At 47.1% G+C, this 72,089-nt stretch overlaps 1 protein-coding gene across 1 annotated transcript; it reads left to right on the top strand.

Moving 5' to 3' along the window:
* The first annotated feature begins 22,911 nt into the window (after window positions 1-22,911).
* Window positions 22,912-36,813, top strand: SST (somatostatin). The gene is made up of 2 exons (XM_086944963.1): window positions 22,912-23,228; window positions 36,362-36,813. Exons 1-2 carry the CDS (start codon window positions 23,091-23,093, stop codon window positions 36,572-36,574), a joined length of 351 nt encoding a protein of 116 aa, XP_086801089.1. The 5' UTR covers window positions 22,912-23,090; the 3' UTR covers window positions 36,575-36,813.
* Window positions 36,814-72,089: the final 35,276 nt, after the last annotated feature.

Raw genomic sequence — 72,089 nt, 5'->3', positions numbered from 1 at the left:
TTACTAAATCACAGTATGCCCATTTCTAAAACAAGCATTGCCCATTACTAAATAACAATCTGCCTATTTCTAAAACAATAAATGCCCATTACTAAATCACAGTGTGCCCATTTCTAAAATAATCAATGCCTATTACCAAATCACAGAGTGCCCATTTCTAAAACAAGCAACGTCCATTACTAAATCACAGTATGCCCATTTCTAAAACAAGCAACATCCATTACTTAATCACAGTATGCCAATTTCTAAAGCAAGCAAATTCCATTACTAAATCACAGTATGCCCATTTATAAAACAATCAATGCCCATTACTAAATCACAATCTACCCATTTCTAAAACAATCAACACCCATTACTAAATCACAATCTGCCCATTTCTTAAACAATCAGTGCCCATTACTAAATCACAATCTGCCCATTTCTAAAACAATCAATGCCCATTACTAAATCACCATATGCCCATTTCTAAAACAAGCAACGTCCATTACTAAATCACAACCTACCCATTTCTAAAACAATCAATGCCATTACTAAATCACAATCCTCCCATTTCTAAAACAATCAATGCCCATTACTTAATCACAGTATGCTCATTTCTAAAACAAGCAATGCCCATTACTAAATAACAGTATGCACAATTCTAAAACAAGCAATGCCCATTACTAAATTACCATATGCCAATTTCTAAAACAAGCAACGTCCATTACTAAATCACAATCTACCCATTTCTAAAACAAGCAATGTCCATTACTAAATCACAGTATGCCCATTTCTAAAACAATCAATGGCCATTACTAAATCGCAGTATGCCCATTCCTAAAACAATCAATGCCCATTACTAAATCACAGTGTGCCCATTTCTAAAACAAGCAAAGTCCATTACTAAATCACAATCTACACATTTATAAAACAAGCAATGTCCATTACTAAATCACAGTATGCCCATTTCTAAAAACAAGCAATGCTCATTACTAAATCACAGTATGCCCATTTCTGAAACAAGCAATGCTCATTACTAAATCACAGTATGCCCATTTCTAAAACAAGCAATACCCATTACTAAATTACAGTATGCCCCTTTCAAAAACAAGCAATGACCATTACTAAATCACAGTATGCACATTTCTAAAACAAGCAATGCCCATTACTAAATCACAGTATGCCCATTTCTAAAACAAGCAATGCCCATTACTAAATAACAATCTGACCATTTCTAAAACAAACAATGCCCATTACTAAATCACAGTATGCCCATTTCTAAAACAAGCATTGTCCATTACTAAATTACAATCTGCCTATTTCTAAAACAATCAATGCTCATTACTAAATCACAGTGTGCCCATTTCTAAAATAATCAATGCCTATTACCAAATCACAGTGTGCCCATTTCTAAATCAAGCAACGTCCATTACTAAATCACAGTATGCCCATTTATAAAACAAGCGACGTCCATTACTAAGTCACAGTATGCCAATTTCTAAAGCAAGCAAAGTCCATTACTAATTCACTGTATGCCCATTTATAAAACAATCAACACCCATTACTAAATCACAATCTACCCATTTCTAAAACAATCAACGCCCATTACTAAATCACATCCTGCCCATTTCTAAAACAATCAATGCCCATTACTAAATTTCAATCTGCCCATTTCTAAAACAATCAATGCCCATTACTTAATCACAGTATGCCCATTTCTAAAACAATCAATACCCATTACTAAATCACAGTATGCACAATTCTAAAACTAGCAATGCCCATTACTAAGTCACCATATGCCCATTTCTAAAACAAGCAACGTCCATTACTTAATCACAATCTACCCATTTCTAAAACAATCAATGCCATTACTAAATAACAGTATGCACAATTCTAAAACAAGCAATGCCCATTACTCAATCACAGTATGCCCATTTATAAAACAATCAACACACATTACTAAATCACAATCTACCCATTTCTAAAACAATCAACGCCCATTACTAAATCACATTCTGCCCATTTCTAATACAATCAATGCCCATTACTAAATCTCAATCTGCCCATTTCTAAAACAAGCAACGTCCATTACTAAATCACAGTATGCCCATTTCTAAAACAAGCAACGTCCATTACTAAATCACAGTATGCCCATTTATAAAACAATCAACACCCATTACTAAATCACAATCTACCCATTTCTAAAACAATCAATGCCCATTACTAAATCACATTCTGCCCATTTCTAAAACAATCAATGCCCATTACTAAATCTCAATCTGCCCATTTCTAAAACAATCAATGCCCATTACTTAATCACAGTATGCCCATTTCTAAAACAATCAATGTCCATTACTAAATAAAAGTATGCACAATTCTAAAACAAGCAATGCCCATTACTAAATTACCATATGCCAAATTCTAAAACAAGCAACGTCCATTACTAAATCACAATCTACCCATTTCTAAAACAAGCAATGTCCATTACTAAATCACAGTATGCCCATTTCTAAAACAATCAATGGTCATTACTAAATCACAGTATGCCCATTCCTAAAACAATCAAAGCCCATAACTAAATCACAGTGTGCCCATTTCTAAAACAAGCAACATCCATTACTAAATCACAATCTACACATTAATAAAACAAGCAATGTCCATTACTAAAACACAGTATGCCCATTTCTAAAAACAAGCATGCCCATTACTAAATCACAGTATGCCTATTTCTAAAACAAGCAATTCCCATTACTAAATCACCATATGCCCATTTCTGAAACAAGCAATGTCCATTACTAAATCACAGTCTGCACATTTCTAAAACAAGCAATGCTCATTACTAAATCACAGTATGCCCATTTCTAAAACAAGCAATACCCATTACTAAATTACAGTATGCCCATTTCTAAAACAAGCAATGCCCATTACTAAATCACAGTATGCACATTTCTAAAACAAGCAATGCCCATTACTAAATCACAGTATGCCCATTTCTAAAACAAGCAATGCCCATTACTAAATAACAATCTGACCATTTCTAAAACAAACAATGTCCATTACTAAATCACAGTATCCCATTTGTAAAAGAAGCAATGTCCATTACTAAATCACAGTATGCCCATTTCTAAAACAAGCATTGTCCATTACTAAATAACAATCTGCCTATTTCTAAAACAATCAATGCCCATTACTAAATAACAGTATGCACAATTCTAAAACAAGCAATGCCCATTACTAAATTACCATATGCCAATTTCTAAAACAAGCAACGTCCATTACTAAATCACAATCTACCCATTTCTAAAACAAGCAATGTCCATTACTAAGTCACAGTATGCCCATTTCTAAAACAATCAATGGCCATTACTAAATCACAGTCTGCACATTTCTAAAACAAGCAATGCTCATTACTAAATCACAGTATGCCCATTTCTAAAACAAGCAATACCCATTACTAAATTACAGTATGCCCATTTCTAAAACAAGCAATGCCCATTACTAAATCACAGTATGCACATTTCTAAAACAAGCAATGCCCATTACTAAATCACAGTATGCCCATTTCTAAAACAAGCAATGCCCATTACTAAATAACAATCTGACCATTTCTAAAACAAACAATGTCCATTACTAAATCACAGTATCCCATTTGTAAAACAAGCAATGTCCATTACTAAATCACAGTATGCCCATTTCTAAAACAAGCATTGTCCATTACTAAATAACAATCTGCCTATTTCTAAAACAATCAATGCCCATTACTAAATAACAGTATGCACAATTCTAAAACAAGCAATGCCCATTACTAAATTACCATATGCCAATTTCTAAAACAAGCAACGTCCATTACTAAATCACAATCTACCCATTTCTAAAACAAGCAATGTCCATTACTAAGTCACAGTATGCCCATTTCTAAAACAATCAATGGCCATTACTAAATCAGAGTATGCTCATTTCTAAAAACAAGCAATGCCCATTACTAAATGACAGTATGCCCATTTCTAAAACAAGCAATGCCCATTACTAAATCACCATATGCCCATTTCTGAAACAAGCAATGTCCATTACTAAATCACAGTCTGCAAATTTCTAAAACAAGCAATGCTCATTACTAAATCACAGTATGTCCATTTCTAAAACAAGCAATACCCATTACTAAATTACAGTATGCCCATTTCTAAAACAAGCAATGCCCATTACTAAATCACAGTATGCACATTTCTAAAACAAGCAATGCCCATTACTAAATCACAGTATGCCCATTTCTAAAACAAGCAATGCCCATTACTAAATAACAATCTGACCATTTCTAAAGCAAACAATGTCCATTACTAAATCACAGTATCCCATTTGTAAAACAAGCAATGCCCATTACTAAATCACAGTATGCCCATTTCTAAAACAAGCATTGCCCATTACTAAATAACAATCTGCCTATTTATAAAACAATCAATGCCCATTACTAAATCACAGTGTGCCCATTTCTAAGATAATCAATGCCTATTACCAAATCACAGTGTGCCCATTTCTAAAACAAGCAATGTCCATTACTAAATCACAGTATGCCCATTTCTAAAACAAGCAACGTCCATTACTAAATCACAGTATGCCAATTTCTAAAGCAAGCAAAGTCCATTACTAATTCACAGTATGCCCATTTATAAAACAATCAACACCCATTACCAAATCACAATCTACCCATTTCTAAAACAATCAACGCCCATTACTAAATCACATTCTGCCCATTTCTAAAACAATCAATGCCCATAACTAAATCTCAATCTGCCCATTTCTAAAACAATCAATGCCCATTACTTAATCACAGTATGCCCATTTCTAAAACAATCAATACCCATTACTAAATCACAGTATGCACAATTCTAAAACAAGCAATGCCCATTACTAAGTCTTCATATGCCCATTTCTAAAACAAGCAACGTCCATTACTTAATCACAATCTAGCCATTTCTAAAACAATCAATGCCATTACTAAATCACAATCTGCCCATTTCTAAAACAATCAATGCCCATTACTTAATCACAGTATGCCCATTTCTGAAACAATCAATGTCCATTACTAAATAACAGTATGCACAATTCTAAAACAAACAATGCCCATTACTAAATCACAGTATGCCCATTTATAAAACAATCAACACCCATTACTAAATCACAATCTACCCATTTCTAAAACAATCAACGCCCATTACTAAATCACATTCTGCCCATTTCTAAAACAATCAATGCCCATTACTAAATCTCAATCTGCCCATTTATAAAACAATCAATGCCCATTACTTAATCACAGTATGCCCATTTCTAAAACAATCAATGTCCATTACTAAATAACAGTATGCACAATTCTAAAACAAGCAATGCCCATTACTAAATTACCATATGCCAATTTCTAAAACAAGCAACGTCCATTACTAAATCACAATCTACACATTTATAAAACAAGCAATGTCCATTACTAAATCACAGTATGCCCATTTCTAAAACAATCAATGGCCATTACTAAATCGCAGTATGCCCATTCCTAAAACAGTCAATGCCCGTAACTAAATCACAGTGTGCCCATTTCTAAAACAAGCAACGTCCATTACTAAATCACAATCTACACATTTATAAAACAAGCAATGTCCATTACTAAATCACAGTATGCCCATTTCTAAAAACAAGCAATCCCCATTACTAAATCACAGTATGCCCATTTCTAAAACAAGCAATGCCCATTACTAAATCACCATATGCCCATTTCTGAAACAAGCAATGTCCATTACTAAATCACAGTCTGCACATTTCTAAAACAAGCAATGCTCATTACTAAATCACAGTATGCCAATTTCTAAAACAAGCAATACCCATTACTAAATTACAGTATACCCATTTATAAAACAAGCAATGCCCATTACTAAATCACAGTATGCACATTTCTAAAACAAGCAATGCCCATTACTAAATCACAGTATGCCCATTTCTAAAACAAGCAATGCCCATTACTAAATAACAATCTGACCATTTCTAAAACAAACAATGTCCATTACTAAATCACAGTATCCCATTTGTAAAACAAGCCATGTCCATTACTAAATCACAGTATGCCCATTTCTAAAACAAGTTTTGTCCATTACTAAATAACAATCTGCCTATTTCTAAAACAATCAATGCCCATTACTAAATCACAGTGTGCCCATTTCTAAAATAATCAATGCCTATTACCAAATCACAGTGTGCCCATTTCTAAAACAAGCAACGCCCATTACTAAATCACAGTATGCCCATTTCTAAAATAAGCAACGTCCATGACTAGATCACAGTATGCCCAGTATGCCCATTTATAAAACAATCCTGACCCATTACTAAATCACAATCTACCCATTTATAAAACAATCAACGCCCATTACTAAATCACATTCTGCCCAATTCTGAAACAATCAATGCCCATTACTAAATCTCAAAATGCCCATTTCTAAAACAATCAATGCCCATTACTTAATTACAGTATGCCCATTTCTAAAACAATCAATACCCATTACTAAATCACAGTATGCACAATTCTAAAACAAGCAATGCCCATTACTAAGTCACCATATGCCCATTTCTAAAACAAGCAACGTCCATTACTTAATCACAATCTACCCATTTCTAAAACAATCAATGCCATTACTAAATCACAATCTTCCCATTTCTAAAACAATCAATGCCCATTACTTAATCACAGTATGCCCATTTCTAAAACAATCAATGTCCATTACTAAATAACAGTATTCACAATTCTAAAACAAGCAATGCCCATTACTAAATCACCATATGCCCATTTCTAAAACAAGCAACGTCCATTACTAAATCACTATCTAACCATTTCTAAAACAAGCAATGTCCATTACTAAATCACAGTATGCCCATTTCTAAAACAATCAATGGCCATTACTAAATCACAGTATGCCCATTCCTAAAACAATCAATGCCCATTACTAAATCACAGTGTGCCCATTTCTAAAACAAGCAACGTCCATTACTAAATCACAATCTACACATTTCTAAAACAATCAATGCCATTACTAAATCACAATCTGCCCATTTCTAAAACAATCAATTTCCATTACTACATCACAGTATGCCCAATTCTAAAAACAAGCAATGCCCATTACTAAATCACAGTATGCACATTTCTAAAACAAGCAAAGCCCATTACTAAATCACAATCTACCCATTTCTAAAACAAGCAATGTCCATTACTAAATCACAGTCTGCACATTTCTAAAACAAGCAATGCCCATTACTAAATCACAGTATGCCCATTTCTAAAAACAAGCAATGCCCATTACTAAATCACAGTATGCACATTTCTAAAACAAGCAAAGCCCATTACTAAATCACCATATGCCCATTTCAAAAAACAAGCAATGTCCATTACTAAATCACAGTCTGCACATTTCTAAAACAAGCAATGCCCGTTACTAAATCACAGTATGCCCATTTCTAAAACAAGCAATGCCCATTACTAAATTACAGTATGCCCATTTCTAAAACAAGCAATGCCCATTACTAAATCACAGTATGCACATTTCTAAAACAAGCAATGTCCATTACTAAATAACAATTTGCCCATTTCTAACACATAAAGTGCTTCATTACCCAATTCAGATGTAAATGTATTGGGGGCTTCCATCTGAATTAGGATCCTGAATTTTTGTTTTCATTACTGCACATCTAGGCTTTTGTCTGAAAGATTTTCACCAGATAAAGTCAGTTGTAATAAAGTAAGCAAAAACTGTGCATCATACATTCCGAATGTGCACTCCTCTGGACAAGGTAAACCATGCATTACCAGGATATTATCAACAGCACTTCACCGGATTGTTGCCGATGTGTGTATGACACCTAGTACATGACTGATATGTCAATACATTCAGAGAGCTACAGACTATTCTCACTCAAACCATGCACCCTTCTGCAGCACAATATGGTTCTAATAATGTATAAAAAGGTAGGATTATAAAGTTTGCCCACCAGCAAAACTTGGTATTTGCCTGAGTGTTCTCCAGTGGCTAACATTAATTCAAACATTCCTCCACCACTAAGTTGTTTGTTGCATTTGTAAAAACACAGCACTACTCTTGATCTTTTACTAGAGGAATCATGTGTTAGAGGGCACACAGCAGCTCATCCCTTGCTAGCTGCTCTGAAAGGTCTCCAAGTTCATCATCTTCAGACAGATGGAGCCTTCATGGTCTGCTGTAGATCAGATAAGATGGTAGCTTGCACATCAGAGAGCTTGAGTGCTGCATCATAACATTAATCTCATTTAAGTGATACATTTTCATCTGCTGGGAGTCTTTGCACAGTATTTAATGCAGTTTGAACTAATAAGGACCCTAGAAGCAGCCCTGATGACTGCCTGTGCAGTCTGAGCATCGACTGCCTTTTCTTCATAAGACCGTTCAATTACAGAAGAGGAAGACAGAAATGAGAACAACACCCTCTTTAGATTTTATTTTCTGTCTAGTCCACTTTTCATGTTTGGCCAAATCAAATTCCCAAATGTTTTTTTTAAACCTAAAGCAGCATTACCAGCTGCCTTTTATTTGGTGCCAGTGCAAGGGGGCAGCATTGCTGAGTCTGGCCGGCGTCCCTACACCCAGCAATTGTGGAACACCAAATCCAGAGCCAAATATGCTGGACTCTAAGGGGCATATTCACAAGGACTTATCGCCACATTAACAACACTTTTCTGTTGCTAATGCAGTGATAATTTTACCGCCCGATTACCAAGCTGTCGCAAACAGCTGTTAGCGACAGTTTTTAGGCAAAAACGTCCTTTATAAAGATCACTACCTCTGTTAGCGATAATTATATGCAGAAGAGGCATTCCCGTGCAAAAACGCCCACAAACAACACTACTCCATTTTCACAAGGGGATCCTTGAACTGTGTGTGTAGTATAATGAAGTATACTTGTAAAGCGCACAGTTGCCCCAGCAACGGGGCGTCCCGGCACTGTATAACGCTGTGGAACCCTTCCTGGCTCTCCCTGTTAGATGCCCGTCCTGGGCACCCCCAAGGTGAAGCCAGGCATCCCAGTGTTGTTGGGGCCGTTGTGGAGATTAAGCAAGCTATTGCCTAGAGTTGCAGCATGGGACCCATGATTAGAGTAGGCGCTGAGGCGAGAATTATTGTGTCCGCGGACATTGAGTCCAAGACCCTGTCGCGTCGGGACTTGAACCCTGGTCCCGGGCCTGATCTCTGCTTCATAGTCTGCGGCTCTAACCAGTGAGCCACACTTCTCCTGAAGACCCAAAAAAATGGCTCTACCTGCAGTTAGAGCCAGTTACTTGAGACCAGAAAATAGCTGGTCCTAAAAATGGGGATAACGCTTGGGGCCAATTTTCTGCAGGTTTTGGCGCTGGACAGTGCTGCAAGCAATGTTGCAAACACAACAGGTGATGGACCGAATGTGGATCAATGTCACACACTCACCCCAGTCCAAAGATCTGGGCCCAAATCCATCATTTTTTTGCACTCCACACCACCCTGGGTTAGACAATGGCGATATGCAAATCAGCTCTGACCCTGTGCCCCATGGGAACAGTCCAGTCCGAACTACAAAAGCCATGTCCTTCCCAGAACGGAATCAAGCATCCGAGGACCGGACCGGTTTCGAGGTAACACCTCTCATCAGCCCGGCTAGCTTGACTCCAGTGGTGTGGAGTGCCTGGGACCCACGTCTGGGCATCCCCAGCGCACTTAGGGCGGAATATGCAAACACAACAGGTGATGGACCGAATGTGGATCAATGTCACACACTCACCCCAGTCCAAAGATCTGGGCCCAAATCCATCGTTTTTTTGCACTCCACACCACCCTGGGTTAGACAATGGCGATATGCAAATCAGCTCTGACCCTGTGCCCCATGGGAACAGTCCAGTCCGAACTACAAAAGCCATGTCCTTCCCAGAACGGAATCAAGCATCCGAGGACCGGACCGGTTTCGAGGTAACACCTCTCATCAGCCTGGCTAGCTTGACTCCAGTGGTGTGGAGTGCCTGGGACCCGCGTCTGGGCATCCCCAGCGCACTTAGGGCGGAATATGCAAACACAACAGGTGATGGACCGAATGTGGATCAATGTCACACACTCACCCCAGTCCAAAGATCTGGGCCCAAATCCATCATTTTTTTGCACTCCACACCACCCTGGGTTAGACAATGGCGATATGCAAATCAGCTCTGACCCTGTGCCCCATGGGAACAGTCCAGTCCGAACTACAAAAGCCATGTCCTTCCCAGAATGGAATCAAGCATCCGAGGACCGGACTGGTTTCGAGGTAACACATCTCATCAGCCCAGCTAGCTTGACTCCAGTGGTGTGGAGTGCCTGGGACCCACGTCTGGGCATCCCCAGCGCACTTAGGGCGGAATATGCAAACACAACAGGTGATGGACCGAATGTGGATCAATGTCACACACTCACCCCAGTCCAAAGATCTGGGCCCAAATCCATCGTTTTTTTGCACTCCACACCACCCTGGGTTAGACAATGGCGATATGCAAATCAGCTCTGACCCTGTGCCCCATGGGAACAGTCCAGTCTGAACTACAAAAGCCATGTCCTTCCCAGAACGGAATCAAGCATCCGAGGACCGGACCGGTTTCGAGGTAACACCTCTCATCAGCCCGGCTAGCTTGACTCCAGTGGTGTGGAGTGCCTGGGACCCACGTCTGGGCATCCCCAGCGCACTTAGGGCGGAATATGCAAACACAACAGGTGAAGGACCGAATGTGGATCAATGTCACACACTCACCCCAGTCCAAAGATCTGGGCCCAAATCCATCGTTTTTTTGCACTCCACACCACCCTGGGTTAGACAATGGTGATATGCAAATCAGCTCTGACCCTGTGCCCCATGGGAACAGTCCAGTCTGAACTACAAAAGCCATGTCCTTCCCAGAATGGAATCAAGCATCCGAGGACCGGACCGGTTTCGAGGTAACACCTCTCATCAGCCCGGCTAGCTTGACTCCAGTGCCTTCTGTGAATACCAAAATGGTAGTAAGTTTAGGATTTTGTCTTAAGTTAGTTCTGTGAATCAGGCCCATCGTGTGTCATCACTCAAAAGTAGTGTGTTTGTCTTTGGATCCGTCTGACATAGGAACTTTCCGGGCAATGTTGGTTCCGGCGGTGCACATGTGTCAGGGGGTGGGCCCTATGGGTCTGCTCCCTCTTCCTCTTGAGCCTTCTCCTCTGGCTGCTCTATGTCATGTAGGAGAGTCCCCCAGGCTCTGTCCATCTCAATGTTTCGCAAGCCACTTTTAGCCACCCGACATTAATATTTGCCCCTCACATCCCGCCCATTTCAGGAGTTCTTTTACCAAGGTGATCAAATTAGGGCCTCTCGTCGTAGCATTCCAGTACCTAGTTATCTTGTGCGTTGCTAGCACGTATACCAGGTCCTGGAACTTACTGGTGATGTTGGTTTTGGCGTATGGGGGAGCCATCCCATTAGGCAGCGTGCTGGGGAGCAGGGGATCTCCCTATCAATGACCTCATTCACAGTTTTTACCACGCCCTCCCAGTATCCTCGTAGTTGGGTGCAAGTCCAGAACATGTGTTTAATATGGACTTGTGCTTCGCAGCATCACGCGCAGGCTGCCTCTTCGGTTTGGAGGCATCTATGAATGTGCTAAGGCGTCGGATAGGCTCTGTGAAAAACATAGTAATATATCACCTGGAATCGTGCATTTCGGGATACCTTGCGTATCTTGACCCAGTCCTTTGTTGTGATTGGTGTGTCTAAGTCCTCTTATCACTGGAGATGGAGTAATTCCAGTGGGCGTAGTCTGTCCGGCTGGAGCGTTCTGTACAGGCAGGATACTGCTTTGATGGTTCCTTCCGACAGGGCCATGTAGTAGCTGCTCTGTTGTGGTGGGGGCTCTGTGGTTCCCATCTGCCAGTGTTTACGGATTGCTGCCGTGATGGCACTATGCGGCAAAAACATGTCCCAGAGGAACATCGAACTCTGTTTGAAACTCTTCGAATGGCAGTAATTCACTGTCTTTGTTAAGGTCGCCCATTTTTGTCGCCCTTGCATCTATCCACACCTCCACGTCTCGCCGGTTACCTCCGTATGCGAGGGCTTTTAGCATATCCAACCAGATGTCCTGTGAATACAGTACCCTCACCCCCATTCTCTGCAACCCTCAGCGCCAGTATTTAGCCTGCACTTTGAGCTCCTGAGAATCATTTTGGGACGGTCTATGCATTCTGAAAAACACTAACAGTAATTCACCCATCAAGGGTTTGGTGAGTTCTGGGGCCTCTGCTCATTGGCGCACCAGGCCCATATCTCGAACCAACCACTGCAGTTTGGCTGCTATATAGTAGGAATCAAAGTCTGGGGCTTCCACTCTACCCGCCATCATCGGACGCTCCTTTGTCACAAGAGCAATCCTACGTTGTCCAGAGCTCCATATGAAGGCCCGAATTTGGGAGTTCAAGTCTCTAAAAAAGCCTGCAGAGATCCATAGGTGGAGCGCATTAAAATAGCACAGCAGGCAGGGAGTGTTGCATTTTAAGAAGTGCAATCCTGCCAGCCACCGAGAGTGGTAGGGTTCACCAGAAATCATGTTTAAATATCGATGTGAAAAATATCGGTGAAGAAAATATCGATGTGAAAATATCAATTGCAAAAATATCGACTCCCTAAACTTAAACAGGTAAGTACAATAATATAGACTCAAAAATATAGATCTAAAAATCTATAGATGTAGAAAATATCGACTTTAAAAAATAACATAGCTTAAATAAAATTAATTAAATCAAATTAATATTATTAACAAAATAAATTACATTTAATATATATTTTAATTAATTATAACAAATAAACTTAATTTAATAAATATAAACACAATAAAATGTGTATATATACATATATTTACTCATATTTAATTAACTATCATCTTTATTTAATTTATAAACTTTTTCAATCATATAAAAATAAAAAAGCACATATATAAATAATTTAAAATAAAATACAATATTCTATATTTAATTAACACAAACTATAATACATACATTTAATAACAAAATAAAAACATTAGTAGTAAAAACGTTGGATATTGAGGGGGTAAAAATTACTATTCCCCGTCCATTGAGTGCAACAGTAGGAAAAGCGCTGGATAGCGTAAGGGTAAACATTACTATTCCCACTCCAGAGAGTGAAACAGTAGGGAAAGCGCAGGGTAGAGGAAGGGTAAGCATTACTATTCCCACTCCAATGAGTGCAACAGTAGGGAAGGCGTTGGATAGCTCAGGAGTAAAAATTACTATTCCCACTCCAGTGAGTGCAACAGTAGGGAAAGCGCTGGATAGCGTAGGGGTAAAAATTACTATTCCCACTCCAGAGAGTGCAACAGTAGGGAAAGCGTTGGATAGCGGAGGGGCAAACATTTATATTCCCACTTCATTGAGTGCAACAGTAGGGAAAGCGCTGGATCCCAAAACAATAGAAAACAAAACATAATTTTATAAAATTTAATTTCCAATATTAATATAATTAATATATAAATTTAAATATATTATTATTAACAAAGATAATAAAAAATATTTATTTATACATTATTTAACACTATAATATCCACAAAGCACACCTAAAATTAATTACACAATTAAATGTAATAATTACTAATTAATTGATGAAAATAATGTATTATTATTTATGAATTAATCAATAAAAAATTAATTAATTACCACCTTTCACACCATTTTTACATATAAACACCACAACACACACCTAAAATTAATTACAAAATAAATAATTACTAATTAATTAATGGTAATTAATTTAAAATTATTTTATATTTAATCAATTAAAAATGAATTACTTACCACCCTTCACACCATTTACACATATAAAAACCCCAACACACACTTAAAATTAATTAAACAATTACCATAATTAATGATTAACTGACTAATTGAAATTAATTAACAACTAATTATTAAAGTATTATTAATTAATCAATTAACACATTAATTATTCAATAAATTGTATATAATTTCATTACTTCCCACCCTATTCCCCTATAAACCCACAACCCGCTACGGAACTTAAAACACAAAATTCTAATTTAAATAAACAAAATTACCTAGTATAAATTATTATTTAAATATTTATAATTAAACTAGCAGCCCGTCCCGACGTTGTCCGGGAGCAATCATGGCTCAGCGCCCCCGCCCGCCCTGACGTTGTGCAGTATTATGCCTCTATGTTTACTTTGTACTCTTTTGTAACCTGCCCACGTCACTTTTTCCTCCTGTTTGGTACCTTCTCCAGATTGTCATTTTAGCTTTAAGCTGACCGCTCCACTTTGTAGGCTTTTGTAACCTGCACACGTTTCATTTTCCTCCTGTAATGCTCCGTTTGGTACCTGCCCACGTCACTGCCCACGTCACTTTTTCCTCCTGTAATGCCGCGTTTGCTACCTTCTCCCGATTGTCATTTTAGCTTTCAGCTGACCGCTCCACTTTGTATGCTTTTGTAACCTGCACGCGTTTCTTTTTCTGTTTGGCACGCTCACCACTCCTCTCCGCCGCCGCTCCTCCCTCACGTTTGCCTTGCTCACTGCTTACTTGGCGCCCTACCCCATCCGCCGCTCACCGCTCCTCCCTGCCGCCGCTCCTCACTGCCTGCCCGCCGATCCTCACCGCCTGTCCCCCGCTCATGTCTGCTGCTCCTCCGCTCGTCACTGCTCCTCCCCGTGCTGATCTCCACCGCTCCTCGTCACTGCTCCTCCCCGCTCTGATCTCCACCGCTCCTCGTCACTGCTCCTCCCCGCGCTGATCTCCGCCGCTCCTCCCCGCGCTGATCTCCGCCGCTCCTCGCGCTCGTGCACGCCGCTCCTGATGTAAGCACGCACGTCGGAGCCGGCGCTGCTTTGAAGGGACTACTTTTTTTAACTTATATTTTTTAAATAACGTATTTATTTTTAATTTATATAGCCTATGTCCATCTGCACACCCTGAGGATTACAAGGATGTATCGGGTGTGTGGATTGACGCTGTGGTTCCCGAGTTTACCCGCCTCAAAGCCTCAAAGTTCTTCCTTTATAATAGTAGTATAGATTACTTCCCACCCTATTCTCCTATAAACCTACAACCCGCTACAGAACTAAAAACGCGAATTAAACTTAAAATACATTAATAACTAGTAAAATTCTAAAACATAATACAATGACAAACAATTCTCATTAAAAACACTAAAATACATAACATTATTAATGAATCAATATTTTTAAACTATATTTTTGTAAACAATATTTATTACAACTATATTTTTGTAATCAATATTACTTACCTGTCAGTCGAAATTCTTGTCAACTATATTTTTGTTGTCGATATTTCTTCCCCACAGTATTTTTGTGGCGATATTTCTGTCCCACGATATTTATCTTTTGATATTCCTGCTCTGCACCCTATGGATGCCCTCAGCCCTCGCAGGGCTCTTCCTATGTTGCTTCATAGATATCCGGCCAGGTATGGTATATGTGGACTCCTAAATACGGTAAACAGGAGAGGGGGGCCATGTAGACGATGAAGATGGTGGGGCAGAGAGAGGAGCACTGGGGCACTCTGCAGTTGGTCTCTGTCGGTTCCAAGAGATATGGTTGAAGTCTGACCCGTTGTGTTCTGCCTGTGAGGGAGGAGCAAATTCAGTTGAGGGCCTTATAGCGGATGCCGGCCTTGTGGAGTCTAGAGGTTAGGGTGTGGTGGAAGACGGTGTTGAATGCTGCCAAGTGTTCTAGGAGGATGAATGCTGAGGTTTTGCCCTGGTCGAGGAGGGAGGGGATGTCGTTGGTGGCAGTGAGGAGGGCGGTCTCGTGCTGTGATTGCTTCGGAAACCAGATTGGGAGATGTCCTGGATGTTGTTTGTTTCGATTAAGTCAGCTAGTTGTTCTTAAAGTCTTTCGGGTCCACAGAGAGATCCTTCAAGAGTGGGTTGATTTTGGAGTGTTTCCAGTCATCAGGGAAGGAGGCGGTCTCGAGGGAGCAGTTAATGGTTCGGCATAGCTTGGGTGCGATGTTGGGCGCGGCACTATGGAAGGTGCGGTGTGGGCAGGATTCCGATGGTGCTCCAGAGTGGATACTGTTCATGGCCTTTGGGTGTTGTCCGTGTTGTCACCAGGGTTAGGTAGGGTACACACCATGTACCAGGAGCTGTTTAGTGTGTCACCAGGGTTGGGTAAGGTACACACCATGTACCAGGAGGTGTTCACTGTGTCATCAGGGTTGGGTTGTGTGCAGTCCAGGTACCAGGTGGTGTGCATTCTGTCACCAGGGTGTGGTTGGGCACACAATAAGTACCAGGGAGTCTTTGATGAGTCATCAGGGTTGGGTAAGGTAGACACCATGTACCAGGAGGTGGTTGATGAGTCATCAGGGTTGGGTAAGGTAGACACCATGTACCAGCGGGTGTTTGATGTGTCACAGGGTTGAGTAAGGTACACACCATGAACCAGGAGGTGGTTGATGTGTCACAGGGTTGGGTAAGGCACACACCATGACCCAGGGGGTGGTTGATGTGTCACAGGGTTGGGTAAGGCACACACCATGAACCAGGAGGTGGTTGCTGTGTCACAGGGTTGGGTTGGGTACACACCATGTATCAGGGGATGTATGATGTGTCACAGGGTTGGGTAAGGCACACGCCATGTACCAGGGGATGTGTGATGTGTCACAGGTTTGGGTAAGGCACACACCATGTACCAGGGGATGTGTGATGTGTCACAGGGTTGGGTTGGGTACACACCATGTACCAGGGGGGTGTGATGTGTCACAGGGTTGGGTAAGACACACACCATTTATCAGGGGATGTGTGATGTGTCACAGGGTTGGGTTGGGTACACACCATGTACCAGGGGTGTGTGTGATGTGTCACAGGGTTGGGTAAGGCACACACCATGTACCAGGGGGGGGTGTGATGTGTCACAGGGTTGGGTTGGGTACACACCATGTACCAGGAGGTGGTTGATGTGTCACAGGGTTGGGTTGGGTACACACAATGTACCAGGGGGTGTGCGATGTGTCACAGGGTTGGGTAAGGCACACACCATGAACCAGGAGGTGGTTGCTGTGTCACAGGGTTGGGTTGGGTACACACCATGTGCCAGGGGATGTGTGATGTGTCACAGGGTTGGGTAAGGCACACACCATGTACCAGGGGATGTGTGATGTGTCACAGGTTTGGGTAAGGCACACACCATGTACCAGGGGATGTGTGATGTGTCACAGGGTTGGGTTGGGTACACACCATGTACCAGGGGATGTGTGATGTGTCACAGGGTTGGGTTGGGTACACACCATGTACCAGGGGGGGGGGTGATGTGTCACAGGGTTGGGTAAGACACACACCATTTACCAGGGGATGTGTGATGTGTCACAGGGTTGGGTTGGGTACACACCATGTACCAGGGGTGTGTGTGATGTGTCACAAGGTTGGGTAAGGCACACACCATGTACCAGGGGGGGTGTGATGTGTCACAGGGTTGGGTTGGGTACACACCATGTACCAGGGGATGTGTGATGTGTCACAGGGTTGGGTTGGGTACACACCATGTACCAGGGGGGTGTGATGTGTCACAGGGTTGGGTAAGACACGCACCATTTACCAGGGGATGTGTGATGTGTCACAGGGTTGGGTTGGGTACACACCCTGTACCAGGGGTGTGTGTGATGTGTCACAGGGTTGGGTAAGGCACACACCATGTACCAGGGGATGTGTGATGTGTCACAGGGTTGGGTAAGGCACACACCATGTACCAGGGGATGTTTGATGTGTCACAGGGTTGAGTTGGGTAAGCACCATGTACCAGGAGGTGGTTGATGTGTCACAGGGTTGGGTAAGGCACACAACATGTACCAGGGGATGTGTGATGTGTCACAGGGTTGGGTAAGGCACATACCATGTACCAGGGGATGTGTGATGTGTCACAGGGTTGGGTAAGGCACACACCATGTACCAGGGGGGGTGTGATGTGTCACAGGGTTGAGTTGGGTACACACCATGTACCAGGAGGTGGTTGATGTGTCACAGGGTTGGGTAAGGCACACACCATGTACCAGGGGATGTGTGATGTGACACAGGGTTGGGTAAGGCACACACCATGTACCAGGAGGTGGTTGATGTGTCACAGGGTTGGGTTGGGTACACACCATGTACCAGGCGGGGTGTGATGTGTCACGGGGTTGGGTTGGGTACATACCATGTACCAGGGGATGTGTGATGTGTCACAGGGTTGGGTAAGGCACACACCATGTACCAGGGGATGTGTGATGTGTCACAGGGTTGGGTAAGGCACACACCATGTACCAGGGGGGGTGTGATGTGTCACAGGGTTGGGTAAGGCACACACCATGTACCAGGGGATGTGTGATGTGTCATAGGGTAGGGTAAGGCACATACCATGTACCAGGGGATGTTTGATGTGTCACAGGGTTGAGTTGGGTACACACCATGTACCAGGAGGCGGTTGATGTGTCACAGGGTTGGGTAAGGCACACAACATGTACCAGGGGATGTGTGATGTGTCACAGGGTTGGGTACGGCACGCACCATGTACCAGGGGGTGTTTGATGTGTCACAGGGTTGGGTTTGGTACACACCATGTACCAGGAGGTGGTTGATGTGTCACAGGGTTGGGTTGGGTACACACCATGTACCAGGGGGGGTGTGATGTGTCACAGGGTTGGGTTGGGTACACACCATGTACCAGGGGATGTGTGATGTGTCACAGGGTTGGGTTGGGTACACACCATGTACCAGGGGATGTGTGATGTGTCACAGGGTTGGGTTGGGTACACACCATGTACCAGGGGATGTGTGATGTGTCACAGGGTTGGGTAAGGCACACACCATGTACCAGGGGGGGGGGGGTGATGTGTCACAGGGTTGGGTAAGGCACACACCATGTACCAGGAGATCTGTGATGTGTCACAGGGTTGGGTAAGGCACACACCATGTACCAGGGGATGTTTGATGTGTCACAGGGTTGAGTTGGGTACACACCATGTACCAGGAGGTGGTTGATGTGTCACAGGGTTGGGTAAGGCACACAACATGTACCAGGGGATGTGTGATGTGTCACAGGGTTGGGTACGGCACGCACCATGTACCAGGGGGTGTTTGATGTGTCACAGGGTTGGGTAAGGCACACACCATGTACCAGGGGGTGTTTGATGTGTCACAGGGTTGGGTTTGGTATACACCATGTACCAGGAGGTGGTTGATGTGTCACAGGGTTTGGTTGGGTACACACCATGTACCAGGGGGGGGTGATGTGTCACAGGGTTGGGTTGGGTACACACCATGTACCAGGGGGTGTTTGATGTGTCACAGGGTTGAGTAAGGCACACGCCATGTACCAGGGGAAGTGTGATGTGTCACAGTGTGGGTAAGGCACACACCATGTACCAGGGGGTGTTGATGTGTCACAGGGTTGGGTAAGGCACACACCATGTACCAGGGGGTGTTTGATGTGTCACAGGGTTGGGTAAGGCACACACCATGTACCAGGGGGTGTTTGATGTGTCACAGGGTTGGGTTTGGTATACACCATGTACCAGGAGGTGGTTGATGTGTCACAGGGTTGGGTTGGGTACACACCATGTACCAGGGGGGGTGATGTGTCACAGGGTTGGGTTGGGTACACACCATGTACCAGGGGGTGTTTGATGTGTCGCAGGGTTGGGTAAGGCACACGCCATGTACCAGGGGGTGTGTGATGTGTCAGAGGGTGGGTAAGGCACACACCATGTACCAGGGGGTGTTTGATGTGTCACAGGGTTGGGTTGGGTACACACCATGTACCAGGGGGGTGTGATGTTTCACAGGGTTGGGTTGGGTACACACCATGTACCAGGAGGTGGTTGATGTGTCACAGGGTTGGGTTGGGTACACACCATGTACCAGGAGGTGTGTGATGAGTCAGAGGGTTGGGTAAGGCACACACCATGTACCAGGGGATGTGTGATGTGTCACAGGGTTGAGCAGTCACGCACTGCCTTGTCATTCTTGGTCTTACATCCTGTGCCCTCGCTTCACCTTTGTGAGGGCTTCTTCTCAAATCACCCACTTCGTCCTGTGTTTCTGTTCCCGTGTCCGTCACACTTAGGAGCGCATAGAAACAGGCCATTCACGAGGTCTGAGCGCTGTACATAATTGGAGTTTCACTCTAAACTCCCATTTAACAGTCTTTTCGAGGGTAACTCGTCGTCCCGAAGAGGGTCGCTTTTCGCATCACCCTCAGTCCAGCCTTGTTCTTATTGGCAGATGAGGTGGCCTTTTTTTCCCTGTCTGACTCCGAAATATAACAGAGCCAGCTCATCCACTCCCCCCTCTGTCCACCCCCAAACCGAGAGGGGACGTTGTGATGCATAACATGTACCAATTTAGTCTTCTTCGTCAGCAATTGCACGCGTAAAATGTTTTTTTATGTTTTTTTAATATGTATACAAATGAACTGATTATTTAATCCCCAAGAAATGAACACTAAAAGATGTATATATAAAATGAATATGATATTTAAATAGTGTCCTGCGCAAACGAAATCACTCCTCGACGCTCACATAAATCACGTTTTAACATAAACTGCAGTTTATTGTAAACATAATGCATCTAGACCAATGCCGCCGAGTAGTGATGCGAACTGTGTCGTAGTGATAGCGCCTCGGTCCCCGCAGTGGTGTACACTGGTGCGTACACAAATACATAACATCTTTCTTGTAAAGTCTGTGCAGTCAGCTCGGTGTCTTTCCGTTTTAAACCGCTTTATCGCGTGGCACAAAAGACTAAACGAAGACTCGATTTTCGAGGAGTTATTTTAGGTTCTTACCCTTTTTTTTTTTAAATTCCAGGATTCCCTGGCAGAAAGCGCCGAGTGCCAAGAAGACCGACCGATATACGAAATTACTAAGGGCGCTCGTTTTTTCCTGTATGTGTATTTCGCGCTGTGTGTTCCTAGGTGCGTTTTAAAACTCCAGACAGTTAAAACGAAAACTGAATAAGCCGCGTGGGCTGCAAGAAAGAGGGGTCGTTTAAAAGCTGACGTGGAGCAGTTCTCTTTAGAAAGTGTGTCTCTGTACATGTGTTGTGTGTGAGTTTGTATCTGCAAGAGAGCCTATGTCTTTGTAATAATGCATGTGTGTGGGTTTATGAGTGTGTCTATTAGTGTAGTGCGTTTGTGTGTCTGTATGACAGAGTGTGTTTAAATGGGTGTCGTTTTGTGTGAAAGTGTTTTTTTGCTCCGACTGTGTGTGTTTGTGTGTGAGAAGGCGGCAAGGTGTGGCTCTGTACGCGTGTGAATCTGAGTGAGTGTCCTGTGAGTGGTCAGGCCGGATAGTGAGTGTGCTGTGTGTGTGTGCGTGGTTGTGAGTGAACCCGTGTGAGCTTGTGTGTGAGAGAAGCTAGTGTGTGCTGTTGTGAGAGAGAGCAGAGTCAATGAGTGTTTAACTGCGCGTGTGAGAGTGCGTCTGTGAGTGCACGTGTCAGTGGCCTTTGAGAGAGTGTGTATTTGTATGGATTCGCACCTGTGAGTGTCTGGATCTGAGTGGCTGTGAGTTTGTTTGTGACAGTTCGTGCTTGTGTGTGTGCACGTGTGCCTTTTGTGGGCTACCGTGTGTGTACGTGTGTGGTTGACTGTATGGGTTAGCGTGTTTGCGTTTGTGAGCGCGCACCCGCGCGTATGTGTGTGTGAGAGACAGGCGCTGTGACTGGGCTTGTCTGAGTTTGTGTAGTTGTGTGTGTGTGAATGTAAGAATTGCCACGTATGTGTCAACGTGTGAGAAAGAGAGAGAGAGGGCGGTCGTGTTTGTGTGAGCGTGGCTAAATGTGTGGCTGTGCGCATGGTTGTATGGTGTGTGTGAGTGCGTGTGTGCGTGTGTGAGAGAGAGGGGACAGTGTGTGTGAGTGGTTGTGAGTTGAATGTGTATGTGAGAGGGAGCGAGTGTGTGTGTGAGGGGAAAGGGTCTGTGTGTGAGAGAGAGAGAGAGAAACTGAGAGTTATGAGTTGAATGTGTATGTAAGAGGGAAAGTGTGTGTGAGAGAAAGACTGTGAGTTGAATGTGTATGTGAGGAGGAGTGTGTGTGTGAGAGGGGAAAGTATGTGTGTGAGAGAGAGACTGTGTGAGTTGAATGCGTACATGAGGGGGAGGGTGTTTGAGAGAGAGTGACCGTGTTAGTGGTTGCGAGTTGAAGTGAGTGTGCGTCTTGGTTAAGTATTTGTGCACAGCACGCACTGGAAAGAGAGCGGCTTGGACTGAAGCAAGTGTCCAGGGCCTATTGGGTGTCTGGGGTGTTGCCCCACACAGGGAATCACCCGTGTGTGTTCTCTTGGAGTGCGCAAACCTGTTGCTCTCCTGATGAGAAGTGACCACCTTTGGACGTGTTTAAAGTTGTGCCTGAGCTCTGGTGGACCACGCTGGGGGGAGGGGAGCGTGCCGCCGTGTGCCAGTGCGTGGGTGCCATTAAAAGGTCGCGTTCATTCACTGAGACGGGCCCCAGCCCTATTCCTCAAGGGGTAATGCACGACATTACGTCATAAACATGTTTAAATGGAACATTGCCCACTGATGCAAATGGTAATGGCGCGCCATGCCAGGGCAGAACAGGTGCGCGCCCGCCCACGCCCTCTACCCCACACCTCACCCACTCAGACCTCCACTTGACGAGTGGGCAAACACTGGGCACAAAGGAACGCATGTTCCTGAAACGAGTGCCCCCTCCAGATGTTGCCTTCCGTGTCACTCGGGTGATGTATCTGCCGGAGGTTAATGGTGCGTAAAAGCGCTCCTTATCTTGGAGAGGGTGGGGGCCGCCACCGCTGACGTGAGAGCCATGGTTTAAAAGGGGGCGTCTGCAGGGGCGATCCCACAAGCAGCAGAGGCAGCAGAGGCAGAAGGAACAGAAGAAGAGCCCCCAAGCAGCAGAAGCAGCAGCCGGAGAAGCACAGAGCGCAGCAGCCAGAGAGACCCCTGTGCGCACCATCCAGACCCTGCGCGCACCAGCCAAACGCCTGTGCGCACCAGCCCCTGTCCCCTCTGCTGACCGTCGAGATGCTGTCGTGCCGAGTCCGCTGTGCCCTGGCGCTCCTCTCCCTGGCCCTGGCTGTCAGCACCGTGTCAGCAGCCCCCACAGACCCCCGGCTCCGCCAGTTCCTACAGAAATCCCTGGCAGCAGCAGCCGGCAAACAGGTATGCCTAGTCCAAAGAGCCACGCGCCAAAGTCAAAGGGGAGGCTGGGGGAGAGTCCGGGACAGGGAAGGGAGACTGGGGGGTAGTAGAGGGCAGGAAGAATCGAGGACAGGGAGGGAAGGCTGGAGGGGTCCAGGGCAGGGAGGGAAGGCTGGAGGGGTGTCCAGGGCAGGAAGGGAAGGCTGGAAGGGTGTCCAGGGCAGTTGTCTGAGAAAGTGGTTTCGTTTGGCCGGAGGGTGTAGAACGCCGTCCCGGGTGCACGTGTTTCCCAGGGGATGCCCATGATGCAAAACTATCCAGGTACATGTGAGAGTTTTGGGACAGTGCACTTCAGCAAGCTCCCCGCGCTGAAACTGGCAGGACGCCAATGCCCTGTCATTAGGGATTCGCTGACATATGCCTCTAAATCTTCAGTCGTCTTTAGGACAGAGTGGCATACACTGCTGTACTGCAGCACACCGTCACTCTGCAGTGGCCATTAGGACAGAGTTGGTCACACTGCTGAACTTCGGCATACCCTCACTCCGCAGATGTCATTAGGACAGAGTGTCGTAAGTTGCTGAACTTCAGTGTACCCTCACTCTGCAGTGGTCATTAGGACAGAGTGTAGTGCACTGCTGTCCTTCAGCACAACCTCACTCCGCAGTGCTCATTAGGACAGAGTGACATTCACGGCTGAACTTCAGCACAGCCTTGCTCTACAGTGGTGTTTAGGACAGGGTGGTGTACAACGCTTATCTTCAGCATACCTCCGCCCTGCAATGGTCTTTAGGACAGAGAGACTCACACTGCTGTACTTCAGCATACCCGTGCCATGCAGTGGTCTTTAGGACAGAGTGGATCACACCGCTGAGCTTCAGCACACCCTCATCTATACTGGCCTTTAGGACAGAGTGGGTCACACTGCTGAACTTTAGCACACCCTCACTCTGTAGTGGGCTTTAGGACAGAGCGGCATACACTGCTGAACTTCAACATACCACACTCTGTAGGGCTCATTAGGACAGAGCGGCAGACACCGTCACTCTGCAGTGGCCTTTAGGCATAGCCTCTCTCTGCAGTGTTCTTTGGGGCAGGCTGGCACCGACTATTGAACTAGAAGCATACCCCTCTGCAGGAAGTAAGCTGGAACCATTGTGAAGTCGTCGGAATTAGATCCCCCCCCCCCATGAGGCAACCCCAGATCCGCAGCAGAACATGCCACTTAAAGTACCAGCCGCACAGATGCGTGCACCCGGACAGGGCATACCAGCAGCCGTGCCATCTGAGACACACCCACGGACTTCGGTAGGCACGCCCCTCTAATGCACTCTGTGGGAAAGACCCTTCCTGGCACACCACGCCCGTGCAAAGCCTACATTGCCAGAACCCCATATGGTGACAGAGTGAAGATACTTGTAGCACCTTCTAGGGCAAAGACATGCATCCTGGCACAGCATGCCACCTGTAATACCAACTGCCACAGAGAGACCTACCCTGCCAGAAAGCCCCCGCTATCACCGTCCGGGCAGAACACTCGTACGAGCTGAACGTACGCCATGCCATACCCCTTAAGACAGACCCGGGTGCCTGGCAGTGCATGCCACCTAGGGCAGACACACACATCCTTACCGAGCATGTCAGCTGTAATGCCACCCAGGGCAGACCCACACATGTTGGCAGAGCATGCCAGCTGTAATGCCACCTAGGGCAGACCCAAACATCTTTACGGAACATGCCAGCTGTAATGCCAACTGGGACATCAGCACATAGCTTGGCCACGCAAACCCACATCTGATGCCAACTGGAGTTCTCACAGGGTGGCATTGCTTTTGCCTGTCTGCCTCTAAGAGCCGCTGTCACGCACATAGGGGTTTTCTGAGTGTCCACAGCTATGCGGGTTTGACACCCGTGCCACCCGGAAGCACCCGTGTTAGCATTGTAGAGTGTTCATACCTCTTTTCTGTTGGCTGGGATACAGTTACCTTTGTGTACGTGTGGGTGGGCGGGGGGCGTCCAGGACATATTCCATGGCACCACAGCAGCGCACTCCAGTGGGCAACACCAAAAGTGAAAAAAATCCTAATTTGCCCACAAACATGCATGAAATCCCGGCCCTGCTATGGCCTTCACTACGAAACCACACCTAAAATAATTGAAGGTCACCCCTTAATGTGCCAGCGCGGGTGGGGGGGGGGGGTGCCCGTGGCGCACATGCCCCATGACGCACCCAGTTGTAGTTGTGGTGTGAAGGGGCCAGCGTGTTCACTTTGTTCAGGGCAATGCTCCCTGGCACGGCCTCGGTTGTGCACCACGCCTGTGCCCCGCGTGGACACGGGGTGTTGTGTTGTACATATGATGGCGCTTCCTCTCTGCGCTGCCTTCGTGGTCGCTTTCTTGGGGGTGCCACTGCGGTCTTATAACATTTGTGAGTTGCCAAGCAGCAAGGGCGCAGACCCCCACGCCCCCTCGCAGTCCACGCTGCCTGCCTGGTCACGCCGTGTCCAGGGGCAGCGGGGGGCATGTAGAGACCCCCCCCCCTCAATTCAGGGAAGATCATTTCTTATAATGCAGGAATGGAACTGGATAACTGGATAAGGCGCCAAGACGCGGCATAGCCCGACGCAGCGCTGCATCTGCTAGACTGGGACAGCCGGTGCCGCGAGAGGAGTTTGTATTCCTGTTCAGGAGCCTGTGCGAGCATTGAAATAGGTGTGTCCCCTAAATGTTTGCTCAAACAGAGGTGGCACCCCGCTTTCACTGTCTCTGCTCTCACAACCCGTGTTATCCGCACACAACCTTCTCAGTCTTAACCCGCACAGTGAAACTCCAGCGCCCAGAAGATACAACGTCGTTCTAGGGCGCCAAGTAATACCTAAACAAAATGCACAGTCTGGACATTGTTGTAATCTGAACCCCTGCCTTCTCTCACAGCGCTCTGTCTAGGGCGCTGCAACCTCCGACTTGTCTTACAGCGCTCTGTCTAGGGTGCTGCAACCTCCGACTTCTCTTACAGCGCTCTGTCTAGGGCGCTGCAACCTCCGACTTGTCTTACAGCGCTCTGTCTAGGGTGCTGCAACCTCCGACTTCTCTTACAGCGTTCTGTCTAGGGCGCTGCAACCTCCGACTTGTCTTACAGCGCTCTGTCTAGGGTGCTGCAACCTCCGACTTGTCTTACAGCGCTCTGTCTAGGGTGCTGCAACCTCCGACTTGTCTTACAGCGCTCTGTCTAGGGTGCTGCAACCTCCGACTTCTCTTACAGCGCTCTGTCTAGGGTGCTGCAACCTCCGACTTCTCTTACAGCGCTCTGTCTAGGGTGCTGGAACGCTGAATTCTCTGTTACAGCGCTTTGCCTAGGTTGTTGCAACCGATGACTTTTCTTACAGCGCGCTGTCTAGGGTGCTTGAACGCTGAATTCTCTTACAGCGCTCTGTCTAGGCGCTTTGTCCAGGTCACGAAACTCCTGTCTTCTGTTACAGTGCTCTCTCAAGGGGGCTGACACACATGACGTCACTTTTACAGCTCTCTCTCGGGTTATTGAAACTTCTGTGTGCTCTTAGAGCGCTCTTAGAAGGGTGCTGGAACCCTTGCATCTCTTACAGAGCTCTTACCAGGGAACTGAAATTGCTGGCGTCTCTTACAGCGCCCTTTTCATGGAAGGAACACTCATGCCTTCTGTTACAGCGCTCTCTCAAGGGGGCTGAAACACCATGGCATCTCCTTACAGCTGTCTCTCCAGGGTACGGAATCGTCTGTTTTCTCTTATAGCGCTCTTATCAGGGCGCTGAGACCCTTGCTTCTATGCTTCTATTACAGCGTTCATCCTAGGGAGCTGACACGGCTGGCTTCTATTGCAGCGCTCTTATCAGGGCGCTGAAACCCTTGCTTCTATTGCAGCGCTCTTATCAGGGCGCTGAAACCCTTGCTTCTATTACAGCGTTCTTTCTAGGGAGCTGACAAGGCTGGCGTATCTTACAGCGCTCCTTTCAGGGTGCCCAAACTTTGGCATCGCCTACAGCCCTCACCCAGGGGTGCTGAAGTCAAGGGTCCTAAACTTCTTATAAAGCACTCCCTCCAGGCCCATTATATACTTGTCTTCTATTACACCGCTCTCTCGGGTGCGAAATCCTTGATATTTCTTACAGCGCTCTCTCAGGGGTGCTGAAATTCCGGCGGGTGCTGAAATTCCGGCCTCTCTTACAGCGCTCTCTCCGGGGTGCTGAAATTCCGGCCTCTCTTACAGCGCTCTCTCCAGAGTGCTGAAATGCCGGCCTCTCTTACAGCGCTCTCTCCAGGGTGCTGAAACCCTTGGCTCTGCCTACAAGGCTCTTTCCGGGGTGCTGAAACAACTTGAGGTCTCGTACAGCACTCTCTCTAGGGATATGAAACCCTGCCTTCTCTTGCTATGCTCTCTCAGGAGAGCTGAGACACCTGACTTCTTTTACAGCACCCTCTCCAGAATGCTGACCTCCCCCCTCACTGCTCTAACAGAGCTATCTCCGTGATGCTGAAACACCCTGGCCGCTCTTAATGCACTATCCATGATGCTGCAACCCCTGGCTGCTCTTACAGCGCTCTCTCCAGGGTTCAGAACCATCTTGGGTTCTGTTACAGCGCTCTCTCCAGGGCTCTGAACCCTCTTGACTTCTCTCACAGCACTCTCTCCAGTGCTTTCAACCCTCATTGCTTCTCTTACAGCGCTCTCTCCAGGGTTCAGAACCCTCTTGGGTTCTCTTACAGCGCTCTCTCCAGGGTTCAGAACCCTCTTGACTCCTCTTACAGCGCTCTCTCCAGTGCTTTGAACCCTCATTGCTTCTCTTACAGCGCTCTCTCCAGGGCTCTGAACCCTCTTGACTTCTCTTACAGCGCTCTCTCCAGTGCTTTGAACCCTCATTGCTTCTCTTACAGCGCTCTCTCCAGGGCTCTGAACCCTCTTGACTTCTCTTACAGCGCTCTCTCCAGGGCTCTGAGCCCTCTTGACTTCTCTTACAGCGCTCTCTCCAGTGCTTTGAACCCTCATTGCTTCTCTTACAGCGCTCTCTCCAGGGCTCTGAACCCTCTTGACTTCTCTTACAGCGCTCTCTCCAGGGCTCTGAACCCTCTTGACATCTCTTACAGCGCTTTCTCCAGTGCTCTGAACCCTCATTGCTTCTCTTACAGCGCTCTCTCCAGTGCTTTGAACCCTCATTGCTTCTCTTACAGCGCTCTCTCCAGTGCTTTGAACCCTCTTGACTTCCCTTACAGCGCTCTCTCCAGTGCTTTGAACCCTCATTGCTTCTCTTACAGCGCTCTCTCCAGTGCTTTGAACCCTCTTGGGTACTCTTACAGCGCTCTCTCCAGCGCTTTGAACCCTCATTGCTTCCCTTACAGCGCTCTCTCCAGTGCTTTGAACCCTCTTGCGTTCTCTTACAGTGCTCTCTCCAGGGCTTTAAACCTTCTTGCATTCTCTTACAGCGCTCTCTCCAGTGCTCTGAACCCTCTTAGGTACTCTTACAGCACTCTCTCCAGGGCTTTAAACCGTCTTGCGTTCTCTTACAGCGCTCTATTCACTGCGCTGAAAGGCCTCACCGTGTACAGTGCACTCTGTTCAGACCACTGAGAACCCCAAACCAGCCCCAGAGCTCTTCTTCAGGATCTGAACAAGAAGAACTTTTCTTAAAGAGCTGTCTCGAGGATCATACCCTTCCATGGTTATTCTATATACCTGTGCCCAGGTGTTGTAAGCTCGGCTTCGTGCTGCGCGCTGGTTAGGTGTTGTAAGTCCGGCTTCGTTGTGCAGAGCTCTTTCCGGGTGTAAAACCATAGTCAGATATTACACCCTTCTGCCCAGGGGACTGACAGCAGTGTGCTCTCTTATACCGCGCCATCCACCCCGATGAAATCTCGGATTTGTTTTACAGCGCACAGTGATTCAAGTATTCTATCCCGATATATACCCCCCAGTTCGTCTCAGAGAGACCCCTCCAGAGTGATCATTACATCGGGACTGTCTTACATAGCTGTCTCTCTCTCTCTTTCTCTCTCTCTTTCTCTCTCCCTTTCCAGGTACTGGAGCCGTAAAGCTGTTGTTTTACAGCGCTCTCACCTGGGTGTTGAAACTCCGGGGCACATTTACAGGGAAAGTGGCCAAGCGTGTCATTAAGCCAAGAAGACTAACGCCATGCTCCATCGCTTTTGAAACGCAGGGCTGCACTATATTTACAAGAATATGATGCACCCACGTGTTTCCCCCTGTGCTGGTGCTAAATTTAGCTGCCTAGCGCCAACTAAGGCACCCTTGCACCATAGCGCAAGGCAAGAGTGCCTGTGTTGACGGGAGGGATTGTTTATGTGCAGGAAGGCGTCCCTCCTGCACATAAACAATCTTTAAATGGTGTTTTGTAACTTCTATGGGTGCTGCTTAATGCAGCACACATGGAACTTGCAAAACGTCGTTTTTTTAAAATGATTGTTTATGTGGAGGAAGGGACACCTTACTGCACATAAACAATCATTAGCGCTTTGCTGTTTCCACGCGTGCTGCACAACGCAGCACACATCGAAATAGCAAAAACGAGGAGAAAAGAAACATTTCTCCTCGTTGCACTAGGGTAAGACCAGGTTTTCCCTGGTCTTAATTTTGGCGCTACGCTACCGTGTAAATATGGGGCACTGTCAAATTCAATGGGTGTTGCGGTGGAACACCCACAGCAACACACATTGACTTCCTCTTTCACACTTACTATAGCATGAAAGGGTGCCTTATTTACAAGGCAGTGTTAAACCACCCTAAGTGGCTTAACGCCGCCTTGTACATAAGGTGACACCCTTATCACCACCACACACATCATGGAAAGTGACGTTGTGGTGGCGATAGCGGCTTGCAAATATGCCCCTCCTGGTCTTCAGTTACAGTGCTCTGTCCATGGTCCTGAAAGCACTGTCCTCTTTTACAGCGCACTGCCCTCGGTGGTGAAATGTCTGCCTTCTCACAGCGCCCTCTGCCGGGTGCTGGAATTCGACATCTCTTACAGGGCACTGCCCGTAGAATTGAAACCCCTGCCCTCTTTAGAGCGCCGTGTGCATGGTGCTGAAACCCCTGTCTTGTCTTACAGCGCTCTCTACGTGTAAAGAAAAAACATGCTCTTGTTTTAAAGCGCTCTCTCCGGGGTCCGAGACCACATGTATTCTCTTCCAGCGCTCTATCCATGGACAAAACCACTGCCTTCTCTCGCCGCGCACTGTCCGTGGTGCTGAAACCTCTGCCTTGTCCTACAGCGCACTGTCCATGGTGCTGAAACCTCTGCCTTGTCTGACAGCGCACTGTCCGTGGTGCTGAAGCCTCTGCCTTGTCTGACTATGCACTGTCCGTGGTGCTGAAACCTCTGCCTTGTCCTACAGCGCACTGTCGTGGTGCTGAAACCTCTGCCTTGTCCCACAGCGCACTGTCCGTGGTGCTGAAACCTCTGCCTTGTCCTACAGCGCACTGTCCGTGGTGCTGAAACCTCTGCCTTGTCCTACAGTGCACTGTCCGCGGTGCTGAAACCTCTGCCTTATCCTACAGTGCATTGTCAGCACCCTGCCTTGTCTGACAGCTCACTGTCCGTGGTGCTGAAACCTCTGCCTTGTCCTACAGTGCTGAAACCTCTGCCTTGTCCTACAGTGCACTGTCCGTGGTGCTGAAACCTCTGCCTTGTCTGACAGCGCACTGTCCGTGGTGCTGAAACCCTTGCCTTGTCCTACTGCGCACTGTTCCTGGTGTTGAAACCCCTGGCTTACACTACAGTGCACTGTCCGCGGTGCTGAAACCTGTCTTCTCTCACACCGCCCTGTCCATGTAGCTGAAACCCCTGTCTTCTTTCACAGCGCATTGCCAGTGGTGCTGAAACACTGTCTTCTTTTACAGCGCTATCTCAGTGGTTCTAAAACTACTGCCTTCTCTTGCAGCGCACTGTCAGTGGTACTGAAAACCCTGTTCTCTCTCACAGCGCACTGTCCGTGGTGCTGAAACCCCTGTCTTCTCTTGCAGCGCTATGTCAGTGGTGCTGAAACCCCTGTCTTCTCATGCAGCACTCTGCCCATGGTGCTGAAACCCCTGTCTTCTCATACAGCGCTCTGCCCATGGTTCTGAAACGTCTGTCCTCTCGAACAGAGCCATGTCTATTCAGTCGAACCCATGTCTTTCCTTAAAGCGCTCTGTCCCTGGTGCTGAAACCACTGCATTCCGTTACAGCGCTCTAGCCAGGGTACTACAACTCAATATAGTCTCTTACATATCTCTGTCCTTGGTGCTGAAACCCCTGTCTTGTCTTAATCGAGCTCTGTCCATAATGCTTAAATCCCTGTAATCTCTTAACAGCGCTGGATCAACGGAGTATAACCCTGGCTTCCCTTACAGACCTCTATACACGAGCTGAACCCCGTGTCGTCTCTCACTGAACTGTCTCGGGAAGCCTCTTCCAGCTGGAGTCTGTTACAGCGCTCTGCCCAGCTGCTGTGTGGCCAGATGTTCTTACAGCGCCTTTTCCAGAGTTTCCCTAACTTGCCTTACATCCTTCTCTCCAGGTGGATCCCCACATGGCGTCTGTTTACATCCTCTCTGTTCACCTTTACAACCGTTGCTGTCTCTTGCAGCGCTCCGTTCCGGTTCTTAAAATCCAGAGTTCCATTACAGCGCTTTATGGGGATTGCTTGTACCCTTGTAAAGCGCTCTACCCTGGCGCGCATGCATCGCTCTTTCTCAGGCGTTAAAGAGTGTGCGAACTCCAGAGTTACCCCCTCCCACCCCCACCCTCCATGTACAATGCACTTAATGCATCGCCTTGTGAGCCTGTGGCTGAAAGGCCAGAGCGGTGTCTGCCGCCTAGTTATCAGCAGCTCCCGCAGGGCAGGGCCTGGACGCCTCCCAAGCAGCGCCTGGCATCGGCTGAGTTATTGTGGCGGCTGGCTGGCCTCCGATACGGGGTTTACTGCTTGTCAGTGCGGAGAGAGTCGTGTGCGTGAGTCATACATACACCCCCCCCCCCCACGCACACACACAAATAATCACACATACATACGCGCACACACGCACATACACACACACATACATACACACATGCATACACACATACATACACACATGCATACACACACACGAACATACACACACACATACATACACACATGCATACACACACAAGCACATACACACATATACATATACACACACACACACACATTTATACATTCATGCACACAAACGCTCTCACATACATATTTAGGCACACAATTGTTTACGTACACACACACAAATACTAACTCACACGCGTGCACACACACATACACACACACACACACACACACATATACATACACACACATATTTATGCTCACACACCAGACATACATACACATACACACACATATGCATACATACAAACATGCACATAAACACGCAGGCATATAGATACACCCACACGCGCCATTTGACTTGACTCTCTCCTCAGAAAATAACTTTTCCTGTCTCGCTGTTTGCCTTTTTATAAAAATGCAATTTTCTCTACTTTCTCTTTCATTCCCCCCTCTCTCTATCTTTCTCTCTCTCTCTCCATCTATCTCTTTGTTTCTCTGTCTCTGTCTCCCTCTCTCTTTCTCATTCTCTCTCTATTTCCCCCGTCCCTCTGCAGCTCTCTCTCCTGTCTCTCTTTCTTTTCACTCTCCTCTCTCCATCCACTTTCTCTTCTCTTCTCTTCTCTTCTCTTCTCTTCTCTTCTCTTCTCTTCTCTTCTCTTCTCTTCTCTTCTCTTCTCTTCCCTCACCCCTTCTCTCTATCCCTCTTTCTCACGACATCTTTATATTATATCCAGTCCTCTTCTGCCTTTCTCTCACCACACTCTACTTTCTTCAGGAAGGTTTCCATCTCCTCCTATTGTATTAACTCAAGGTCCTCGTGCTGGAGGACAGAGGGCTCCTCTGATAGGACCGTAACATTATTTCACAAAAGGGGTGTAACTGTGTGGGGACGGCGCAAACACCTTTGGGGTTTCACACATTCCCAGATCCACTAAACAAGAACAAACCATCTCTGTGAGAAATGAATCCAAGCACAGACAATGGTCCAGTGTAATATTGTGACAGTTCCACACATAACCAGTTCAGTTTCAGGAAATGACGCATTTTAGGCATCTGACCCGTGAGTGGTGCAAATGAAACCTACACTGGAGGGTGAACCTTGAGTACAAATGTCACGCAGTCCCTTCCTTGCTCTCTCCCTTTGAGCAGCAGGGCAATGATTAGCATCATGTAGCATCAACATTACTGCATGAATGCTAATGATGACATCATCTGTGACTGACTGTTTGTAAATAGGGTGCAGTGCAATGTTTTACTGTTCCCTCAATTTAGTGCTGCAGAGGTTCAGGACCCGGACTCTTCTGTTCTTTGGCTGCTCTTGCTGTTTCATTGTTCTTCAGTAAAAGCTGAAGCCATTGTTCTTCAATGACATTGGAGGGGTGGAGTGGTGGTGCTCACTGGTTAGAGGCGGCAGACGCGGAAGCAGAGGACGGCCTGGGAGCAGGGTCGTGGACCAGGGTCAGTAGACTCGATCATTCTCGCCTCGGTGCCTACTCTAACCAGAAATCACACCCGGCAACTCTGGGCATTAGCTTGCCTCATCTCCACAACGGCCCCCCACATACGCCGGGGATGCCTGGTTTCACCCTGGAGATACCCAGTAGGGTCCATCTCACAGGGAAAGCCAGGATGGGTTCCCCAGCGGTCTACAGCGCGGAGATACCCCATGTGGGGTGATTCATGCGCTTTACAAGACATCATTACATTGTGTGCTGTTTCCATTGTCTATGACAGCATGCATTGCTTCCATTGTTGATCAACAACAATGAGCAGTGTTTCTATTGTTCTTCTACGACAGCGTACGCTGTTTCCATTGTTCTTCTGTGACAGCATACGCTGTTTCCATTGTTGATCAACAACAATGAGCAGTGTTTCTATTGTTCTTCTACGACAGCGTACGCTGTTTCCATTGTTCTTCTGTGACAGCATGCATTGCTTCTATTGTTGATCAACAACAATGAGCAGTGTTTCTATTGTTCTTCTACGACAGCGTACGCTGTTTCCATTGTTCTTCTGTGACAGCATGCATTGCTTCTATTGTTGATCAACAACAATGAGCAGTGTTTCTATTGTTCTTCTACGACAGCGTACGCTGTTTCCATTGTTCTTCTGTGACAGCACGTATTGTTTCCATTGTTGATCTATAACAATGTGCAAAGTTTCCATTTTCTTCTACGACAGCGTACATTGTTGCCGCTGTTCTTCTACCGCAGCGTATTGTCAGCATGGTTGTTCTCTGAGCCATATAGTCTTTCCATTGTTCTTCTCTGATAGCATGCTCTGTTTCATTGTTATTCTCCAACAGTCTGGGCTACTTCAGTGTTTCTTCTGTGTCATTGTGTGAAGTTTCCGCAGTTCTGTGACAGACTAGACTATTTGTCATACATTCTCTTTCCATTGTTGCTCATCTAAAACAGGATGCACACGTTTCTTCATTTTTGCCAGCACGCCCCTCTAAAGTTGTGGATCCAGAGGTGATCTACTGATGAAGGCTCCACTGTGCCCTTGCCTGTAAAGGCAGTGGTAAGGCGTTCATTGCATTACCAGCAGTCATTGCCACCAGATGTAAAAGCCGGCCATTGCAGATTGGTGTATATAAATAGGTCCCAATTATAGCACCAGACGTATTATGTGTGGGTTCCTCGGCGAGGGGGTAGGCTTCTAAACCTACAACAGCCAATTGCGATGATTTTTATGTTGCCCACTTAGCCCAACTGTTGACTCATGCCAGGCAGCTGCCAGGCCCAATCCGATGACTCTTATGGTGCCCAGCTAACCCACCTGTTGACTCATGCATGGCTGTAGCGGGGTCCAGTCCGATGACTCTTATGGTGCCCAGCTAACCCACCTGTTGACTCATGCATGGCTGTAGCGGGGTCCAGTCCGATGACTCTTATGGTGCCCAGCTAACCCACCTGTTGACCAGTAACGGCCTGTGGACGGAGTTCCATGGGTGGTGGGGCGGGGGAGTGGCAGGGTGGGGGGTAGTAAACTACGGAATACGGGCGAACAAATAAATAAATATTATTAATTTGATTGCACGCGCTGCATTGCCAAATGCGATGGAGCATGCACAAATAAATTTATTTTATTCATTTATTTGTTTACTTACCTCCATTTGGCCCTATACCGTAGTTTACTACCCCCCACCATGCTGCTCCCCCGCACCACCGCTCCGCGAAACTCCCTCCAACAGCTACTGCTGTTGAATCATGCCAGGCAGCTGCTGGGTCCATTCCGATGACTTTTATGGTGCCCAGCTATCCACCTGTTGACTTTTTCCAGGCTACCGGTTGGTCTCCCAAACCTACAACAGAACATTCCGATGATTCTTGGGGTGCCCCGGTATCCAACCCGCTGACTCATGTGTGGCTGTTGCTCAGTCCATTCTGATGACTCTCATGGTGCCCAGTTAACCCACCTGTTGACCTATGCCAGGCTGCCGCTGGGCCCATTCCGATGACTCTTAGGGTGCCCAGCTAACCCCCCTGCTGACTCCTGTGCGGCTGCTGATGGTTCCATTCCAAGGACTCTTATGGTGCCCAGCTATACCACCTGTTGACCTATGCCAGGCTGCCACTGGGTCTCCCAAACCTATGATAGCCCAATTTGATGACTCTTATGGTGCCCAGCTAACCCACCTGTTGACCCATGTCAGGCTGTTTTTTAACCAGTGCTTAATTTGAGCCGGTCGTTTCCGGTGCTCAGCCCCAGCAATTAATTCTCAACACCGGCTCTTGTGACTGCCTGCCACAAGGTGGCGCTGTCTGGCTTATTTAGATTTGACCACAACAACAGGAAATTATTAATTCAATATACATTAAAAATGACTATTGCCTACCACCTAAGCCATCCTTACAGCTTTTCGGGGCCTGGAATAGTTCAAATTGTCACCCTTGTAGGATTGTGAGGGTTTGTAGTTGTATTGTTACCATCATTAGCAGCGTGACAAGGGCAGTGTGTGCTGGGAGCTGCAGTAGCCTTATGACGAGAGCCCCGGCACTTATTGTTTGACAAATTAAGCACTGCATGTAACATCCCTATCTTTTGTGTTTCCGCAGGAACTGGCCAAGTACTTCCTGGCAGAGCTGCTGGCAGAGCCCTCGCAGCTCGAGAACGAGGCCGCCGAGTCCGAGGACCTGTCCAGGGGAAGCGACCAGGATGAGGTCCGACTGCAGCTGGAGCGTTCCGCCGGCTCCAACCCAGCCCTGGCTCCCCGGGAGCGCAAGGCGGGCTGCAAGAACTTCTTCTGGAAAACCTTCACCTCCTGCTAGCCGACCTCACCCCACTTTTCCTACGCCCCCGCCCCCAGAGCCGAAGACTGTAAATACAACTCACAGTTGTGCTGAATCCAGAATTGAGTTCACGTTGCGTTGAATAAAACCTTCAGTTGAAGTTGTACATGATTTGCTTGGGTTGTGGTCTCTGAATAGTTCTTAAATGCACTCTGCAGTTCTCACAGAAGTAATATTTTTAATTCATTGTTGCAATAAAGTTTATGTTTCAAACTGTAGCTCTTCTCTTCGTCTTTGAGCATTTCTTGGAGGCCACGCTTGGCTCTCCGGTTTGTGCTTTGCATGGCTCGTGCTTAATTTGAGACAGTGTTTTCCGGTGCTTAGCACTGGCACTTAATCATCAACACCTGCACTTTTCATGAGCGCCAGATAAGGACAAAATCATGTAAGTGGAGATTAAGCAATTAGCGCAGAATCACTGGACATTGAGCCAAAGTTTTAGACTCAAACCTGGTTCCCCAGATCTTGTCAGCAGCTCTAGCCATTATACCACATCCCCTCCCCACTTTCATGGTTAGTAGTTGGTTCTGTTTAAGGCAGCACTTTCAGGAGAAATGGGCTGGTGCAAGCTGCCCCCCGACTAGACCCCCAGCACTTCTTTTTTTTAACAAAATAACTACTGTGGGGTGGCGGGTGGGGGGGGGGCAATAGGAAGAAGAGAACATGGAAAGGATAATGCTACTGCAGAAACAAAAAATAACAACAACAAAAATCTCAATTTGGGACAACACCACCTGTACTTAATGCATCTTGTGTGGAACATAAACAGCAGAAGTGAACACATTGACCACTATTTGCTGTGAAATTATGTGGAAATAATGAATGATGGAGAGATAGACAGACAGGGAAATATGTGAGTAGAAAGAGACATAGAAACATGCGATAAAAATATGGACAGACCAATTGACAGGAAGATAGATACACTGATGGAGAAAGGGACAAAGAGGTTGAAAGAATGGCAGATCAGTAGAAAGACATATATGTGGATAGACACACAGCCAACCAGATAAACAGACCAACCAGGCAAATAGCCAGATAGACAGATGGATGGCAGAAAGGATGGATGGATGGATGGCAGAAAGGATGGATGGATGGCAGAAAGGATGGATGAATGAATGGATGGCAGAGAGGGTGGATGGATGGATGGCAGAAAGCTTATGATATATGTAGACTGTTGTCTAAGAATATGAAAATACATATAGAAATGTGCTTTGGGTCAACCGTCTTCAGCCACTAATCAGTTGGAGTGTTAATCACATGTTATAGCACCCCATCCATCCATCCATCCATCCACCCAGCCCTCTCTCCGTCCGTTCATCCAATGAACTTGTATTTCAGGCATTGATTTATGGTCAATCAGCAGCCTGTAAAACATGAAAAAAGCACACAACTTTAAACATGAGAGCTATTGGTCTGATTTAGATTTTGATGGTCAGAGGGTACCTTGTTGGGGTGGCAAGGACATTACCCTCCGCCACCGCAAGGGACAACCGCCCTCCAAATTTAGAGTTGCCAACAAACCCTGAAAGCAGCTCTGCACATTGACAGGAACCTCTGTCAGGGCAGTTTCTGTCCATGTACCCAGAGCTTGACAGATGGTACTGTCAGACGTGATAGACGGGACTCAAACTTTTAAAAACAAACTCCAAAGTGGGAGTTTGTTTTTGAAAAATAAAAAAACTAACGACCCCCACACCCTGGGAATCCGCTCCCAAGGTGTGGGGGTCATTATTGTTTTCTTCCTGTCCCATACCTCCAGGTTTTTCCTGGCAGTGACGGACATGAAAAAAAAGCTTTTACAGCAATCTCATTAAATAGGGTGAAAGGTGTAAAGTCCTTCTTCCGACAGCCCTTACCTCATCAGGCTGCAGGTGGCAGTAATACATCATGTGAGCCAACAGCGGCTCCGTTAACGGAATGCTTCTGCTCCTCCCGACTCTAAGCCGCATATCATCAAGGTGGCGCTACGAAATTATTGCCGCTTTTGCGTACGTTTTTTGGGCGAAAAGCGGCGATAATTTAATCGCCTTATAAGCAAAGACACGCCATCGCGTGCATTGCTGACTTAGCGCCCGTTACAACAACACCCAGCTTTGCATCGCTAATGAGATGCAAAGTGGGCGTAACACAGGCACATTTCCAGGAAAATGTCGCTAAGCGACATTACTCCTATTCAGGCGCGCAACACCCATTGGGCTCAAAGGGCCTAAGCCCCCCCCCCGTCGTGTGTGGCAGCCCAGGATGAGCCAGCTTCCCGGGCACACACGCAGCCGCACCCGAGTACTTCACAGGTCTTTTAAAGACCCTTCGCTTGTTAATGGAGCTTTGTTGTTGTTTCACCCCTTCTAAGAGCCCCTGCAGCTCCGCTCTGCCTATTGCTTAGAGATTCAGCCCCCCCGAAATGTTTTCTTAGCCCCCTCGAAATGTGGCGCTAGTTGCGCCTCTGCTCCTATTATCAGCCTGCCCGCTAACCTGTGCAGTGATGATAAAAGGAGCGCTCATCGCAGGTTTCCTTACGCTTGCTTTCCTTTGAGTAAACAGTGTTAGCCAATGGGTGGTGGATTATAGGGCTGAGACCACCCATCCCTATCAACAAGGGAACGTCTGTCCCTGTGCGTTTATCGCTGGATTTCCAGGGATAATCGCACCTTTTTGCAACTTAGCTGGTTTATTTATCGCAATCGAGATAAGCGTTGCTGATAGCACACTATCTCGGTGATATAAACCAGCGATAGACGGCGATAATTATCCTTGCGCTAAGTGCGCTTAGCGCTAATTATCGTCGGATGTTGCTGATATGCCCCTAAATGAGGGAGGGGTTATCGGTTTAGGGGACGAAGTGCTTTGGTGCGTTTGTGATGAAGTATCCTGTCTGCCAAACTCTACATCAGATCCTATGTGCAAACAGTGACTTAAGCGAAACCAAGAACTACCATGTGGCTTTGTCAAGACCCTCCAGCGGGGAATCCCTAAGGTTTAGAACCACCACTAGCATGAGGCAAAGCTACGCCACGCAATGCAAAGCACACCTGCTATGTACTATCTAACGCAAAATATGTTTTGTGCGGGAAAGATGTACTTTGCTGAGTACAAAAATGCCACTTTACATTTAGGGGCTTTGCTGGGGTGCATCAAGGCAAACAAGCACTGGCTCGATCCATTAAGACAGCTAGACCGGGCTTTGCACGCATTATAAGCTAATGCCTAGTTCAAGCAGGTACAAACAAGGGGAATTGTGTTTTTTTGGTTGTTTTTTTTAAACACATTGCAGGTGTGCTCAGAGCACAGCACACACATAATGAGTGGGAGACTGCTAAATGTGTCTATGCATAGAGTTTGTGCTGGAAGGGTATTCCCTCAGTATAAATATTTTGCTACACACGGTTTACTCACTTCTGCACCATGGTGTGAGGCTGCACGTTGCACTAGGCAACCTTTTTGCATTCCAGAGCAGAGGGAGGCACAAATAACTTTCCACTCTTTGAAGATATGTCTCTGCACTGTGTTTTCCACCTTGCACTGAATATGTGGTTGCTGTGAAACGTGTCATGATAAATTAGCAAACCGCGGCCACAATATATTTCTACAACACTTTGAGGGCACGTCAGACTTCTCTCACAACCCTAAATAAAGCAAGGAGACAAGAACACCAAATGCAACAATTCCAAATGATATATCTATTATGGATTATGCAGACATTGTACCCCCAACCTTGAGGCTGATTTATAGTTCGGCGGACAGGGTGGCCCATTGCAAATGCAACGGAGAGCCTTGTCCACCAAATGGATGGGGCGCCCGCCCTATTTAGGGTCGAGAGAACTGCCGCTCTCCATCGCTGGAGCCCCCGTTAGCTCCGTCGATGGAACGTTACATCTGATGGTCCGAAGGGAGGATAACCTGGTAGTGAGGGGCAGAAAAAAAAAAAACTCCGGCCCACGGAAAGAACTCTCTGTGGATGACAAGCCTTCATGGTGGGAGACGCAACATCTGCATCACCTGGCGGACAGGGTACCAGCCGCCACACTACAGATCCGCCCTTTAGTCTAAGGGGCCCATTAGGACAAAGTCCGCCCACCATCCCATCGTAGAAAGTGACTACCCGCCATAAGGGCGGGGGTCCCATGCCTGCAATTAGGATGCGCCCCCCACAGTGGCGGGCACATCCTGCATTCCTGACATTGTGGCGGGCGGTGCACTTAGCACCGCCCGCCACAATGCCAGGAAGGGATGTTGTGCACTTCCATGCACAACATGGCAGTCACCACGCGGTGCCTGCCATGTTGTGCATGGAACTGCTGGGGGGTACCATAGGCACCCCGCATGTGCGCCCCCCCTGGAGTCCCTGGGGGCCTGCAATGGGCCCCCAAAGCAGACTACTCATGCCTTTTGGTGGCGGCAATGCCGCCATGGAAAGGCATTGTAAAATGCCCATTCTAATAAGACTGGCGGTGTCTGATAGGCAACGCCACCATATAGAACCCTTTTCCGCCTGGACGACATGTCAACTGGGCGGAAAAGCGGCTGACTGTCTTTCTGTCTGCTGCGGACACCTCAGCCATAATGATATGGCGGGCGGTCATTCTGGCACGGATGGCGGGCGGATCACCCCTGCTAGGCCGGCGGTGGCTACCGCCGGCCTAGCGGGGGCGATCCGCCCGCCATCCTAATGGGGCACCAAGACTGCATCTCTTGGGCTGAAGCAATGTGATGCTATCAGACAGTGAACTCTGAATATATGGACGATAAATATCACAGGGGCCCCCACTCTTAAAACTCAGCCAGAGAAAGGGGTCTCGTACTTCAAGAGATGTCTTCGAAGTCTGTAAAACGAGAGCAGAGGATGGATGTCTTTGAATTGTGCACCCTTCCCACGTGCAAGAAACTAAGGGAAATGCTCTTGGACTGCAGCAGTTGTTTACAGCAGCACACCAGTGACAGGGCCTCAAGGCGCTTTTCGTTGTTGAATAAGAGGTTAGTTAATTGATTGTGCGATGAAGGCCACGTTGGTGTATAGCGCCTCGTATGTGAAATAAAAAAGAGAAACTAGAATTAAAAAGAGCTTTATCTTGGTTTCTGACATTTAAGAGTCGTAAGACTGAGTCCAATTTAAAAGGAAATGTTCTGAACGATTATTCCTTTACGCCTGTTCCTAGGAGTAATGTAAAGATGCGCAAGTTACACGGTGCTAGCAAAGGTACAAGAACTGCTTAAGGGTGTGAAGCAAGAGTGTACAGCTTACACATCACACATCACTAACACACACAATCCACTGTTAGGGTGCACACGTGGGAGCTTCTTGGGGCACACCATAGGAATCGTACGAGAAATCCCTCACAAATGTGGTGCACATACACTCAGTGCAGCTTTTAGTGTTTACTAATATTTGTAAAGACATTGCCAACACTTATCAGCACACCTGAGGTACAGCTGTAAGGTCAAAGCACAGCTGGGAGGGACTGAGAAAGGTAAGACACGTTCATGAAAAATTGCTCCAAGGGAGAGAAGAAAGATTTTTTTTAATTCCGATAAAAATGGGACACCATTTGTCAGGAAATCTAAAACACATTTCCTCACTCCTAAAATCACAATACTTGTTGCCTTCTGTAGTGCCCAGAGCGCCATACGTAGATATTACTGTGCATCTGAATGTAAGGAAATATTTCAATCTAACTATGACAATATAATGTGGGAGGGGTAGATGGACGGACGGTGACCGAATGAAGCAGAACAGAATGTCAATCATCGGCTTTGGACGCCCAATATTCATGGTCAGCTTAGGTGGGTTCACCTGTCCAGCAGGTGGTATGTTTGATGGTCAATAAGTGATATACTAACAAGACAGGGAGCTCATTAGCTATTCTATAATTCGTGATGACGTAACTCAAGTCCCAATGTGATGATGTCACACCAGTCCCAATGGGAAGCTCTTGGGCAGACGTGATCCCTGCCCCTGTGAATCCTGGTCTTCCACCAGGAGCGTGTACAGAAGGCAGCTAGTAAATATGTCATCCCTGGGGGCCTACTTCCCATGCTGAATGCCTCACTTGCCCAGGGTAAAGTTCCGAACAACTTTAAGAAAGCCCTCCTTATTCCCCTCATAAAAAAGGCAGGAGCCAATCCATTAGACCCACTCAATTACAGACCTATTTCTTTGCTGCCATACTGCGCTAAACTTTTGGAATCTCATGTATGCGACAGCATCTCCACATTCCTTGAAAATTCGGATTTTCTAGCACCTAATCAGGCCGGTTTCCGCCCTTGCCATTCTACTGAGGCGGTCATCCTCTCGGTGCAGAACACCCTGAGGCGGAATGCGGATGAAGGGATCCATCAGGCTCTGGTACTTCTGGATCTTTCTGCCGCCTTCGACACGGTCGACTATACCATCTTGGTCGACCGTGTCGAACAGGCAGGCCTCAGAGGCCCTGCGCTTAGCTGGATTCGTTCATTTATCACTGACCGAACCCAATCGGTCAGATTGGGTCCCTTCACAGCCCCCACCATACCCACCATCTGTGGAGTACCCCAGGGTTCCTCGTTGTCCCCCCTGCTTTTTAATTTATATCTACGCCCCCTTCTGTACTCCCTCAGGCACGCTAAGGTCACCATTTTCAACTACGCCGATGATTTGCAGCTCATCTTTCCTCTGAACACCAAGGACTCTGTGGTGGAATTCCAAAACACCATGTCCCACATTTTTAGTTGGATGAGCTGCAATCACCTTAAACTTAATCCAGGCAAGACCGAACTGGTCTTGCCTGGACAGAGCACCCTCAGCTGGAACCCCAGTTTCTGGCCCTCCTGTATGGGTGCCCCCCCATCTAAATCATCCTCGGTAAAGAGCCTTGGCATTTTTATCAGCGAGGATCTCTCCTTGAAAAGACAAGTCGGAGCTGTCGTCTCCTCCAGTTTCTTTCAGCTGAAGAAAATAAAAAAAATCGCTCGCTTCTTTTCCCAAGCTGCCCTCACTCAGATCGTCATCTCCCTGGTTTTGTCCAGATTGGACTTTTCCAACAGTCTGTATCTCGGGCTCCAAACTGGAGAGCTAAAACGCCTCCAGCTGGTCCAAAACCAGGCAGCCAGACTTCTCTTGAACATCCCTAGAAGGCAATCGGTCAGATCAGGCTTGAAACAGCTGCATTGGCTCCCGATGGAGCAACGCGTGGCCTTTAAAGCTGGGTGTATTCTCTTCAAGTCTTTACACGACATTGGCCCCATTTTCATCAGAGACCTTTTTAAAAAATACACCCCTTCCCGCAACCTCCGGTCTGCTCATAAAGCCCTTCTGACTGTTCCCTCATACAAGAAGAAGCGTCTCGGAGGCAGCTGCTTCGACCATCTTGCAGCTGCCTTCTGGAATTCTCTCCCTCTTCATCTGAAACTAAGTGACAACATCCTCAGCTTCAGACATTCTCTGAAGACCTGGCTCTTTTCCCAGGCATATCACTAAGCTGCCTTTTCTCCATCAACCGACGGCTACGCCTGTTTCTTCCTATAGCGCCATGAAGCCTCTGGGCGTACGAGCGCTCAACAAATATCATATAACATTAACATGGAGCGCCATACTGTACGTCACATCCGGTACTCCGCGCGCACCGGACGCGTCACCCCTGCGCCCTCGCTGAACGACGCTGATGAAGGGCTCTAGGACCACTATTGTCTCTGTAAACAAAGAATTGAGACCGTGATGCCTGGAGTGATAGTGTTCAGTCCAGGCCTGTATCCTATCTGTGCCGGGCACATGTCCTGCCTTGGAGGTGGTCTTCAAAGGTCGCCGCTGGCAACGGCGTCTCAGGAGTACGCGCAGCCATTGATGATGCTCAGGATGCGGGCTGCATCCTGGCATCTGGAAGGCAAAGGACTTCCTGTGGTGGCCAAGGGAAGCCTTAGGCTGGTGATAGCAGCCTGCTTAGCGCACCTTCCCTGTGCAAAATACCTTGGGGCAGATTTACAAGCCCCTTGCGCCCCTTTTGCGTCACTTTTCCAATGTTAAACGTGACGCAAAAGTGGCACAAGGGGCTTGTAAATCTGCCCTCTTATGCACTAGAAAGTGAGCACCAATGCGTCACTGTGCAAGGCTTTCCATCACCCTATATGACTTTGCTTCTCTTTGCATTGCTTTGCGTCTCTTTGCATGGCTTTGCGTCTCTTTGCATTGTTTTGTGTCACTTTGCATGGCTTTGCATCACTTTGCATGACTTTATGTCACTTTGCATGGCTTTGCATCACTTTGCATCACTTTGCTTGGCTTTGCATCACTTTGCATGGCTTTGTGTCACTTTGCATGGCTTTGCATCTCTTTGCATGGCTTTGCGTTTGGGGCCAATGCGAACACCACAAGCCCCACAGACCACCAGCAAGGAACAACGGGGTCGGGGAAGGCCAAGGAGAAGAGGAAGACGAAGACGGGGTGCAGACCGCCGGAAATCAAGACCGTCACGGAGGTGACAGAACACCACAATCAACTGACTCACAATTAGACCACCGTGAATGCAGTTGGAGTGTCGAGGAGGCCAATGTAGGAGGCCAAGAGGCTCTGACATAATGTGCTAAACTAAACCAGGCCCAATCCCGCTGCCATCAGGAAGGCAGCAATGGCGACAGGAGGTGGGAGTCCTGTGCCACAGTGGGAGCTGGAGGAAACGGAGGCCACAGTCAACAGTGTGGATACGGTGCAAGGAGAAGGGAGTACGGACACAGCTCGAGAGGACCTGACACAACATCAACAGGGTGAGTAACAACCAGGGACTGTTGGACGGGGTGAGATTGGCACAATGACACACATGCACAAGGATGTATAGCACACTGCACACCCACAATGACCCTCGATCATGTCCCTGATCACCTGGCACACTCCAGCCCACACACATAGCAAGAACAGCACACCCACATTGACGACAATGTGGTAAAATGTGCAACGCCAACACTGCAGAACAAAGGACACAACTGTCTCCGCACACACGCAGAAACATGCCTACTACAGCTGCAAAAACAACAATTGATGGACAGAATGCAGAACAATGGCATACATTCACCCCAGTACAGAGATCTGGGCCTAAATCCATCGTTTTTTTGCACTCCACACCACCCCAGTTCAGACATGGTCATATGCAAATCAGCCTTGACCTTGTGCCTCATGGGAACAGTCCAGCCCCAACTGCCAAGCCATGTCATCCCTGGACCGGAATCAAGCATCCTAGGACCGGTTTCTGGCTACACCAGTGCAACGGAAACAGAAAACACCTGCTTGACAGAGTCAACTGCTCAGCAACATGGAGGGAGCCGGAGCAAGTACAGAGGTCACCCAACATACAAACAGAAGTGTCCGTGAGTAGCAGTGCACTGAAGTTGGGGCACTAGAGCTGAGCGCGATCATGTGATGAAAATGACTAGGATTGTGTCCATTTGGAATATTCCTGATGCAGATGCAGTGGGGTGTGTTAGACCTGCATCATCTTCCTCAACAACATCCCAGGTCTCCCACACTGCTTGAGGTGACATTGCTGCGCAACCTCTCCACAGCACAAAACCAAATCAGTGATGGTCCATGGGTTGTGGTGCACTGAGTCAGTGGCTCCTGGAGGGCTGAGCAGGGGATCAGGCAGATGATGGCATCCACGACAGGTCTGAGCAACTCCGTTAGTCTGCCAGTACCACTATGGACTCTGGCAGATGGTGGTTGGATTTTGCACTGGCGATGGTGGCGTGTTCCTCCTGCGGTGATGCAACCTCAGGGCCGGTCACGACTCATTTGATGTGTGAGCCCTGGTGGACCGCAGCTGAGGCAGTTGAGGCATCGGACAGCCCAGGGCCACATACAGATGGTGTTGTTGAACCCAATACCACCTTCACAGAGGTCGTCCAATATTTATTCAGACAGGGTCCCTGACTTCAGCTGCACAGAGTTAGTGGCACCAGATTCACAGCAGCTGTCACAGGCACACCAACACGGGACGGTGACTTGTGGTCCACTGAGATAGGCCACGTGGACTGAGCGGGTCCTCGTCGATGTTGAAGGTGAATGTGGTGGAGGGATACGGGGGACAGCGGAAGGTGTCCTCCAGGGTATTATACAGAGGGCAGAAGCTATGCGGAAGCAGCAAATGGAGGATTGGAGTGCTACAGCCCGTTGCCCCCACCAATTTGGTATCAGCTACATGAGGATGAAAACTACCACATAATCCATAGACTCAGACGCCACCAATATACAACCAGAGAGTGTCCATGAATGTCGGGGAACAGACTTAGGGCCAGATGTATCAAAGGGGTTTACCCATTCTGTGTCTATGGGAAAATGTGTTCATACATAAGGCCCTTAGTGGCACCGGGTCTGAGAGGGGATGCAGTCTGTGATGATGCCGGTACACTGATATGAACTCTGCCATTCCTAAATCAAGCCTCAGTCCAAAATGTGTGACCTATTTGACCGCAGTGTGTGGCGGAGGCAGCGGTCAGCAGTGGCCCACAGCCATGTTTCGTTGGCTCGTGATGCACAGGGTTAGTGACACCAGGGCAGTTGTCAGTAGTGTTCAATCACCTCCGTAACGATGATCATTTTTCCCTCCTGGTTGCAACGCATCCTCCTCTTACACCTCTCCTTGCGTGCAATGATATGTACTCTGACATTGAAAAATGTATACTCAGTTCCAATTGTGTTACCTGCTCGGGCGCAGCGTAGGCCGAGGGTAGTCGTCAACGTGGGCTCACAGAAACCTGCGGATGTGATGCACTACTAAGACCTAGTGGCACCACATTTAAGGGAGTATAGCAGAGGTCTTCAAACTTTTTGATGCAGAGACCCCCTTGTAAAACCTTTTTAGGCGTAAGGACCCCCTTCCGACAAAAGTTTCTAGAAACTGGTACTCCTCTTCATCAACTTTTGACAACCATAAATGCGCCTGTTAGACCTCATCACATCCCTCCATCATTCATCCACCCACACTTTCACACATCCATCCATCCACCCTTTCATCCTTCCATCCATACATCCATTCATCATCCATCCACCCTTTCATCCTTCCATCCATCCTTTACCCATCCACCCTTCCTTCCATCCATCATTCATCCACCCACCTTTTCACACATCCATCCATTATTCATCCATGCAACCTTTTATCCATGCATACATCCATCCACCCTTTCATCTTCCCATCCATACATCCATCCTTCATCCATCCACTCTTTCATCCTCCCATCCATCATCCATCCACCCTTTCAGCCATACATCCATCCACCCACCCTTTCATCCATCCATCTACCCATCATTCATCCCCCCACCTTTTCACACATCCATCCATACGTCCTTCATCCGTCCACCCTTTCATCCTTCCATCCATACATCTATCCTTCACCAATCTATCCTTCATCCATCCACCCTTTCATCCTTCCATCCATACATCCATCATTCATCCATCCACCCTTTCATCCTTCCATCCATACATCCATCATTCATCCATCCACCCTTTCATCCATCCATTTACCCATCATTCATCCACCCATCTTTTTACACATCCATCCATCCATCCATCATTCATCCATCCACCCTTTCATCCATCCATCCTTCATCCGTCCACCCTTTCATTCTTCCATCCATACATCTATCCTTCTCCAATCTATCCTTCATCCATCCACCCTTTCATCCTTCCATCCATACATCCATCATTCATCCATCCACCCTTTCATCCATCCATTCACCCTTCATTCATCCACCCATCTTTTTACACATCCATCCATCCATCATTCATCCATCCACCCTTTCATCCATCCATCCTTCATCCGTCCACCCTTTCATTCTTCCATCCATACATCTATCCTTCACCAATCTATCCTTCATCCATCCACCCTTTCATCCTTCCATCCATACATCCATCATTCATCCATCCTCCCTTTCATTCATCCATCCACTCATCATTCATCCACCCACCTTTACTGTGCCTCTCTCACGGGGGGGATCAGTATCTCTCTGCATCGTCGTTCTTCTTTCCCGCTCATGGGAGGGCATCTCTGTGCCTCCCTGCTGGGGGCGGGGGACGTGTCATGGGATCCACAGCTCCAGGTGCACAATATCGATTGAACTCAAAGGGCTAAACTACAGCCACTACCCCAGCTCCCCCCCCCCCCAAGCTCCCCCCAGCTCGTGTTTGTGAGCCCGGCTGAAACAGCTTCAGGGACTGTCACACCCAAGTACTTGACAGGTCTTTAAAAGACCTTATACTTGTTAATGAGGCGTTGATGTTTTTCACACCTCGGTGTGAATTAGGCCTCCGCCGTGAGCACCCTCCATCAGCCAGGAACTGCACTCTGCGACGCCCTTCCCAGGACTCCACGACCCCCCTGGGGGTCGCGCCCCACAGATTGAAGACCGCTGGAGTATAGTGACATCAAATCAGCCATAAATATTGTTCTCTGCCATAGTGTAATCAAAACTCACTTCCAAATGTGTGACCTACTATTAAGCAGGAAGTGAAGACCATCCTCTTTAAGAATCTCCCTGTAATTCTTAAGGGCCTGTGGCACTATTTTAAGTTCCACCTACATCTGGAATTACCGATTCGGTAAATATACCGAGTCGGTATTTTACCGAATCTATAAATTTACCGAAACGGTATATTTACAGAGTCGGTAAAATTTGGGCCCCCTACATCTCAAAAACCAATTACCGGTCAGTAACGGCCGAAATCGGCCGTTACCGACCGGTAATTGGCGACCTACATCTGGCCCTCTATCTTTGAAGGTAGGAACTTAAGATCCGCCTCTTTCTAAGCTCTCTCACTCCGACTCCTCCAGCAGGAAGTGAAGACCATTCTCTTTAAGAAACTCTCTCTCTCGCTCTTTAGAAAGGAAGAAAATGTGAACACTTCCTACTACAACAAACAAACTCTCTGCTTTCCTTCAAGAAGGAAGCGGTGCCCTCCCTCCTCTAAAGGGCTCCTCCGCCCACCTCTTTAGGAAGGAACTGAATACCGCCCCTTTCAGTAACACTCCATCCATTGGTAACCCCGATGGTGCCCCTGCCACTGGTAATCCCCGTAATCCCCTCAAATTTCCTCACCTTTAGACCCCTTCTATCTCCCCAAACCTTTGTAAAGTGCTCAGTTGCTCTATAGCTAGGTTTGTCCTATATGACTTTCCATATGTACTCAGACGGTGCTTGACGTTGGTTTACAGTGACTCCATCACTAATAAACACGTGCACCCCACAGCTGTAGGATGGCGTTTCATGCACCAGTTGATATGTAAACGCGAACAATACACACTGTTCTCACCGCTTGGTCCCACCCATCAATCAATCAATCAAACAGTATTTATTAAGCGCGGCTTGTCACCCATCAGGGTATCGAAGCTCCCACTCCTGCAACGACTCGCTGCTCTGGGATTTCTCTTCAGGCAGATGCAATGTGGTGATTCGCGAGCACATGTCGAGGATCACGTTGATACGTTGAGTGAGATAGAACTCCTTAGGTGGGGACAGTGAAGGCACAAGTGATGGGTACCAACCAGTGCTTAATTTGTAAAAAAAAAAATGACAGGGCACTCGTCAGGAGGCCACTGCAGCTTGCACCACGCGTTGCACCTGTCAGCGCTGCAAATGCCTGTACCAATACACCTACTAACCATCACACTCTACAAATGTGACACTTCAGACTATTCCAGGCCTCCAAAGCAATATAAATGGTGTGAGTAGCACGCATTATTCATATTTATTGTACATTGAATAATAAGCAACTGCTGTTGTGCTGATTGTAAAATTAGACAGACAGCGCCACCATGTGGCAGACTGTCATATGTGCCGGTTTTGAGAAAGTGCCAGTGCCTAGCACCGGAAACCACTGGCTCAAATTAAGCACTGATACCAACCAGGTGATAATGATTCCTGAGAAAAGAGAGAGTTGTTTGTGGATGAAGTCCAGACAGCTGGTTTCAGGCGCTGGCCATGAGTGTGGCACCTCTGACGCTACATGCTCACACTCACAAAAGGTTTTTCAGTTCACTTTAGTAAGATTTAGGTGTGCTGTCCCAATTGATAATGGGTTCTCGTGCACCTGCAGGTGCGTTGCGAGGTAGGCTTGCACACTTGGCAAGCAGAGGCTGTTTCTGGGTTTTGGCAAGTACATTGGAGAAGTGTGGCTCAATGGTTAGAGTGGCAGACCCTGATGCAGAGATCTGGCCCGGGATCAGGGTTCAATTCCCTGCCTCAGCGGGTCTTGGGCTTAAAACTCCACGGACCTGATAATTCTCGCCTCGGTGCCTATTCCAATCATAGAGTCCCTCTCTGCAACTCTGGGCAATAGCTTGCTTAATCTCCACAACGGCCCCCACAATGCTAAGGATGCCTGGCCTCCACCTTGGGGGTGCCCAGGAGTGGACGCCTCCCAGGGAAAGTCAGGATGGGTTCCACAGCGGTATTCGTATAAGCGCCTTGAGACCCTTGCAGGTGAGTAGTGTGCTATACAAGTATCAATTTTACATTCGCTGATGCACAAAGGGGCGCAAGCCAGTGAGGTTGCCACAAGCGTTGCCTTCCATTATGCAGGGTGCATATGCACCTAATTTGCATATGCAAAATAACAGTTTTCATGAAGTAGCCAAGCTGTGAAACTAAAGTTTATAACCGGAAATGGACCACTCTTGCGAAGTAATTCGCTGATTTACAAATGGATTGCACATGACTTTTTTTAACTTTATTTGATGTAAGTAGTCCACGTTCCCACCCGACACCAGCCAGGAACTATACGAGGGGATAAAAAACATGATTCTTTAAACAATGATTTTTGATTAAGGAATGCGTCCACTGTGGAAGTTTTTTTATTTTTTTCTGCTCGGAACTTGTGACGGCACCTAAGCCCAAAGTACCCTTTTTTGCGCATTATATACATTTGCTTGATCATTTTTTATGTGTACAATGTCTGCATGCTGGAGATTGGATGTTCGTAAAAAGTCTACACAAGCAAATTTTATGACATCACTCTTCCCTGTCACAACTTCCACCATAACTAGACTTTGTGATCAACTAAAATAGCATAAGATAAAAGCTCCACATGGAACCATAACCTGTTTGTTATGCGCAATAGTCAATACCACGGGGCATATTATCAAGGGGGTTTATCTCCGCTTTTTTGGTTTTAAAAGCCAAGAAAGCGGAGATAAAATTATCTCCCTATTACCTAGCTGTCGCTAACACCAGATAGCGTCAGCTAGTAGGAGATAGCGACCATCTTGGGCCCCACTTTGCATGTCAGTGATATTTATCACTAATGACATGCAAAGTGGGCATGCCAAGATGTTAGCGACTGGAAACAGTCGCTTACATCACTATCTCCTATTACCAACTTTTGGAGATATTCGCGCTAAGCGCGAATATCTCCAAAAGCTAACACCTGCCCTGAGCAGTTCTTAGCCATGTTATCCAATGGGAGGTGGAGAACATGGCTAAGAGCATTAGCTCGCTGATGCATGAATATCGCGGACTTTTCAGCAATATTCATGCATTGCGGTTGATTTTTATCGCATTTGCGATAAACCTTGGTAATACCAAGGTTTATCTGCGATAAAAATCGCCGCAGCTAAGCGATAAATTTTTGTCTTTAACCAAGCAATAGCGATATTTATCGCTATTGCTTGGTAATATGCCCCGCAAGTTTTTTAGGTATGAACGGAATGTTTTCGCTGGTGTAGCCTCGCATAACTTCTGGTAATATGTGCTATGCTTATTACGCGAAATTGCACCGTTACGTCTACTCGCGTAAGTAAAAAAAAAATTCGGATAAAAAAATCTTATAGCACAAGAGTACAAACTAACAGAGCGTGAGCGGCTGTTGTCACACTGGGCGATGGACACGAATATGTATTTTCTATTTAGAAATAGTTCAAGTTTGCCAGAGCTACATTTTGCGTAATTTCAAGTCACTTCTTTTGGCAAGTTGTGTATTTTCCGCCAATGATATTACAGAAATGTCACACAGGCCTATGTTTTTTTGCTGTTTCTATTGCTTAAAAATAATAAGTGCTACAATTTGCAGTTTTGAAGGTAATCATTTCATCCACCCGGGAAGGATACAGGACCGTGGTGAAATAGTCAGGATTCATACTTGTCACCTTCAGTTCGCACGAGATGCCAGAGGTAAAAGAGACATCCTGCGGGGTCTGACAGCAAACGAACTGACAACATTCAGAAATGACATTTGCATTTTTATATTTGGCCAAACCTCTGAGGCTTTGTCTGGCACGAAATAGTATCCTGTGATATTAAGCCCACGGCTGGGCAGTGTTATCTAGACATCTTTCCTGTAGGCTAGTTCCTCCAAAGCTAGGGAACTCGGGCCAATCCCTCGAAAAAGTGTTGCCAGTTTTTCCGGGATCTACAGGAAGTGCATCCACAGCAGCCTTGCTGACATGCCGAAAATAACCCTTTTCATGGTCTGTGGCCTCCTGGAGGACAATGTGGCTTTAGAAACCCAGAAACATGTAATACATTGACGACACGCAAAGATTATAATTTTGAGAAAGGTTTGCAACCGACAAAGGGAAACGGTGTATACAATGCTGTCATTACATCGCACTACTATCACAACAATGTCGTTGCAACGACCGCGTTGTTAGTACGAGATGCATTTACATCGCAAGTTGTTACAACGACTTGCACTAGGGGGCGCTGAGGTATTGGAAATGAATTCCAACACCTTCCCTACTGTAGCCCAAACTGGAGTCGGAATAGTAATGAATACTATTCCTAAGTCCAGCGCGACCCCTTGTGCAAGTCGTTGTAATGACTTGCAATGTAAATGCATCGCGTAACAACAATGTAGTCATTGTAACGACCGCGTTGTAAAAGCACGCAATGTAATGCATCGCGATGTAATGAGACATATTCTACACAAAAAGTATAACACTTCCATTAACTTTAAGGTTTAATAGCTTTGCAAAACAAAAAATGTAGCCAATTAAAAGGGTACTTTTCTATTCAACTATGCAGGGGCAATCTAGTTGCTCAGCTGTTGCAGCTATTGAGTTGTGAACTCTGGCAGCACAGGAAACAAAGTGCTGCTGAGGTATGCCTGAGTGTGGCCTAGGCAGCAGGGTGGGAGGCAAAGTGCTGCTGAGGTTTGTCTGAGTGTGGCCTACGAACCAGCACAAGAGGCATAGCTGACTGTGGCCTAGGCACAATCACAGGAGACAGTGTGCTGCTGAGACATGTATGAGTGTGACCTAGGCACCAGCGCGAGAGGCAGTATACTGCTGAGGCATGTCTGAGTGTGGCGTAGGCCCCAGCACTTGAGACAATGTGCAGCTGAGGCATGTCTGAATGTGGCCTAGGCACCAGGGTGGGAGGCAAAGTGCTGCTCAGTCATGACTGAATGTGGCCTAGGAACCAGCACAAGAGACAGTGTGCTGCTGAGACATGTGTGAGTGTGGCCTAGGATCCAGCACAAGAGACAGTGTGCTGCTGAGACATGTGTGAGTGTGGCCTAGGATCCAGCACAAGAGACAGTGTGCTGCTGAGACATGTCTGAATGTGGCCTAGGAACCAGCACAAGAGACAGTGCACTGCTCAGGCATCTATCTGGCCTAGGTACCAGCACAGAGGACACTGTGATGCTCAGGCACATATGTATGTGTCCTAGGCACCAGCACAGCAGGCAGAGTGTTGCTCAGGCATGCATGAATATTCACTAGGCACCAGGACAGGAGACAGTGTTCTGCTCAGGCATGTTGTGACCTAGGTACCAGGACAGGAGACAGTGTTCTGCTCAGGCATGAGTGTGGCCTAGGTACCAGCACGGGAGAGTGTGTGGTGCTGAGGTATGCATGAATGTGGCCTAAGCACCAGTACAGCAGACAGGGTGCTATTCAGGCACGTATGTATGTATGTGGCCTAGGCACCAGCACAGAAGAGAGTGTGCTGCTGAGGCATGTACATGGCCTAGGTACCAGCACAGCAGACAGTGTGCTGCTGAGGCATGCATACATGTGGCCTAAGCACCAGCACAGGAGACAGTGTACTGCTCAGGCATGTTGTGACCTAGGTACCAGGACAGGAGACAGTGTGCTGCTCAGGCATGAGTGTGGCCTAGGTACCAGCACGGGAGAGTGTGTGGTGCTGAGGTATGCATGAATGTGGCCTAAGCACCAGTACAGCAGACAGGGTGCTATTCAGGCACGTATGTATGTATGTGGCCTAGGCACCAGCACAGAAGAGAGTGTGCTGCTGAGGCATGTACATGGCCTAGGTACCAGCACAGCAGACAGTGTGCTGCTGAGGCATGCATACATGTGGCCTAAGCACCAGCACAGGAGACAGTGTACTGCTCAGGCATGTTGTGACCTAGGTACCAGGACAGGAGACAGTGTGCTGCTCAGGCATGAGTGTGGCCTAGGTACCAGCACGGGAGAGTGTGTGGTGCTGAGGTATGCATGAATGTGGCCTAAGCACCAGCACAGCAGACAGGGTGCTATTCAGGCACGTATGTATGTATGTGGCCTAGGCACCAGCACAGAAGGGAGTGTGCTGCTGAGGCATGCATAAATGTGGCCTAAGCACCAGCACAGCAGACAGTGTGCTGCTGAGGCACGCACGAATGTGGCCTAGGCGCAGTGGCAGTAAAAGATGCTAGATTTGCTGTGTGAGTCTCACTGTTCTCAAGTGCAGAAAGGCGCTGGGAAATTTGCTTCTCGTCGGCTGGCTAGTGATTGGAATAGATACCAGACTTTGGGCAGATGTATGAACATTTCATTTTGCGACTCACAAATTGTGATTTGTACTGACTCGCTATTAGCGAGTGACAAAATGAAATGTACTTATGCGTCTCAGACACATTTAGCGATTCCCAATAGGTCGCAAGTGACCTGCGTCATTAATATTCATGAAACAGGTCGCAATGTGTGCCCCATTGGGAATGGCTGCAGTCACAGGGAGGGCGGCCGGCTGGGGTCAGCAGACCATTATGTCTGTGATCGCTTTTTCAATAAAGCAGTTTTTTTCTGAAATGCAGCTCATTTTCCTGAAAGGAAAATGGGATGAATTTAAAAAATAAAAATAAAAAGTTTCATTTTCATTTTTTAAGAGTAGGCAGAATTCACAAAGGAGAAGGGGCCCCTTGGAGAACCTTTCCCGTTTACAAATAGAAAGTCAGTAAAATATGAATGTTGTGCACCCGCATTCCGGTTGCAAAACATTCACACGTGCCCCTGCAACTTATTATAAGGAAGGGACGCCCTTGAAATGCCGCTTCCTAATATCGACTCAAACATCCTATTTCGCGAGTCAGTAATAGGTTACAGACCCGAAAATAGGGCTAGTACACTGCAAAAGCCATTGTAGCTGTCTCAAACGGCCCGATTGTCGATTTGTGACCTCTAAAAACTGTCGCACATCTGGCCGTTTGTGAATACATCAGAGAAGGCGAATTCAGAATCAACAATTAAAAATGTTAGAGAGGACCCGCTTGAGGAATGTACCACTTACATATGTTCTGAGGGGGTGCGGTGAGACTAAATCATGAATACAATTGAGGACACTTATGATTCAAGAACATCAGATGGCTGTGTAATTTTTACTAGGGAGTCCTCATGCAAGACATAGGTGTGAAACATGTCACCATCAAATTAGTGTGTGGAAGAGACAAGCAGGAATGTTGCAGTAGCTGGCACACCAAAGGCTAACAACGGCAACCAGTCGCGGATTGATATAGCAGTCCGCGGTGGCACTTGGTACAGGCCTCTTGATCTTTTCTTTTTCTAAGTCCCTGGTGCACAAAATGTCCTTGAGTTTGTTGCTAACATCTGGAGGTTTAACTGCCTGGAAAACAAGTTCCAGTCAGCCAGCAGAGATTGCTTGTGAGGTACACGATGCTTAACTTGTGTTGGTGTGCAGAACACACTTTATATATATATACTCTAAGTGTACCTAGAATGTGTGCAGGTGTGAAGCCAAGAGTCTCCCCAAGTGACAATCCAATCCCAATACCTCAAGGGACAGAGTGAAGAACCCTATCTTGCTTATGAACAGGACACCCCTCAAGAGATGTCAGACCGCGGTGTGGTGATTTCTCAGCATGCACGTGCCACAGTGTCAGCTGACGTACCTCCTCTGCTAGTCTATGGGGATGCTCATATTTTATAATAGAAAGCATCTTGCAATATAGATTAGTGGTGTTATGGATATGTAGATAGTCCTGTCATCCTTGGATGAAGATAGTGATGACATTTGTATGTTGTGCAAAACAAGACCTTGTACATGATGTTCAGGGCGTTGTGATGATGTTGTGCATAGCTAAATGTGAAAAAAGTTTTGTCTCAGAGAAACTAATCCAACATTTTCGTGCATGCAAATATGTGCAAAAGGTCACAGCTGAAAATGGTCTTTGTGAGGACAATGCTAGAAATAAGCTGCTTCGCTACATGGGCCTAACTCAGGAACATAACAAAACAGTGGAGAAACACACTAGCTGTGGAGTATTGGAGAAACACCCTAACTGTGGAGCATTGGAGAAACACCCTAACTGTGGAGAAACACATTAGCTGTAGAGCAGAAGAGAAACATAGCTCTGGAGCAGTGGAAAACACAACAGGCACAAAGAAGTGGAGAAACACAACAGCTTTGAATCTGTGGGGAAACGCACTAGCTGTGGAGCATTGGAGAAACACCCTAACTGTGGAGAAACACATTAGCTATAGAGCAGAAGAGAAACATAGCTATGGAGCAGTGGAAAAAACAACAGGCACAAAGAAGTGGAGAAACACAACAGCTTGGAATTTGTGGAGAAACACACTAGCTGTGGAGCATTGGAGAAACACCCTAACTGTGGAGAAACACATTAGCTATAGAGCAGAAGAGAAACATAGCTCTGGAGCAGTGGAAAACACAACAGGCACAAAGAAGTGGAGAAACACAACAGCTTTGAATCTGTGGGGAAACACTCTAGCTGTGGAGCATTGGAGAAACACCCTAACTGTGGAGAAACACATTAGCTATAGAGCAGAAGAGAAACATAGCTCTGGAGCAGTGGAAAACACAACAGGCACAAAGAAGTGGAGAAACACAACAGCTTTGAATCTGTGGGGAAACACTCTAGCTGTGGAGCATTGGAGAAACACCCTAACTGTGGAGAAACACATTAGCTATAGAGCAGAAGAGAAACATAGCTATGGAGCAGTGGAAAACACAACAGGCACAAAGAAGTGGAGAAACACAACAGCTTGGAATTTGTGGAGAAACACACTAGCTGTGGAGCGTTGGAGAAACACCCTAACTGTGGAGAAACACATTAGCTATAGAGCAGAAGAGAAACATAGCTCTGGAGCAGTGGAAAACACAACAGGCACAAAGAAGTGGAGAAACACAACAGCTTTGAATCTGTGGAGAAACACACTAGCTGTAGAGCAGTGGAGAAACACTAGCTGTAGAGCAGTGGAGAAACACACTAGCTGTGGTGCAGTGGAGGAAAACTAGCTGTAGAGCAGTGGAGAAAAACACTAGCTGTAGAGTAGTGGAGAAACACACTAGCTGTGGTGCAGTGGAGAAACACACTAACTGTGATGCAGTGGAGAAACACACTAGATGTGGTGCAGTGGAGAAACACTAGCTGTAGAGCAGTGGAGAAACACACTAGTTGTAGAGCAGTGGAGAAACACACTAGCTGTGGTGCAGTGGAGAAACACACTAGCAGTAGGGAAGTGGAGAAACACACTAGCTCTGGTGCAGTGGAGAAACACAATAGCCGTGGAGCAGTGGAGAAAAACACTAGCAGTAGGGAAGTGGAAAACACAGTAGCTATGGAGCAGTGGAGAAACACAACATCGTGGAGAAGTGAAGAACCACAACAGCTATGAAGCAGTGAGGAAATACATTAGCTGTGGAGCATTGGAGAAACACTCTAGCGGTGGATAACATACACTAGCTCTAGAGAAGGGGAGAAACAAAATAGTTCTGGAGCAGTGGAGAAACACAACAGCTATGGAGAAGGTGAGAAATACACTAGCTGTAGAGCAGTGGATAAACACACTAATGCTGGAGCAGTGGAGAAACACACTAATTCTGGAGCAGTGGAGAAACATAACAGATGTGGAGCAGTGTTGAAACATAACAGCTGTGGAGCACAACTGGCTAGCAGTGGAAAAACACACTAAAGCGAGCAGTGGAGAAGCAAACTAACTGGAGCAGTGGAGAAACACACTAACTCTGGAGCAGTGGAGAAACACACTAACTCTGGAGCTGTGGAGAAACATAACAGCTGTGGAGCACAGCTGGCTAGCAGTGGAGAAACACACTCACACTCTGGAGCAGTGGAGAAACACACTAACTCTGGAGCAGTGGAGAAACACACTACCTCTGGAGCAGTGGAGAAACACACTAACTCTGAAGCTGTGGAGAAACATAACAGCTGTGGAGCACAGCTGGCTAGCAGTGGAGAAACACACTAACTCTGGAGCAGTGGAGAAACACACTAACTCTGGAGCAGTGGAGAAACACTCTAACTCTGGAGCAGTAGAGAAACATAACAGCTGTGGAGCACAACTGGCTAGCAGTGGAGAAACACAGTAGCCGTGGAGCAGTGGAGAAACATGGCAGCTGCGGCGCCGTGGAGAAACACTGGGTGTTTCACAGCAGCCCCCTCTGCCCCATGTCCCGTTCACAGTCGCAGACACCAGGGGGCGTAGTGTGCACACCTCAGGGACTCCATGGAGGCGGTAAACAGCTCTCATGAGGCAGGCTCTCGGCGCTGGGGGGCAACAGGAGCATTCCGGCTTTTCTGCCGGTTCCCCTTTTATTCTGTCATTAAATAAAGCCTGGCCAGGTTCGTAAGTTGAAGAATCATAGACGGAGGTGCAAAGTGTCTGACTTTGCAACTCTTTACACTCCTAAAACCTACATGTGCATGTGTTCAGGGTGGCAAACTACCTGCACGTCCTGGGTGGGCACCTGCTGACCTCGGGGGCCTTGAGGTTCCCCAGCGCTCACAGGGGGACCCCCCACACATTAACGTCGACAGATCTGCCCTTACTCTGGGTCTGGGGGGGGCAGAAATGCCCCCCCCCCCCACACACACACACGGGCAGAATATCCAGGGTGGCAAATGCTACGAGAGAGGGGAAAATTGTACCATTCTGGAAATATTGTGTCATTCCTGAATGTAGAAGGGGGGAATTATTAAACAAAACGATCTACAGGGACAGGACAGATTGAGAGAGGGGTAGACAGAGTGAGAGAGCAAGAGAGGGAGGGAGAATCAGAGGGAGGGAGAGGCGGAGAGTAAAAGAGAGAGAGAGAAGGTGAAGGATAATGGCAAGAGACAGGAAGAGAGAAAGAGGCAACGTGATAAAGAGAGGGCGCAATTTAAAGGGGGGGGGAGAGAAATGCAGGATAAGGAGGGCAAAATACAGAGAAAGGCAGAGAGTTTGAAAATAGATAAAGAGCGAGGGAAGCAGAAAGAAGTGAAAAAAGAAAGACAGGAAGAAATAATGACGAAGAGAAGGATGGGGAGGGAGATATCGAAAAAACAGATGAGAAGGTAATATAAAATGGACAGAGAGATATATCCAGAGAGAGAGAAGAGAGACAGAGTGAGAGAGACAGAGACAGAGAGAGAGGGAGCGAGGAGGAGGCGAGAGAGAAAGAGAGTGGAGAGAAAGAGAGGGAGATAGAGAGAGAGGAGGAGAGAGAGAGAGAGAGGGAGAGAGAAAGAGAGAAAGAGAGAGAGAGGGGTGTAAAGGGAGAGAGAGACAGAGAAAGAGAGAGGGGAGAGAGAGAATGAGAAAGAGAGAGAGAAAGAAAAAGAAAGCGAGAGAAAGAGAGGGAGGAAGAGAGGGTTGAGAGAGTGAAAAGAGAGAGAGAAAGATAGCGAGACGGAGATAGAGAAAGAGGAAGGCAGATAGAAAATGGAGAGAGAGAAAATATATAGAGAGAGAACGAGAAGGAGAAAGAGAGGGAGGAAGAGAGAGAGCAGAAACAGGGAAAAGAGAGAGAGTGAAGAGAGAGAGGGAGAGGGAGCGAGAAAGAGAGAGAGAGAGGGGGGAAGGAGAAAGAGAGAGAGAGGGGAGGGGATAGAGGGAGAAAGAATGGGAGAGGGGAAGGGAGAGAGAGAGAGAGGGAGAGAGACAGAGAGAGAGCGGGGAGGAAGGGAGAGAGAGAGTCAGGGAGAAAGCGAGATAGACAGAGAGAGATGGAGAGAGAGAAGGAGGATAGAGGGAGTCAGGGAGATAGAGAGATACAGAAAGATACTATCTGAGATAGAGAGAGACAAGGAGAAAGACAGGGATGTGGAAACAGGGAGATGAGGGGATAGGGATAGAGACAAGGAGATAGAGAGAGACAGAAAGATAGAGAAAGGCAGAGAGACAGAAAGATAGAGATAGACAAAGATAGACGGAGAGAGAGAGACGGGGAGGTAACAATCAACAAAGAGAGAGACAGAGAGAAAGATAGGGACAGAGAGACAGAGAGACGAGGAGATAGGCAGAGAGACAGGGAGATTGACATAGACAGGGAGGTGGACAGGGAGATAAACAGCAATAGACAAAGAGACAGACAGAGAGACCGGCAGGAGGACGGAGAGCAATAGACAAAGAAACGGACAAGTTAGATAGAGATGCAGGGAGAGAAAGAAAGCAGATGATGAAATGAGAAAGAGAGACAGAGATAGAAAGATAAAGAGAGTGGTTTGAGTGGACACTACCCTGGATATCTTCAACTCCGACAAGCTGAAAATCTATACATTGTACAGATAGAGGGGTGCATGGAAACTCCAAGCCCCAATGTCCATCACCCGCGTCACAAAATCATGAAAGTGAAAGGGAATGAATTTTGGGTGCTTTTTATCTAAACTTAAGATATGAGTGACAGGCTGTTGCTGTGCAGTGCCTTCTTCCAGCCACTGCATACACACCACACGCCTGTTGGTAGAAGCCCAACTGAGCAGGATTTAGAATTTCTTTACAGACAAGAAATAAACATTGTCGCACATTTGCACCTTTAAATTAAAAAACACTCTGTTCCTTAAAAAAACATGGAAATCAGAATAACATTCCCAAGCAGTAACCCCTCCCCGGGGGGTATTCACCCACTTCTTCCTAGCGCTTTGACCACTTGCGTCCCTTTCCCCCATCAATCGTTCCAGAGACGACATGCTATGGTGCACAGCAAGGCCGCAGTTTATTTAAACATGGATTATACATCTCGCAACTTATTGGTTGGTCATTCATAAACATCCATGCTACTTTACGTCATGCATTATTTCCCATGCTCGGCGTTGTCTTTTTTTGACAGCACTATCTTTGCTCGCGGTTCCCCCATAACCGCTTAAGCGCAGCGCGAATCCCGGAGGTAGTGCTCGCGATGGCCGTTGGCTGACACAAGCAGCGAAGGGGAGAAGCAAGGCCTCAGTGTTTTCGGTTCCAGACTTCCCTTGCTACCGATTTTGTGGGCGTCCATTAGGACCGGCCCGGGCTGTAAGTGCTGTTCCGCTTGTCCTGGACCCTTGCTGGCCACTCGCCTCCTCCTCAGTGCCCCTGCCGTGTGGCATCCCAAGGACACTGTGTGAGCAGCTCTTCTATCTACAGTAATTTCCACTTTGGATTTTCTGGTTTTTTTCTGCCCCTCCCCTTCCATCAACTCTGCGCTTGCGATGACAGCTTCTTTTGGCGTGGGTGGGTGGGATTCCTATGAGACAGGAGTTTCCTGTACTCAAAATTGGGACATAGGCCCCTTTTTAAACCCCCCAGCCGCTTGCCCACCTCTGCTCTGATTAGGCGGCTGGTAGCCAGCTTGGGGGTGACCATTCCAGTGCGCCTTCCTTTTTTCGCGGGGTTGCGCAGGGCTTCCCGCCCTCAGGAGGCTTATGACACTGGCCCTATCGGGTCCGGCTTCGCCTCCCCGGCCATCGTTTTTTTTAATTGTTTTTGAAAGTAATCGAAAACAGCAAAACCAACAGTACAAGTTCAACATCTGTAAAAATTCAGAACAACATTCAGGGCCAATTTAAGGGTTTTGGGGCCCTGGGACTATAGTCATTTTGGGGCCCCTGTTCGGAACAGCTTTGAATGTATGACCCAATTTCTTTTCTTTCAAGCCCTCTTTGGCCAGGTCACTCGCAGTGCACAGGCACAGTCGTCCAAATTCTAAATTGTTTTATATCTAATATTTAGGGACAGTGAAGTGTGTTTTCAATATTGTACCACAGCAGCAGTACACTAATATGACTGCAAATAATCTCTGTGACACTTCCCATTTTGCAAATGTGAAGTCCTGATTTGAACTAAAATAAACTTTTTAATGAATATTGCATGAAACATAAACACATCATTTCTCTGCAAAATGTCTGTTATAGACTCTCACACATCACCCGTATTAAAAATAAATGAAAGGAAAATGGTATTTACAACAATCTGTTTAAAAATTAATCAAGTTCATCGGGACGAGACTCTGAGGAACAGAGCTTGCTCTATCAGCTCCCCCCCCCCCCCGAAAGGATGGGACTCTGGCTCAGAGCCCAGTTTGCCCAGAGCTTAAAACGTCTCTGAGCATTATCACAAACACATATATATATATTCCCGTATGTTATGGCACGTGACCATACGCTGCACTAATTTGTGAAACTCAAAACTTCCTGCGATATCTTCTCTGGCCAGGAAGTAATGGTCTCCTTAAATATTTAAGAGCGTGCGGCACCTGTGTGCATTTAACCCACAGCTTTCCAAACTTTTCATGTTGGTGACACACCTTTTCGACAATCTTCATCTTGAGACATGGTAATGCGAACGTGCTGCGAGCGAGCCCGAACCACCCGAGAGGGGTTATGGGGGGTTCTCCCCCGAGCAAATTTTGAAAAAATAGTGGGCAAAGGGTTCATTTTCAAGCAAATTTGAGAAAGCAGGAAGGTTAATAAAGCAATTGTGAATCTGTTCTAACAAAGACAGTGACTGGCAAAACTGGGTGTAAGCAAGGTTAGGTTTGTGCCTGAAACAAGAATATAATCATGCACACATTGACACATGCAACAGTGATTTATGGCACAAAAAGGGGGGGGGGGTGCACGCACTGCCAACCCTTTCAACCATGCACAAAGTCTGCATGCTGCCTTGCTGAATATGAGTTATACACAAATCCATTCAGGAAGGGGCAATTGTGAGTGGTAAAACAATCATGCAACTTATCAGGCTTAGAACTTGGAACACAAGCATTGTAATAAAGGAGGTGGAAGTACATTAAGCAACATAATATCCGCCCTGAGGTTATGACCCCTTTCTTATATTAACAGATGGGATCTCAGAACAAGTGTTTTGGAACACAAACCTTTTACCACTCAGTTATGATACTAATTCAGACTAGTTTGGTGATTCATTGACACAAAAACATACTAGGTATCTGCTGTAATGCCAACTAAACCAAATATCAGAGCATTCACCAGAAGGGCCATCTAACCCGTGGCATTCGAGAATCCACATCCTTTGGCTTCCCAAGACCCTTCATCTCAGCCTGTGCAACACATCTAACAAGAATAAAAGGACCAGTGGTCATACCCACAACCATTGTTCATGCATAATAACGTGCATGCTGCCGATCTATTCCGGAACTGGTGGCCTCTTACCACCTGCGCCCCTTCGAATCGCCTCAATAAAAAAACCTTTAACATGAAAAAGTCAATCTTAGATAACATATTTCAACTTTAGCCCATTTTAAATATTTTCATGCATACCGTAGCACAGAAGCAGGTACCTGGGGTGTGTAAACGTGTCTCTCATACCCCCACATACTCTGCTTACAGTGCTGGAGTATGTAAATGTGTCCCATACATATCCCTCATACTCTGCCATAAACATGCATAAATATACAGACAAAGGATGACTAACACATGTTCAAAAACAAACATAAAATCACATGCATAAAAATATGTGACATTTCCAGACTAAAGCACACGCTCTCTCACACACATACACACACTAACACACACAGAGATGACCCAAAGAAGCGAATACAGTACGAACCACTCATTCGGTTTGTCGAAACGGCCCTCATTTTCAAACATTGCCACTTTACTAACTGTATAATTCACTAACGGGGGTCACTTTTATTTGATGCCAGGAGACTATTTTCTGTCCCAGTCCGACCCGGCTGTTGTGTGTACATTGAACAGCACCGCTATGTGGATAGAACACCATTGGGATGACTTCGTTGGGGACCTTTTGCATCCTTTTTCTAAAATTAGAAGGCACAGTCCTGAATACTTTGAGCAAACAGAAGAAAGCGAAGTTTTAAATGCTTTTTATTTGCTATACCTTTACTGCATATAAAAGCAAGGCTAGTGACACTACTAATTACATTTGACAATCCGTGGAACACTGCTAGCGAGAGTACAAAAGTGAATTTGAGCAACACACCAGTAAACTGATCGAACTGATCAGTCAAGAGTGCTCTCGTCTTTGCTATCTGCCGTTAAGATGTTATTTCTCACTCCCTACCTTTGTGTGTTAATCAAGTATTTTTTTAAGGCATTTCTTACTTTATTTTTTAATTTTCTCTCAATCAGGTAGATTGCTTTTATAGGAATAAAAATAAATACCTTCATACAGTTAAAATGTGAGGGGGTGATGGTCTCAAGTTACAACTACAGCTGTTTTAATGAACTCATGTTTAGGCAGTTTGTACTCATTTATTCATGTAGCGTAGTGCTTGGGGAAAGTAATGCCTTCTAATCGTGTTTAGAAACATCTGTTAGCAGTAGTTATGTCACTGTGCATATCACCAATGGTTAAGTGTGTAGATTGTCTCAGTGACAATACATTTAGTAATATGTGGAATATGCTTGCACGGGCACACACCCAACTCCATTTAGGTAGCCCTTAGTTCAAGTGGTTTTGTGTGATCCCACCCCCCTCATACATCCCAGCCCTCATAAATACATTTCTGCCCCCCACTTCTGGGTAAAGGTGAGGAAGCACACATCCCACAGGGTTCTTAGGAGATGAGGTTTCATTTCCCTTGTCAGAGTTAGGGCTACCTGGAAACATATTATATTAAAAAACACCACCCTCTTTGTCGGAGCAGTTGCTTCATACTAGAAACATAACAACTGCATTACATCTGTGCAATCAAAGGATCATTTCCTGTCATGCTATGTTCCGGCCTACAAATTACATTTAACAAACTATGCAAGACCATTCATCAGATCATGGGAATGGATTTAATTGGAAATATTTACATAAGGAGGTTGTTGAAAGTTCTGATTTGATGTACTACCCACCATTTGGGAAATGATTTAACAATATTCAGTTTTGCAGCATCGTATTGGAATACAGTGAACGTTTTCAAAAGGTTGTGACTTCCATTTTAGATTTAGTCACATCTTGTGTCATCTCAGTTTTGGAAAACTCTTTTTTATCTTTTATGCCAGCCTTATGGTGAAAAGTGTAATCTTTCGGAACAACGTCACGTTGAAAATAGTTTTGATACACTGAGAAAGTTCCGTTTATAACAACCCGTGTTGTTTAAATTTGTTTCAATTGCTTTTATATAGCGCTTACTGTCACAAGTGAATTGTAAAAAGACAATCTCCTTTTACAGTTTCAAGACTGTTATCCCCGTGCCGGTATTCCATGTCACTGACGAGATTCAATGACATAATGTTGCCGGCTCAAGACGTGGTGACAAATTAAAGCCGGAATAGTGAAAGGCAAAATAAAACACATCAATGTCAGAATCTAAACCTCTGCTTCTATTACAACTTTAATTTATGCGCAATTCACACAGCTCACCTATTTGTATTTAAATCACAATTTGAGGGAGACAGCATCAAATTTAAAATAAATAAGATTTTCATTTTGTTATCGACCCTATATTGCCCTCAGCTGAGCCTTTAAGCAGGAGGGACATCGAGGGCACGGGCATCGATCTAACCAGAAAAAGCCAAAGGAGTTCTGACGTTGTACTCACGAGTTCTGGGAGCTCTACGCCATCCCTATGTCCTGTTCATCCAAAACACCCTTTAAAGCGCCAGGACTCAGCCATACGCTTTACAATGAGTGACCGAATGTGCATGCCCAAACAGTTTTACACTTTTAAAGATTAAGCTTGCCGAGCGCCTGGAAAGCAGAGGAGGCTCTGTGTTCTCTGCATCTCAAATGGAACAAGGCCTTACTCTGCTTACGTTGCTGTACTCCTGCATCACTGAATGCAAATTCCCAAGAGTCTCGAGAGCATTCGCGCTAATGTGCCCGCAGAGGTTATCGTCGTGCGACACACCCATGCAGGGAACGCGACACAGTACTGTGTTGCGACACACACTTTGGAAAGCTCTGATTTAGCCCCTTAACCACAAAGCAATTTCTCCCACAGAATTAAATAGTGGGCAGGACTGCGTCGGCCAACGGATGTGCGCAGCACCAGCGAGGCAGTGCTTGCGTCGGCTGTTGGCCGACGCAAGCACGGACTCGGTTAAAGACCCCAGGGCGGTTCCAATCCTCTCTACGTACGGATTCATAGTCGGCATTTAACTCGTGGTATTAGGGTTTAGTCTTTAAATGCCCACAGTAAGCTTTTCATTCTCACAGGTGATTTGTCAGATCATCATCCAATGAGATTAGATTGCGCTTGATGTGAGCCGGGTATCCCATGATGAGTCGTTCTTGAGGCCAGGTAGACATAGAAAGAAGACCATTTCGGCATTTCTGTTCATTCTGCGACAGTCGCAGGCAAGGGTTCCCGTGTCACAGACCAGTGCCCAGAAGTAGCGGTTGAGGGAGGGCTTTGGGGGGTGTAAGTCGAAGTAGAGAGGGCTCGCCCTATATGTCTATACCTTTATTACAACATCAATTGAACCTTTCTTTGAACACTCTTCTTGGCTACACAAACTAGAGCTTAGAACTTTGCTGGCCTAAAAGAAGCCCTTTTCATAGAGGCCAAAAGGCAGGCGAAGTTTGCCCCAGAAGGACATTATTTACCCCTATGATTAAATAGGGAATAACGCAGCCCAAATACCTTGATACAGTTTTCTCTCTGCTGTAGAAGAGAGTTTTGCACGTATGCTCTCCAGGGTAAATTAGCAAAAACATCCAGCAAATTGATGAGATAAAAGTGTATGTGGGAAAATGAGTGTGCGTGTATTTAATCCATATGTTATGCTTGCATTTACACAATGTAGTATGAAGGAAAACCAGCTGCCCTGAAAACACACCCCAAGACTACATGTGCCCAATCCACAGTTAAACCAGAGGTGATTCGCTGGCGCAACCCCACCCTATCAGTCAGTTTCAGTTCCAACCCCTCTGTCCTGGAGATCCAACACCGGTGCTAGTCTTGGGTAGAGAGGCTGGTTTCAGGTAAATAGAATCTTGACATCTATGAGTGAGGTCAACATTGTTTTGAAGTGGAGGCATCTCTTCGGGGTAGATGAGGAGCATTCAGGGGCACTGGGCAGGGAGCTCACACAACAGGGCATCTATTGAGGGCAGATGAGGAGCTTTCAGGGGCTTGGAGCAAGGAGCTCACACAACAGGGCATCACTTGAGGGAGGATATGGAGCCTTCAGGGGCACTGGGCAGAGAACACACAGAACAGGACATCGTTGGATGCAGATGAGGAGCTTTCAGGGGGCACTGGGTAGGAACCTCACACAACAGAGCATCTCTTGAGGGATGATAAGAAGCTTTCAGGGGCACTGGGTAGGAACCTCACACAACAGAGCATCTCTTGAGGGCAGATGAGGAGCTTTCAGGGGGCACTGGGTAGGAACCTCACACAACAGGGCATCTCTTGAGGGCAGATAAGGAGCATTCAGGGGGCACTGGGTAGGAACCTCACACAACAGGGCATCTCTTGAAGGCAGATAAGGAGCTTTCAGGGGGCACTGGGTAGGAACCTCACACAACAGGGCATCTCTTGAGGGCAGATGAGGAGCTTTCATGTGGCACTGGGAAGGGGGCTCACACAACAGGGCATCTCTTGAGGGCAGATAAGGAGCTTTCAGGGGCACTGGGAAGGGAGCTCACACAATAGGGCATCTCTTGAGGGCAGATAAGGAGTTTTCAGGGGCACAGGGAAGGGGCTCACACAATAGGGCATCTCTTGAGGGCAGATAAGGAGCTTTCATGGGGCACCGGGAAGGGAGCTCACACAATAGGGCATCTCTTGAGGGCAGATGAGGAGCTTTCATGGGGCACTGGGAAGGGAGCTCACACAATAGGGCATCTCTTGAGGGCAGATGAGGAGCTTTCATGGGGCACTGGGAAGGAACCTCACACAACAGGGCATCTCTTGAGGGCAGAAGAGGAGCTTTCATGGGGCACTGGAAAGGAACCTCACACAACAGGGCATCTCTTGAGGGCAGATAAGGAGCTTTCTGGGGCACCGGGAAGGGAGCTCACACAATAGGGCATCTCTTGAGGGCAGATGAGGAGCTTTCATGGGGCACTGTGAAGGGAGCTCACACAATAGGGCATCTCTTGAGGGCAAATGAGGAGCTTTCATGGGGCACTGGGAAGGAACCTCACACAACAGAGCATTTCTTGAGGGCAGATAAGGAGCCTTCAGGGGCACTGGGCAGGGAGCACACAGAACAGGGCATCTCTTGAGGGCAGATATGGAGCTTTCAGGGACATGGAGCAGGGAGCTCACGAAAGAGGGCATCTCTTGAGGGCAGATACGGAGCTTTCAGGGGGCACTGGGAAGGAACCTCACACACCAGGGCATCTCTTGAGGGCAGATAAGGAGCTTTCAGGGGGCACTGGGTAGGAACCTCACACAACAGGGCATCTCTTGAGGGCAGATAAGGAGCTTTCAGGGGGCACTGGGAAGGAACCTCACACAACAGGGCATCTCTTGAGGGCAGATAAGGAGCTTTCAGGGGGCACTGGGTAGGAACCTCACACAACAGGGCATCTCTTGAGGGCAGATGAGGAGCTTTCATGGGGCACTGGGAAGGGGGCTCACACAACAGGGCATCTCTTGAGGGCAGATAAGGAGCTTTCAGGGGCACTGGGAAGGGAGCTCACACAATAGGGCATCTCTTGAGGGCAGATAAGGAGTTTTCAGGGGCACAGGGAAGGGGCTCACACAACAGGGCATCTCTTGAGGGCAGATAAGGAGCTTTCTGGGGCACCGGGAAGGGAGCTCACACAATAGGGCATCTCTTGAGGGCAGATGAGGAGCTTTCATGGGGCACTGGGAAGGGAGCTCACACAATAGGGCATCTCTTGAGGGCAGATGAGGAGCTTTCATGGGGCACTGGGATGGGAGCTCACACAATAGGGCATCTCTTGAGGGCAGATGATGAGCTTTCATGGGGCACTGGGAAGGAACCTCACACAACAGGGCATCTCTTGAGGGCAGATGAGGAGCTTTCATGGGGCACTGGAAAGGAACCTCACACAACAGGGCATCTCTTGAGGGCAGATAAGGAGCTTTCTGGGGCACCGGGAAGGGAGCTCACACAATAGGGCATCTCTTGAGGGCAGATGAGGAGCTTTCATGGGGCACTGTGAAGGGAGCTCACACAATAGGGCATCTCTTGAGGGCAGATGAGGAGCTTTCATGTGGCACTGGGAAGGAACCTCACACAACAGAGCATTTCTTGAGGGCAGATAAGGAGCCTTCAGGGGCACTGGGCAGGGAGCACACAGAACAGGGCATCTCTTGAGGGCAGATATGGAGCTTTCAGGGGCATGGAGCAGGGAGCTCACGAAAGAGGGCATCTCTTGAGGGCAGATACGGAGCTTTCAGGGGGCACTGGGAAGGAACCTCACACAACAGGGCATCTCTTGAGGGCAGATAAGGAGCTTTCAGGGGGCACTGGGTAGGAACCTCACACAACAGGGCATCTCTTGAGGGCAGATAAGAAGCTTTCAGGGGGCACTGGGTAGGAACCTCACACAACAGGGCATCTCTTGAGGGATGATAAGAAGCTTTCAGGGGCACTGAGCAGGGAACACACAGAACAGGGCATATTTTGAGGGCAGATAAGGAGCTTTCAGGGGCATGGAGCAGGGAGCTCACACAACAGGGCATCTCTTGAGGGCAGATAAGGAGCTTTCAGGGGGCACTGGGTAGGAACCTCACACAACAGGGCATCTCTTGAGGGCAGATGAGGAGCTTTCATGGCGCACTGGGAAGGGGGCTCCCTCAACAGGGCATCTCTTGAGGGCAGATAAGGAGCTTTCAGGGGCACTGGGAAGGGAGCTCACACAATAGGGCATCTCTTGAGGGCAGATAAGGAGATTTCAGGGGCACAGGGAAGGGGCTCACACAACAGGGCATCTCTTGAGGGCAGATAAGGAGCTTTCTGGGGCACCGGGAAGGGAGCTCACACAGTAGGGCATCTCTTGAGGGCAGATGAGGAGCTTTCATGGGCACTGGGAAGGGAGCTCACACAATAGGGCATCTCTTGAGGGCAGATGAGGAGCTTTCATGGGGCACTGGGAAGGGAGCTCACACAATAGAGCATCTCTTGAGGGCAGATGAGGAGCTTTCATGGGGCACGGGGAAGGAACCTCACACAACAGGGCATCTCTTGAGGGCAAATAAGGAGCTTTCTGGGGCACCGGGAAGGGAGCTCACACAATAGGGCATCTATTGAGGGCAGATGAGGAGCTTTCAGGGGCTTGGAGCAAGGAGCTCACACAACAGGGCATCACTTGAGGGAGGATATGGAGCCTTCAGGGGCACTGGGCAGAGAACACACAGAACAGGACATCTTTGGATGCAGATGAGGAGCTTTCAGGGGGCACTGGGTAGGAACCTCACACAACAGAGCATCTCTTGAGGGATGATAAGAAGCTTTCAGGGGCACTGGGTAGGAACCTCACACAACAGAGCATCTCTTGAGAGCAGATGAGGAGCTTTCAGGGGGCACTGGGTAGGAACCTCACACAACAGGGCATCTCTTGAGGGCAGATAAGGAGCATTCAGGGGGCACTGGGTAGGAACCTCACACAACAGGGCATCTCTTGAGGGCAGATAAGGAGCTTTCAGGGGGCACTGGGTAGGAACCTCACACAACAGGGCATCTCTTGAGGGCAGATGAGGAGCTTTCATGGGGCACTGGGAAGGGGGCTCACACAACAGGGCATCTCTTGAGGGCAGATAAGGAGCTTTCAGGGGCACAGGGAAGGGGCTCACACAACAGGGCATCTCTTGAGGGCAGATAAGGAGCTTTCTGGGGCACCGGGAAGGGAGCTCACACAATAGGGCATCTCTTGAGGGCAGATGAGGAGCTTTCATGAGGCACTGGGAAGGAACCTCACACAACAGGGCATCTCTTGAGGGCAGATGAGGAGCTTTCATGGGGCACTGGAAAGGAACCTCACACAACAGGGCATCTCTTGAGGGCAGATAAGGAGCTTTCTGGGGCACCGGGAAGGGAGCTCACACAATAGGGCATCTCTTGAGGGCAGATGAGGAGCTTTCATGGGGCACTGTGAAGGGAGCTCACACAATAGGGCATCTCTTGAGGGCAAATGAGGAGCTTTCATGGGGCACTGGGAAGGAACCTCACACAACAGAGCATTTCTT

Source organism: Lissotriton vulgaris, chromosome 11 (genome assembly GCF_964263255.1).
Source record: "Lissotriton vulgaris chromosome 11, aLisVul1.2, whole genome shotgun sequence".
Classification (NCBI taxonomy): domain Eukaryota; kingdom Metazoa; phylum Chordata; class Amphibia; order Caudata; family Salamandridae; genus Lissotriton; species Lissotriton vulgaris.
Note: the sequence above shows the minus strand (reverse complement) of the source record. Positions and strands in the feature narration are given on the sequence as shown.

What these genes read in the sequence shown, in the direction of transcription:
- SST (XM_086944963.1), top strand. Translation starts at nt 23,091, where the DNA reads ATGCTGTCGTGCCGAGTCCGCTGTGCCCTGGCGCTCCTCTCCCTGGCC. An exon ending in CAGCAGCAGCCGGCAAACAG is followed by an intron (nt 23,229 to 36,361) that starts GTATGCCTAGTC and finishes GTGTTTCCGCAG; the next exon opens with GAACTGGCCAAGTACTTCCT.